Below are 72,089 nucleotides of genomic sequence, written 5' to 3'. Positions count from 1 at the left end.
TGTATACGTGCATCAGGCAGTGGAGTTACTTTCAGCCACGCTCCTCACATCAGCTAAACAAGCGATCCACACCCCCTCCCCCTCCCCGACGTCATCAAATCAGGAGCTCTGAGGTACCCACGTGAGAGCTGCACCTGACAGAGACACCGGAGACAGCACAACGTGGGCTCACCAGAGACGCTGCTGCATTCAGGCACGGACGGAACACCAAGACTGCTGTGCTAAAGCCGCCATTTACTACATGCTTCAATCTTGTGTGTGAATTCATATAGATTTCTTTGTTTTTAACTATTGACTAAACGTACTATGCAATGTGAAGGTGTTTTGCGCTAGTCTAGATGTAGACTTCCCTCGGCTCCCCCTTACCTCTGGTAGCTGCAGGGGTAGTTGCGGGCTGTAAGGGAGGCGAGTGCATCGCTGGACCTCTTCTGCACAGGCGGTGGCCATCTTGTGACTCCTTGCGTATGCGCAGTACAGGCTTGGTTTGCAGCGGCCATCTTGGGACACCTCGCACATGCGCAGAGCAGTTCCACAGCGGCGGCCATTACAGAAGTACTCCACAGGGGAACTACAATCCCCAGCAGCCCCTGGGCTGCTCGACACATGGGCTTCAGCTGCCAATCACGCGACCGGAATCCCCTGCGATTAGATTGATACATTTGGCGTGCTCAGAGGGACCACGGCAGTCGGAGCCAGGACAGAGAAGGGGAAGGTAGAGTCTGAGTGTCAGTGGCACTCAGACTAGGCCAGAGTACCCACTTAGGTCCCAGATAGGCCCCAATTCAAATGAGCTTGTGTTTGCTTCAAGAAAGGCCCTAGATAGGGACGCTTCCCCATTTACTGAGTAGTGTCAGGGACACAGAGGAATACGCAGTGATTGCGGCCTGTGGTCTGGGACCAGACCACCTACCGAGACTCTTAAAGGTGGGACCCTCCTACCGGAGACCACGCAACGCAGAGGCGGACGCCACCGCGGACGGTGACGTCGCTGGATCAGCGGATCCTGATCGCTAAGTTAGCCGTACCGAGTACTGGAGTACTCGGCAGATACCTCACAAAGTGCACCAACAACTCACGGGGTAGCGCTACTCCCTACATTCTTGGGTGGGCCTGGGCATTAGGGAAAAGGACATCAGGGTATTGGTGCCTAGCACCTAATGTCCTTTGGGGACACGCTTTGGTGGTACACAGATGGGGTTGTCATACTGTGTGGGTACAACAGGGTACTGTTTATGGTTCATAGTAAAGGTTATTATATATACAGACGTGTGTGTATTACTTGTATTGTTCCTGGGAGGGGTTTATCCTGCTGCGTCAGGATCCCTTTCAGGTGGAGGCGCTGATCACCCCAGGCTCCCAGTGGCAAAGGCTCTGGCCTTCTGTGAGCCAACAAGTAATGGCAGTACTCTTTATTAAGGGGAAAGAGTGATATATATATATATATATATTGTGACAAACGGCTTACTCCAGGGCTCCGTCGTTTGTCCGGGACTGTTTAGAACACGGTCTTTTAGGGTAGGTTAAATGATGAGGCGTCACGTACTGTTCCTTTAAACAGGCTATGCCTGGTTTATTCAGTCCCAGGCACTGAGACTGCCACAGTGCATACAACAGAAAACAGATCAAAACAAAAGCTGCTCACCTGAGCGATAACTTAACTTAGATATCCCTGACTCAGGGTTGGAAGTGGCTTTTCCACTCCCAACAACAAAACAAGGTACTTTTGCAGTCTTACACAAATGAACAGAAAGATTGAACCTGTTTGGGGAAGAGGCTTCTCCCCTCTGTAGTTCAGCAGCCTTCCAGCCTCCTGGCTCTTGTGGGGAGACCAGAGCAAACAGGAAATCAGTCTTTCATACCTGATTCCTAATTAGCATGACAGGTGACAGAAATCAGGCAGCAGACAAACTCTGGTCTGGATCTCTCATCCCTCAGTTCCAGCGCTTGCCAAACTGTGGGATGGAGTGTATGTATTATAAGGCTGCACTCCCAGGCCAAACAGGATAGAAACTGTCTAGTATCCTGGGAGCCCTATATACGGAATTTATTATCATCCCCTGGTTTACTGTCACAATATATATATATATATATATATATATATATATATATATATATATATATATATATAGTGACAAACGCCCCTCTTTTGTAGCGCTGACGTCCCTTTGAAAAAGTTAGCCGTGACTGACGAAACGCGTCAGGGAGCGTCATTACGTCAGACGCATTGACACTGAAGTCATTACCAAGCGCTGGAGTGGACTTATCCATGCGCGAGTGCAACAGAGACTTACACTATACGGAGCTACTTTCTTGGATTTCTACACAGCATACCAGCCCTGGAAACCTGCTGGGACGTCGATCCTCCACAATTGGAGTCTGGGATTGCCCCAAGATTATGCAGTATAACCGGATGGTGGTGATTATTATCACATATGCTTGATTTTATTGTACTTTTGTAAGTGCGTTCTTTTACCCCCCCTCCCCTCCTTCCCCTCATTAAATCTACAATTTTACGCTATGGGCGTGCACTCTCTCCTCTTTTTTTCCTTATATATATATATATATATATATATATATAATCAAAAAATAAATAGATGATACCGTTCTGTGGCTAACGAAATGCTTTTATTTGTGCGAGCTTTCGAGATACACTGATCTCTTCTTCCGGCGATGTTACAATGAATGAAGCAAGGATAACTTAAAAACAGTGTCTCTTGGAATGTTATCTGTGCTTCTCCTTCCCCCGGTGTGGATGTGTTTTATGGCTATCCTCTAGCCATAAAACACATCCACACCGGGGGAAGGAGAAGCACAGATAACATTCCAAGAGACACTGTTTTTAAGTTATCCTTGCTTCATTCATTGTAACATCGCCGGAAGAAGAGATCAGTGTATCTCGAAAGCTCGCACAAATAAAAGCATTTCGTTAGCCACAGAACGGTATCATCTATTTATTTTTTGATTATTGAAGCTCGGCTAACACGGTACTGATACCTCTACATATATATATATATATATAATATATATATATATATATATATATATATATATATATATATATATATATATATATATATATATATATTATATACAGTGTTCGACAAATCACCCAAAAATCTACTCGCCCAACCAAAAAATCTACTCGCCACCTAGTCCCGCCCCCAACTCCGCCCCTAGTCCCACCCCCAACTCCGCCCCTAGTCCCGCCCCCAACCCCGCTTTAAAATAAAATATATAAATAAAATACATTTAATAAATTCCTAGTCAGAACAACATTCGTTTTTGACATAAATGTATTTATTGTATTACATTATACTACAATTAGTCGTGTGTGTGTGTGTCAATGTCGGATTTAGAAATAAAAGCCAGATGTGAATGACTAGTTTCCTGAACCCCTTAACCAGTGTCTGGATGTCGGCGCTTCACAGAGAGAGACAGACAGACAGACACCCACACACACACAGAGCGGCACACCCACACAGAGAGAAAGAGAGACACACAGAGAAAGAGACACACAGAGAAAGAGAGAGAATAAGAGACACACACAGTGAGAGAATGAGAGACAAAGAGAGAGTGCGACAGAGAGAGTGCGACAGAGAGAGGGAGAGTGTGACAGAGAGAGGGTGACAGAGAGAGGGAGAGGGCGACACAGGGAGAGGGCGACACAGGGAGAGGGTGGGTGACACAAGGAGAGGGAGGGTGACACAGGGAGAGGGAGAGGGTGACACAGGGACAGGGAGAGGGTGACACAGGGACAGGGAGGGTGACAAGGGAGAGGGTGACACAGGGACAGGGAGAGGGTGACACAGGGACAGGGAGAGGGTGACACAGGGACAGGGAGAGGGTGACACAGGGACTGGGAGAGGGTGACACAGGGACAGGGAGAGAGAGGGTGACACAGGGACAGGGAAAGAGAGGGTGACACAGGGAGGGAGAGAGAGGGTGACACAGGGAGAGAGGGTGACACAGGGAGAGAGAGAGAGGGTGACACAGGGAGAGGGTGACACAGGGAGAGGGTGACACAGGGAGAGGGTGACACAGGGAGAGGGTGACACAGGGAGAGGGTGACACAGGGAGAGGGTGACACAGGGAGAGGGTGACACAGGGAGAGGGTGACACAGGGAGAGGGTGACAGGGAGGGAGAGGGAGACACAGGGAGGGGGAGACACAGGGAGGGGGAGACACAGGGAGGGGGAGACACAGGGAGGGGGAGACACAGGGAGGGGGAGACACAGGGAGGGAGGGAGAGGTTGACATAGGGAGAGGGAGGGTGACACAGGGAGAGGGAGGGTGACACGGAGAGGGTGACACAGGGAGAGGGAGAGGGTGGGTGACACAGGGAGAGGGAGAGGGTGGGTGACACAGGGAGAGGGAGGGAGAGGGAGGGTGACACAGGGAGAGGGAGGGTGACACAGGGAGAGGGAGGGTGACACAGGGAGAGGGAGGGTGACACAGGGAGAGGGAGGGTGACACAGGGAGAGGGAGGGTGACACAGGGAGAGGGAGGGTGACACAGGGAGAGGGAGGGTGACACAGGGAGAGGGAGGGTGACACAGGGAGAGGGAGGGTGACAGGGAGAGGGAGGGTGACAGGGACAGGGAGGGTGACAGGGACAGGGAGGGTGACAGGGACAGGGAGGGTGACAGGGAGAGGGAGAGGGTGACACAGGGAGAGGGTGACACAGGGAGAGGGTGACACAGGGAGAGGGTGACACAGGGAGGGAGAGGGTGACACAGGGAGGGAGAGGGTGACACAGGGAGGGAGAGGGTGACACAGGGAGAGGGAGGGTGATACGGAGAGGGTGACACAGGGAGAGGGTGACACAGGGAGAGGGTGACACAGGGAGAGGGTGACACATGGAGAGGGTGACACAGGGAGAGGGAGAGGGTGACACAGGGAGAGGGAGAGGGTGACACAGGGAGAGGGAGAGGGTGACACAGGGAGAGGGAGGGTGACACAGGGAGGGAGAGGGTGACACAGGGAGAGGGTGACACAGGGAGAGGGAGGGTGATATGGAGAGGGAGGGTGACACGGAGAGGGTGACACGGAGAGGGTGACACAGGGAGAGGGTGCCACAGGGAGAGGGTGCCACAGGGAGAGGGTGACACATGGAGAGGGTGACACATGGAGAGGGTGACACATGGAGAGGGTGACACATGGAGAGGGTGACACAGGGAGAGGGAGGGAGAGGGAGAGGGTGACACAGGGAGAGGGAGGGAGAGAGAGGGTGACACAGGGAGAGGGAGACACAGGGAGAGGGTGACACAGGGAGAGGGAGAGGGTGACACAGGGAGAGGGTGACACAGGGAGAGGAAGAGAGGGAGAGGGTGACACAGGGAGAGGGTGACACAGGGAGAGGGTGACACAGGGAGAGGGAGAGAGGGTGACACACTCACAGACACAGACACCCACTCTCACTCAGACAAACTCACACACACACACACACACAGTCTGTCACTCACACACACAAACACTCACCCGCAAGGCAGGGGGTCGCACATGGCAGCGGGGGCCTCCGCACGGCAGGAGGGCCTCTGCAAGGCAGGGGGTCGCACATGGCAGCGGGGGCCTCCGCATGGCAGGAGGGCCTCTGCAAGGGGCCGCGCCCCCTCCAGAGGTGGACGCCGACACCGCAGTATCCTGCTTAGACCGATCAGGGAGAGGCTCCGGTGAGGGGATTTCCCCTGCTTAGAGCAGGCAGAGGCCCCTGTGAGGGGATTTCCCCTGCTTAGAGCAGGCAGAGGCCCCGGTGAGGGGATTTCCCCTGCTAAGAGCAGGGAGAGGCCCCGGTGAGGGGATTTCCCCTGCTTAGAGCAGGGAGAGGCACGCGTAGGGTGAGGGGGGGGTCACGGAGGCCGGGAGAGATTGGGGTGAGGGGGGGGGGTGGATGGCCCGATGGGAGGGGGGTGGTGGATGGCCCGATGGGAGGGGGTGGTGGATGGCCGATGCGAGGGGGGGCGGATGGCCCGATGGGAGGGAGGGGGGGGGGGCGGATGGCCCGATGGGAGGGAGGGGGGGTGACAGATGGCCCTGCAGGGGCCTGAGGCAGACAGGCGTGGAAGGGGCTGGCTGGCGGAAGGGGGAGGAGTGGAAGAGCTGAGGAGGGGAAGTTGCTGAGAGGCGGGGGAGGAGCGAAGGCAGTGATCAGAGAGCCGGCTTTTTTTTTTTTTTCTCCAGCGCGAGCGTGGGAAAAACAGCAGCGCGAGCGCGGGAAAAAACAGCAGCGCGAGCGCGGGAAATTTAAAAAATACACGTGTGCTGCTTGTGCCAATATTTACTCGCCCCGGGCGAGTAAATGTATACAATTGTCGAACACTGTGTATATTTATATATATATATATATATATACACACACACACAAATATAACTGTATGCTCATCTGCATGTCTCAGGCAGGTCTGCAACCCTGCCTTTCCCCATTATCACCCAGCATACAGCACTTCCACTGCAGCAAGGGATTCTGGGAAATGACATGCAAATGAGCACACAGTGTCACTTTTTGCCTCAATAACCATTTTTAACATGGTTCCCTATAGGCTTAAGCTTGTGACAAACGCCCCTCTTTTGTAGCGCTGACGTCTGTCTGGGATCTTCCCGGCACAGTCTTCTAGGGTTAATTATACGAATAACCGGATCATACAAAGCATCACGTTGTTTAACTCAGGCTTCCGCCTGCTTTATTTTCATCCCAGTAAGGGACTGTAGCTTTAACAGGTGTAGACAGGAGGCACTCAGATATTAACCTTCAGCGGTTTACTCATATCACTGTTATAATATTTCACACACTGTCACTTTAAGAAACAAAAATAAATCATATAAAGAAATCCTATCCCATTCAGGGATCTAACTACACAGCAGAATCAGCCTCTCTAACTGCTGCTGGGCCAACTAACCTGGTTCCCCAGCTTAAAACAATGCCCTCTCATTTAGGGTCACTAGATACAGCATACAGTCTTTTAGATACAGCAATAAACATTTGTTTGTCTTATCTGTTCGTGGTGGGAACTCGGTCCCAAGTGTCCAGGCAAATCTTCTGGTACTGCGATACTTGAAGGGGGCGTCCTCCCCGAACTGGATGCAGGAGAGCAGCGATACCCCGAGCCTCCAGGCTCTAAGAACAGAGACTGAAAAGCAACCCTCTCTCTCTAAATACCTGTTCTAGTGATTAGGAGAGCAGGTGAGGGAGAACTAGACACATTGTAAACTGTGGTCTGGATTTTCCATCCACCAGCCTGAGTAAATGTGAAGCTGTGGAACGGATAATTTTGCACTATGCCTGCACTTTCTGTCCTAAAACCTGGCAGAAAGCTGCCTAATATCTTTGGACTATGTCACAATATATATATATTGTGACAAACGGCTTACTCCGGGGCTCCACCGTCTGTCCAGGACTGTTAGAACATGGTCTTTTAGGGTAGGTTAAATGACGAGGCTGTTCCTTTAAACAGGCTACTGCCTGGTTTATTCAGTCCCAGGCACTGAGATTGCCACACAGCATACACAAGAAACACAAGCAAAACAAAAGCCTGCTCACCTGAGCAATAATTTAACTGAGGTTTTACCCTGACTAGGATTGGGACGGCTTATCCGCTTCCAATAAACAAAAATAAGGAACTTTGCAATTTGATAAAGGTACAAAATGATTTAACCTGTTTGGGGAGAGGCTTTTCCCCTCTCTGCTTCCAGCAGCCTTCCTGCCTCCAGTCTCTTGAGGAGAGGGAAGAGGAACCAGGAAATCAGTCTTAAATACCTGATTTATAACTAGCAGGACAGGTGACAGAAATCAGGCAGCAGACAAACTCTGGTCTGGATCCCTCATGCCTCAGTTCCAGCACTTGCCAAACTGTGGGATGGAGTGCATGCATTCTGAGGCTACACTATTCAGCCTAAACAGGATAGAAACTGTTCAGTATCCAGGGAGACCTATATATGGAATTTATTACCATGCCTTGCTTTCTGTCACAGTATATATATAATATGTATATGGAGTTCCATTGTAAGGTTGTATACAACTTTGCTTTTGTAACTGTCAGTTTTCTTTTCTTTGTGTCAATTAAATCTCTTGGATCTGAGATGGAGTGAACCTCCTGTCCTGTCTAAGAAATCAACATCAGATTTAAAAATACAGTGATTATATTATGTTTGAATACAGATATTGATCCATTATCTCTTTCTCTTTAAATTGTCTGTTAATTTGTTTCTCTCTATTTCTCCTCTGTGACTTAGCGAGTAAAACTGCTGAATGGATATTGGGAAAAAAAAAAAAGTTAAATTAATATAAAAATATTGAGTATGCAAATTTCTATTTTTGAGATGTAGCGTTAAATAAGATTATTGATCATGGATCTTCTTCAGATTCTCTGCTACTACGGAAATTAACAACACAGTGTAATTCTTAAACTACATTTTTTTTTAATTAACTCAGAATGTTTTATTGATTTTTACCATCATACAGTAACGTGTATATCTTAAACTACATTTGATTTGCAATACTGCTCTGTTAGCAGAGATTGGCAGATTTTACACGAGGCGTTGAGATAAATTATCTGACCTGCAGTGTATGTAATATGGAAAGATGTATTATATTCTGATAAGTAGCACAGATCTTGGTTAGACAGCCCTGGCATTCTTACCTAATCGTGCTTTAAACCATAATCTAGAGATGGAGAAGGTATGATTCATTCCGAGTTTGGCTTCAGTCAAACCAATCATGCCAGCCTCTTGATATTAGTTTTAAAAAGGTTAGTAAATAAATTAGATAAATATACAAGGGGCACGTCGCTACACCAGACAAACATACAAAAAACCTGAAAATGATCTACCTGGTGCAAGGGAGAAAACACAATATATGACACACAAATAATCAGCTGGCTTTATATAATCCCAGCTGATAGTAAATAAATTATCAAGGGCAAAAATCTCTCTGTTAATGTCCCTAATTATTATGCAATGAGATGTGAGTTAAACATGTGTATGTTACTCTATATTAATGCTTGAATAAATGCGAAGGTCAGTCATATCATTTATTCATCTGATAGAGAGGTTTACACCATCCCAGATCTGGCAGTTTTAATTAATGCAAACACAGAGGAGAACAGCTGCAAGATTTAAACTTGATACATTCTGTTATAATATTGTCCCTTAAATGCTGCTATAATTGCTTCCAATAATTCATCCCCTAACTGCTTCCAATAATTCCTCCCCTAACTGATCCTATAACCGCTCTCTATAACTCCTCCCCTGACTGATCCTATAACCGCTCCCTATAACTCCTCCCCTAACTGATCCTATAACCGCTCCCCATAACTCCTCCAGTAACTGCTTCAATAACCGCTCCCTATAACTCCTCCCCTGACTGATGCTAGAACCGCTCCCTATAACTCCTCCCCTAACTGATCCTAGAACCGCTCCCTATAACTCCTCCCCTAACTGATCCTAGAACTGCTCCCTATAACTCCTCCCCTAACTGATCCTAGAACCGCTCCCCATAACTCCTCCCCTAACTGAGCCTAGAACCGCTCCCTATAACTCCTCCCCTAACTGATCCTAGAACCGCTCCCTATAACTCCTCCCCTAACTGATCCTAGAACTGCTCCCTATAACTCCTCCCCTAACTGATCCTAGAACCGCTCCCCATAACTCCTCCCCTAACTGAGCCTAGAACCGCTCCCTATAACTCCTCCCCTAACTGATCCTAGAACCGCTCCCTATAACTCCTCCCCTAACTGATCCTATAACCGCTCCCTATAACTCCTCCCCTAACTGCTCCTATAACCGCTCCCTATAACTTCTCCCCCTAACTGCTCCTATAACCGCTCCCTATAACTCCTCCCCTAATCTCACACTGAAAGAGATTAACATGAAATTAATTATCTTCCAACAATCCCCTATTTGTAATTCAAGATTTATTTCCCCTGTGAATTTCTGTCTTTCTGACACCATCCGGACCTTATATTAATACTTTGAGTTTATTTAAACGCTCAACATTACCACAAAATATTGACGGTCTATAGTGTTGCTTTTCTCCCTAGTCATACCATTTTTTTCCCAGTGTTTTTTTTACATTTTTTTTATAATACCTTAATATTTTCCCTTACTAGTCCTACTTTTGATATCTTTCCATCTCCCCCTGAAACAGATTCACTCACTTGGAACATCAATCATGTCACTACATTTCAACCTCAGGCTACACATACTGACAATTTTTTCCATTAGGCTTCTGGCCGGGAGGAGGGGAGTGACTCATAAGGGAGCATGTGAAAGATACAAGGTGTAGTCTGTGGGTAATGTAACTCTCCCAGAGAAAATGAAGCAGTTACAATCAGGGGAGCACAAACCTTTGGAGCAGCGCCCCCCTGCCTGCTCCCCCTCGCTCTCGCGCGCCCCCTACCTGGTTTGGCGTGACGTCACGTGACCCCGTTGCCATGGAAACGGATGTGTGATGTCTCTCCGCATGACACCCAACGCGTTGCCATGGCAACGCGTCACAGCAACGCGTCTGAACCCCCCCGGTAATTGAGTTGCAGAGGCCTCACGCGATCCCCCAGCATTTAATTTAAATGCCTTGGGGGAAGAGCACGGGGCCTCTACAGCCGCCCATGCCGCCCCCCCCCCCCAAAAAAAAACATCGCCCACATTGCACACCGCTGAGTTACATATATCCAGAAAATTCAAGGCCATCCTTAAGATGCAGGGTGAAGGCATCTTTCAGAGCAGAAACACAGGGATATTGGGTCATGCTTTGAAGCTGATGGATAGTAGATTTTAAAATAGTATTGGATGTATGCGGCAGCCATTCAGAAGCAGTGTTGGAAATTAATACAATAACCCTACTACAAAATATTTTTTCCGTGTACACCTTATTAATACATCTAATTCCCTACTCATTAGACTATTAATAACAAAAGTGTGTGACTGATCCCAGGCAGTATAGTGTCCTGAGCTCATGGGGGGGAACACACACTTAATAAGGACCCACACTGCACCTCAGTGTATGCAGACATCATTGGTGGTGTAGCTGTCAATCAATGAGAGAGCTTACACAGTCACATCCCACAATGCCTTGCCACTTTGGATCCAAAGCATTGTGGGGAGTGACTTTGGAAGCTCCTGCTGTAATTGACATATATGCCACCTACGCTAAGGTGCAGTTTTGGCCCTTACTAATTTTGCAGTCCCCACACGGGACTGAAACTCTGGACAGAAACTCACTATACTGCCTGGGATCCGCCATTACACATTTTTTGGGGTGAACCAATGATGGGATTCAGCTGGTTCACACCGGTTCATGCGAACCTGTTTCTGGAATTTCCCAAGTTCGCCGAATCTTACAGCCGGTAGTAAAATCACTTGTTTCAGAGCGGGAGCACCTGTTAGCTGCCTGCCAGCTATTTGACTGTATCACTCTCCCTGAGGCTAGTATTGAGGTAAAGTTTATTACTTAATAACGGAAATTGTGAGTGGTTCCTTCCTTGGTGCTTCCCCGATCAGGGCAGGCGGTGGGCACAGGGGAAGCAGGGAAGTGACAGAAGGGTTTCAGCAGCTCTGGGAGAGGAAGCCTACCACACGCGGTTCTTCCCCGGCCACCACACCCCCCTTCCGGTTACCGCTGGCATCGGCCGGCGGCTGACCGGGGGGGGGAGAGGTGTTGGGGAGTCTGGCCAGAAGTGGTCTGGGAGCTGAAGAGCCGCACTTGGGGAGTCAGTAATCTGGGCAGTCTGGTCACCGGTGTACAGCAGTTGCGGTGCAGCCTTCCCCCTCCCAGCGCTTCCCGGTCAGCCCCCACGGTCGACTTTCGGTGCGTGCGCCAGTCTGCAGAGGCTTACGCCTGCGCGTTTTCCCCCATCTGGCTTTCCGCTCCCTCTCGGGTGCTTCCCTCCTCGATCGGGAAGGTGTGTCCAATTTGACCGAGCAGTCTGCGTGCGGCAGGTGGTGTTCTCTCCCGGCGCTCCACCCTCCCCGGTTACCGCTGTTGCCCACTGCCGGCTGTTTATGCGTAGGGGGGATGGTTGGGAGACGGGTGCAGTGGTCTCATGGCCTGGGTTTGCGCTGCTTTGGGTTGGGGCTCGGCGGTAGGTTCTTACACCCTCCCCCCCCCCCCCAACTGATGGAGATGTGAGAGGGACTGAGGGAGATGTGAGAGGGGCTGGGGGAGATGTGAGAGGGGCTGGGGGAGATGTGAGAGGGGCTGGGGGAGATGTGAGAGGGGCTGGGGGAGATGTGAGAGGGGCTGGGGGAGATGTGAGAGGGGCTGGGGGAGATGTGAGAGGGACTGGGGGAGATGTGAGAGGGGCTGGGGGAGATGTGAGAGGGGCTGGGGGAGGTGTGAGAGGGGCTGGGGGAGGTGTGAGAGGGGCTGGGGGAGGTGTGAGAGGGGCTGGGGGAGGTGTGAGAGGGGCTGGGGGAGGTGTGAGAGGGGCTGGGGGAGGTGTGAGAGGGGCTGGGGGAGGTGTGAGAGGGGCTGGGGGAGATGTGAGAGGGGCTGGGGGAGATGTGAGAGGGGCTGGGGGAGATGTGAGAGGGGCTGGGGGAGATGTGAGGGACTGGGGGAGATGTGAGAGGGGCTGGGGGAGATGTGAGAGGGGCTGGGGGAGATGTGAGGGACTGGGGGAGATGTGAGAGGGGCTGGGGGAGATGTGAGGGACTGGGGGAGATGTGAGAGGGGCTGGGGGAGATGTGAGGGACTGGGGGAGATGTGAGAGGGGCTGGGGGAGATGTGAGAGGGGCTGGGGGAGGTGTGAGAGGGGCTGGGGGAGATGTGAGAGGGGCTGGGGGAGATGTGAGAGGGACTGGGGGAGGTGTGAGAGGGACTGGGGGAGGTGTGAGAGGGGCTGGGGGAGATGTGAGAGGGGCTGGGGGAGATGTGAGAGGGGCTGGGGGAGATGTGAGAGGGGCTGAGGGAGATGTGAGAGGGACTGAGGGAGATGTGAGAGGGGCTGGGGGAGATGTGAGAGGGGCTGGGGGAGATGTGAGAGGGACTGAGGGAGATGTGAGAGGGACTGAGGGAGATGTGAGAGGGGCTGGGAGATGTGAGAGGGACTGAGGGAGATGTGAGAGGGGCTGGGGGAGATGTGAGAGGGGCTGGGGGAGATGTGAGAGGGGCTGGGGGAGATGTGAGAGGGACTGGGGGAGATGTGAGAGGGGCTGGGGGAGATGTGAGAGGGGCTGGGGGAGGTGTGAGAGGGGCTGGGGGAGGTGTGAGAGGGGCTGGGGGAGGTGTGAGAGGGGCTGGGGGAGGTGTGAGAGGGGCTGGGGGAGGTGTGAGAGGGGCTGGGGGAGGTGTGAGAGGGGCTGGGGGAGGTGTGAGAGGGGCTGGGGGAGGTGTGAGAGGGGCTGGGGGAGGTGTGAGAGGGGCTGGGGGAGATGTGAGAGGGGCTGGGGGAGATGTGAGAGGGGCTGGGGGAGATGTGAGAGGGGCTGGGGGAGATGTGAGAGGGGCTGGGGGAGATGTGAGAGGGGCTGGGGGAGATGTGAGGGACTGGGGGAGATGTGAGAGGGGCTGGGGGAGATGTGAGGGACTGGGGGAGATGTGAGAGGGGCTGGGGGAGATGTGAGGGACTGGGGGAGATGTGAGAGGGGCTGGGGGAGATGTGAGGGACTGGGGGAGATGTGAGAGGGGCTGGGGGAGATGTGAGAGGGGCTGGGGGAGGTGTGAGAGGGGCTGGGGGAGATGTGAGAGGGGCTGGGGGAGATGTGAGAGGGACTGGGGGAGGTGTGAGAGGGACTGGGGGAGGTGTGAGAGGGGCTGGGGGAGATGTGAGAGGGGCTGGGGGAGATGTGAGAGGGGCTGGGGGAGATGTGAGAGGGGCTGAGGGAGATGTGAGAGGGGCTGGGGGAGATGTGAGAGGGGCTGAGGGAGATGTGAGAGGGGCTGGGGGAGATGTGAGAGGGGCTGGGGGAGATGTGAGAGGGGCTGGGGGAGATGTGAGAGGGGCTGGGGGAGATGTGAGAGGGGCTGAGGGAGATGTGAGAGGGGCTGGGGGAGATGTGAGAGGGGCTGAGGGAGATGTGAGAGGGGCTGGGGGAGATGTGAGAGGGGCTGGGGGAGATGTGAGAGGGACTGAGGGAGATGTGAGAGGGACTGAGGGAGATGTGAGAGGGGCTGGGGGAGATGTGAGAGGGACTGAGGGAGATGTGAGAGGGGCTGGGGGAGATGTGAGAGGGGCTGGGGAGATGTGAGAGGGGCTGGGGAGATGTGAGAGGGGCTGGGGGAGATGTGAGAGGGGCTGGGGGAGATGTGAGAGGGGCTGGGGGAGATGTGAGAGGGGCTGGGGGAGATGTGAGAGGGACTGAGGGAGATGTGAGAGGGACTGAGGGAGATGTGAGAGGGACTGAGGGAGGTGTGAGAGGGGCTGGGGGAGATGTGAGAGGGGCTGGGGGAGATGTGAGAGGGGCTGGGGGAGATGTGAGAGGGGCTGGGGGCGATGTGAGGGGCTGGGGGAGGTGTGAGAGGGGCTGGGGGAGGTGTGAGAGGGGCTGGGGGAGGTGTGAGAGGGGCTGGGGGAGGTGTGAGAGGGGCTGGGGGAGGTGTGAGAGGGACTGGGGGAGATGTGAGAGGGGCTGGGGGAGGTGTGAGAGGGGCTGGGGGAGATGTGAGAGGGGCTGAGGGAGATGTGAGAGGGGCTGGGGGAGATGTGAGAGGGGCTGGGGGAGATGTGAGAGGGGCTGGGGGAGATGTGAGAGGGGCTGGGGGAGATGTGAGAGGGACTGGGGGAGATGTGAGAGGGACTGGGGGAGGTGTGAGAGGGGCTGGGGGAGGTGTGAGAGGGGCTGGGGGAGATGTGAGAGGGGCTGGGGGAGATGTGAGAGGGGCTGGGGGCGATGTGAGAGGGGCTGGGGGCGATGTGAGAGGGGCTGGGGGAGATGTGAGGGGGGCTGGGGGAGATGTGAGAGGGACTGGGGGAGATGTGAGAGGGGCTGGGGGAGATGTGAGAGGGGCTGGGGGAGATGTGAGAGGGACAGGCTGGGGAGATGTGAGAGGGACTGGGGGAGATGTGAGAGGGGCTGGGGGAGATGTGAGAGGGGCTGGGGGAGATGTGAGAGGGACTGGGGGAGATGTGAGAGGGGCTGGGGGAGATGTGAGAGGGGCTGGGGGAGATGTGAGAGGGGCTGGGGGAGATGTGAGAGGGGCTGGGGGAGATGTGAGAGGGGCTGGGGGAGATGTGAGAGGGGCTGGGGGAGATGTGAGAGGGGCTGGGGGAGATGTGAGAGGGGCTGGGGGAGATGTGAGAGGGGCTGGGGGAGATGTGAGAGGGGCTGGGGGAGATGTGAGAGGGGCTGGGGGAGATGTGAGAGGGACTGGGGGAGATGTGAGAGGGACTGAGGGAGATGTGAGAGGGACTGAGGGAGATGTGAGAGGGACTGGGGGAGGTGTGAGAGGGACTGGGGGAGGTGTGAGAGGGGCTGGGGGAGATGTGAGAGGGGCTGGGGGAGATGTGAGAGGGGCTGGGGGAGATGTGAGAGGGGCTGAGGGAGATGTGAGAGGGGCTGGGGGAGATGTGAGAGGGGCTGAGGGAGATGTGAGAGGGGCTGGGGGAGATGTGAGAGGGGCTGGGGGAGATGTGAGAGGGGCTGGGGGAGATGTGAGAGGGGCTGGGGGAGATGTGAGAGGGGCTGAGGGAGATGTGAGAGGGGCTGGGGGAGATGTGAGAGGGGCTGAGGGAGATGTGAGAGGGGCTGGGGGAGATGTGAGAGGGGCTGGGGGAGATGTGAGAGGGACTGAGGGAGATGTGAGAGGGACTGAGGGAGATGTGAGAGGGGCTGGGGGAGATGTGAGAGGGACTGAGGGAGATGTGAGAGGGGCTGGGGGAGATGTGAGAGGGGCTGGGGAGATGTGAGAGGGGCTGGGGAGATGTGAGAGGGGCTGGGGGAGATGTGAGAGGGGCTGGGGGAGATGTGAGAGGGGCTGGGGGAGATGTGAGAGGGGCTGGGGGAGATGTGAGAGGGACTGAGGGAGATGTGAGAGGGACTGAGGGAGATGTGAGAGGGACTGAGGGAGGTGTGAGAGGGGCTGGGGGAGATGTGAGAGGGGCTGGGGGAGATGTGAGAGGGGCTGGGGGAGATGTGAGAGGGGCTGGGGGCGATGTGAGGGGCTGGGGGAGGTGTGAGAGGGGCTGGGGGAGGTGTGAGAGGGGCTGGGGGAGGTGTGAGAGGGGCTGGGGGAGGTGTGAGAGGGGCTGGGGGAGGTGTGAGAGGGACTGGGGGAGATGTGAGAGGGGCTGGGGGAGGTGTGAGAGGGGCTGGGGGAGATGTGAGAGGGGCTGAGGGAGATGTGAGAGGGGCTGGGGGAGATGTGAGAGGGGCTGGGGGAGATGTGAGAGGGGCTGGGGGAGATGTGAGAGGGGCTGGGGGAGATGTGAGAGGGACTGGGGGAGATGTGAGAGGGACTGGGGGAGGTGTGAGAGGGGCTGGGGGAGGTGTGAGAGGGGCTGGGGGAGATGTGAGAGGGGCTGGGGGAGATGTGAGAGGGGCTGGGGGCGATGTGAGAGGGGCTGGGGGCGATGTGAGAGGGGCTGGGGGAGATGTGAGGGGGGCTGGGGGAGATGTGAGAGGGACTGGGGGAGATGTGAGAGGGGCTGGGGGAGATGTGAGAGGGGCTGGGGGAGATGTGAGAGGGACAGGCTGGGGAGATGTGAGAGGGACTGGGGGAGATGTGAGAGGGGCTGGGGGAGATGTGAGAGGGGCTGGGGGAGATGTGAGAGGGACTGGGGGAGATGTGAGAGGGGCTGGGGGAGATGTGAGAGGGGCTGGGGGAGATGTGAGAGGGGCTGGGGGAGATGTGAGAGGGACTGGGGGAGATGTGAGAGGGGCTGGGGGAGATGTGAGAGGGGCTGGGGGAGATGTGAGAGGGGCTGGGGGAGATGTGAGAGGGGCTGGGGGAGATGTGAGAGGGGCTGGGGGAGATGTGAGAGGGGCTGGGGGAGATGTGAGAGGGGCTGGGGGAGATGTGAGAGGGACTGGGGGAGATGTGAGAGGGACTGAGGGAGATGTGAGAGGGACTGAGGGAGATGTGAGAGGGACTGGGGGAGATGTGAGAGGGGCTGGGGAGATGTGAGAGGGACTGGGGGAGGTGTGAGAGGGACTGGGGGAGGTGTGAGAGGGGCTGGGGGAGGTGTGAGAGGGGCTGGGGGAGATGTGAGAGGGGCTGGGGGAGATGTGAGAGGGGCTGGGGGAGATGTGAGAGGGGCTGGGGGAGATGTGAGAGGGGCTGGGGGAGATGTGAGAGGGGCTGGGGGAGATGTGAGAGGGGCTGGGGGAGATGTGAGAGGGACTGGGGGAGATGTGAGAGGGGCTGGGGGAGATGTGAGAGGGGCTGGGGGAGATGTGAGAGGGGCTGGGGGAGATGTGAGAGGGGCTGGGGGAGATGTGAGAGGGACTGGGGGAGATGTGAGAGGGGCTGGGGGAGATGTGAGAGGGGCTGGGGGAGATGTGAGAGGGGCTGGGGGAGATGTGAGAGGGGCTGGGGGAGATGTGAGAGGGGCTGGGGGAGATGTGAGAGGGGCTGGGGGAGATGTGAGAGGGACTGGGGGAGATGTGAGAGGGACTGAGGGAGATGTGAGAGGGACTGGGGGAGATGTGAGAGGGACTGGGGGAGATGTGAGAGGGGCTGGGGGAGGTGTGAGAGGGGCTGGGGGAGATGTGAGAGGGGCTGGGGGAGATGTGAAAGGGGCTGGGGGAGATGTGAGAGGGGCTGGGGGAGATGTGAGAGGGGCTGGGGGAGATGTGAGAGGGACTGAGCATCCCTATGCATCAAGTCCAGGGAGCGATGAATGTGTGATTCCCTGTTTCAGGGATAACATCAGCCTGCTGGCTATCAGCAGCCTGGGTTTGGATGCGGGTGCCCGGGGAGGCATGACCATAATCAAAGTCACAAACAAGCCACCTCTGCTCATTTCTGATGAGCATATATACATGTAATGAGTCCCCAAAAGGGTCACAAAAGAGTTCCCATATGCATTGCACTCACACAAAATAAATGTACTACAGGAGCGTGGACTCAGTAGTCCCCGAGTATAATACTAAGATAGAACAATCACCAAGGAAGGTTGGCAAATCTCCCGAAGAGACTCCAAATAAAAATTAAAAAAATACATTTTATTAACATACAATAAGACAATGTTAACTAATATATACAGTGTAGTATAAAATCCCCAATGGTGAGGTATGTATTCAGCGTTGAGCAGAAGAGGGACATGTGAGTGAGAGAAAAACGAGGGAGGAGGATACTGTCTGCTGACATTTTCTATGTAACTATGGGCAATTTTCCCATTGCTCTGTCTCGTTTCCAAATGCAGCTTCTCTAGTATTGCATAGGTTAATCATTTATAACAATAGGCGCCTTCTATTCAATAATTTACCCGGCTCCTGTCTCCCTTTCTCACCTTGATAATCAATCCCCAGAATCCCAAGCTCAGATCAATACGTTTATCAGCATCTGTGGAAAGGACACTGTTCGTTAGCTTCTCAGTTATCTACAGTATTTAACTTGAAATGCAATCATGGCACCCGATTAATCCTGGCAGAGAACAGTTCTATAGTGCACAGGCGGCATGAAACTCTTCAGTGCTAGAAACAAAAAAGGGAGGCCCATATCTATTAAGCAGTGCTACTTCATAAGACACCTTTCGGTGGCAGAAGATTTCTTATGGCCTCCTAAAGGGAATGGGCCATACAGTGTATTCTGGCACTGGAAGTGCCTTATGGCATAGCCTCGTTTGGTAATTATTAAGGCTCACTGGGGATATTGAGTATCCGAATGGGCATTAATAGACGTTGGCTGGTTTTAGATGCCATTCATTCCCATCTCACTCTCCCCTTCTCATCTGTCACTTCTTCTTTCACTGGATGCCTAAAATCCATATACTGTATACAGCAGGGCCCCGCTTCTCGGCGATCCGCCGATACGATGGGAACAAAAAGCCTAGATTTCAGTATTTTGACCATGTGGCTGGAAATACTGTAACTCACAGCTTAGGATCTAGAGTAGTCCATCTTCTTACCAGATTGCACATGGGTGGTTTACTCTGACACAGTCTTTGAATGTTTGCAATTGAAACCCTCCTTGTCTTACTTCGTATAGAGTTTACATCGAGTTTCTATGTACAGGGTGTACTCAGACTGTGTTACCTTGTCAAGGGTGCTGGATTCGTGCAGGCTGGGCGTTGATAATGCAATGATGGGCACCAGGAACTTTATTCATACAAACAGGAGCTTTATTAACCTCCATTGATAAGTGCTCAGTCTCAACATACACTTCAGGTTATATACAGCCTCTGGTATATTCTTAGGTTGTACTGTGTGTGTGTGTGTTCTTCTCTAGCTGCCCAAATCTCGGCCCACTAGGGAAGCACTAAGGCTTGGTTCATGATGGGTTACCTAAATGCTTCCTCCCCTGGATAGCATATGTAGAGATCCTTCTCCTGTGGTCCCATGATTGGCCGTGTATTAGACCCTCCCGGGTTGTCACCAGTTTTCCCGTCTTGGACCTTCTGGGTTAGCGTTAACCAAGGAACCTCTGTTTGGGCTGATCCTGCTCTGCCTTGAGGCCTCAGCTTGGGGAACCCCGTCTAGGCATTGGCTTCCTCCATGTGAAACAGGAGAGTCGTGAGAAGGAATCTAGGTCGGACACTGTCACTAATTCCAAAATAAGAAAGGGGATCACTACCCTGTTATAGAACCATCTATATATACCAAACATATTTACACTATCGGCAGGGAGGCTCCTTCACTGCTACTCCTTGAGGAATCTAAGTTCTAGAACCTTCTCCCTCACTCTTTATACCCTACTGTGACATCACTGTCACCAGGCAGAATTGTGCAGGACCTAGTCTATACGAACCCATTCGGTTAACCCTTTAAGGCCCATGTAATCTCAAAGGGGGTTACACAATTTATTAGCCATCTCTGTTACATCAAGTATCTTCTCTGTACACTTATATAGTCTAATTTATATGCACCTACCCCCCTTTTTATTTTCTGTACCCACCAATATGACCATAAAATGAAAATATAAGTCAGAAAAAACAAAATTTATACAGTAATGAATCAAACAGGAAGCTCAAGCAAAGTGACCAAAGGACCAATTGCCACCGAAAAAAAATGCCATGCCGAAAAAAAGACTACGAGAGCTATGTAATTAGGCCCAGATGTGCAACGCTCCGATAAGTCACTTAATGTCAGGGTAACAGTAACGGTGTATCTTCAAAGAACAATGACATAAGGTTAAGCTAGATTTTCTCTCGTAATTAGCATAGTATTTACTATACCAGACGTTAGTAATAATAAGATGCGAATGATACACAAATGAGGCGTTATCATAACATCGTATATACAATAAAGTCCATTAAATCGAGAAGACAGAAGCACAGACAAACGCTGACCCCGTAGTGCGGCTTGCACTTCTATTTTCTCGATTTGCTTTGCTAGTCTTTGGGAACTCAGGGCCCCCTTACCCAGAAGCTGCAATAACGCACCCTCTAAAGATGGATTGACACTTACTGCTTTAACTTTGTGGAACGCCCTGTTTTCCTATGACCTTACCGGTTCTAGGATTTTAAACTCGTATGACTTTTTTTCTTCTTTTTTTTTGCTTTTACCAATACTAAGTGACATTGCATTTTCTCTCTGTGCCCCTCAATCATACCCCGCTCCACTGCATATATTGTCCCCATGTCTGGGTTACTACCTTCATGTACATACTCTGATCCACTGGTGGTTTCCCATTTCAGTGCTGTGAGTGCCAGGGGTGCAATCAGAAAATCGGATTGGGGGGTGCAGTTGTGGCGTCATGACGTCACGTGGCGAAGCGTTCCCATGGCAACGTGCCATCACGTGATGCGGCGACGACATGTGCCAACATAACGTCCGTTACTGATTTTGATAACAAGTCGTTATGACTTGAACCCTGACTTAACAGTGCTGTGTGGATCTCGCCCTGTGAGTACATCCACTGTTTTCACATCACCTTACTCATACGTTTGCTCATCGCTTACTGTTGTGTGAACATGAAGATGAGATTGAGTAGCTTGCCTGAAATACAATGTCCGCCCCAACTGTCCACAGGAGGAAACCCTGAACACATCATTACAGAACAGACATCATCATGTAGACGAGAAAACTGAAACTGACAGTACAAGTCACCCGAGAAGGTTGTCATATCTGGCTTGTAATTTAATTCCCATTAAAAAGTCATACAAAAACAGCTGTTTTCCGGAACTGACTTTGGATTTGCTTTTTGTTTAATATAAAAATGGAAGAAATAGAGCCATGTATACTAAGCAGTCACCTGCCATGAGACTCCTCGCAGTCCACTCACGTCTTGTACGCCCGGAAGGTGTCTTGTGACAGAAGACTTCTTAGTCCAATCTATTTCTAAACAAATATGATCCAGCAAATGTATGAATCCTATTACTTGCACCTGATGTAGATATGTCTGTAACGCCACCTCAGACCTGGTGGATTGAGTTGATTAAAAGAAAGAGGTAAACTGCACTAGTTATAGGCACAAATTCAGATACACCTTGTTTCAATATTATCATATATTGTAACTCTTCCCCCAACTTTACCTATAACAGCCCCCTATTACTCCTCCTCTAACTATTCCTATAATCGCTCCCTCTAATTCCTTCTCTAACTGCTCGTATACCCTCTCCCTATTACTGCTCCCCTAACTGCTCCTATAACCACTCCTCTAACATTACCTATAACTCCTCCTCTAACTGATCCTATAACTGCTCCCTCTAACTCCTCCCCCTAACAGCCTCTACAACTGCTTCATATAACTCCTCCTCTAATTGCTCCTATAACCGCTCCCTCTAACTCCTCCCCTAACTACACCTCTAACCATTCCCTATAACTCCTCCACTAACTGCTTCTACAAACCGCTCCCTATAACTCCTCCCCTAACTACATCTCAAACCGCTCCCTATAACTCCTCCCCTAACTACATCTCAGACCGCTCCCTATAACTCCTCCCCTAACTACATCTCAAACCGCTCCCTATAACTCCTCCCCTAACTACATCTCAGACCGCTCCCTATAACTCCTCCCCTAACTACATCTCAAACCGCTCCCTATAACTCCTCCCCTAACTACATCTCAAACCGTTCCCTATAACTCCTCCCCCTAACTGCTCCTATTCCTGCTCCCTATAACCCCTCCCCCAGCTGCTCCTAAAAACGATCCCAATAACTCCAATAACTGCTCCCTCCAACCCCTCCTTTAACTGCTCCTATATCTGCTTGCTCCCTATAACTCCTCCCCTAACCACTTCCAAAAACAGGCTTAAGTGGAGCAAAACGGGAGCACAACATCTTGACAGAAAGAGACGTGTTGTGCAAATCACATAATTCACTCCTATATCTTTATAGCACAGTGTTGATACTTTTATTCCTAGCCACTTTGTCCTCTGATTGTACCCAGGGGTGGATTGGGCTGTCGGACGCTGGGCAAATGCCCGGTGGGCTGGTGTGTCAATGGGCCGGTGCCACAGCATGGCCATGGATGGAGGAGGGCCACTCTCTTAGAGGCCCCGCTTTCTCCCCCGGCAATCCGTTTAATTGTTGTGTGGGGAAGAGCGCAGGGCCTTTGCAACCACGATGCCTAGTGCACGTCCGCGTGCTGGGGGGAGAGAGCAGGGCTTCTGTAAGAGAGCTACCCTCCTCCTCATGGGACGCTGCATCGCCATGGCGACACGACGTCACATGGCGATGACTTGATAATACACCGTCACATGACGCTGCGATGTCGCGGGAGGAGGGCCACAGGTAAGTGAAGTGCTAGGCCCACATTTCACTTCCAATCTGCCCCGCCTGCACCACATTGAAACCACAGAAGTATCAACAAATATCTCATCTTCCTGAAATTTGCAATTCAATGTTTTCAATGGATAATTATCCCAGAGCAATCAGCATTCTTACATCTCCATTTACTGTGTCAGTCTCTGTCACATTTTCTCAGACTGAATATTGTTCTGAAGCCTTTCTAAACCTTTAACAGCATGCACCTGTCTGTGTTTCTATGCATTATTAATAGCACTAACATCTGGTATTGAACCTGGCAAAATCACTTGTAATCTCACAAAGGAAATTTGCCAAGAAAATCCAGATTCCTAATTCCACCCTAAGGTGATATCTTTCTCCTACTCGAACCAAAAACACATCTTTACAATTGCGTTTCCTTATAACAGAACAAGCTGACATGAACACTACAAGACACAATAATAACACAGGATAAAAGCCATTTAATACATTGTATTTTCCCCCCCCTGTTTTATAGGTCTGACGAAAATCTTCCCATCTCCAGTGGTTTGAGGCATTATTTGTGGAAGGTTATAGGATACGGGGATAAAGAAATAATTTTTAACGTTGTTAACACAGGCTTCATTTTTTATAGTTACATATTTCATTATACATCCATGTCAGTGACGGTGCAGTAATGCTAATATTAATAATAATAATAATAATAATAATGGTTTATCATTATATGTGGGATGATGGTTACATTGTACGGATTAATGGTACACTCCCCTCTACTCTAAAACTTTCCTTGTTTTCTAGATCTTTTGCATTCCTGCATCCTCTTCCTCGACCTGTGAAGAAAGTCGCTGTGAGGATCTATACTACCTGGGACAGGACAACATGGCAGCCAGTACCAGATGAAGTTTTATTTCCACTGTGATGATGTTACTGCCCTCACATTGGAGAGACAGGCCAATAAAGAGTGAGGAGAAGAGAAGCAGGGGATTCTGGGGGGGGGGGGGGAAAGGGTTCATCAAGTCTCCCTGATGGAGGGAAATTGATACATCATCTACCCTTTGAGTACCGGAAGATCTTCCAAATCTCAACCACGTAATCGCCTGGTGTAATGACCACGTGGTCGCACAGGGAAACCCTCCACCCCACCAAGAACGTGTACCGAAGTGAAGGGCGCTCCACTACCATTGCAATCGCATTCACCGCTGATCAACAACTAGAACAGGGGTGCTCAACTCCAGTTATCAAGACACCCAACAGATCAGGTTTTAAGGAGATCCCAAAAAAGGAAAAAAGGGATTGGTAGCGACCGCAAACCCCAAGGAAAAGGAACTCACCAGGTAATGAAAAAATGAAAAAACAATTTATTACATACATACTAAAAAACACTAGACAAATACAAAAACAGACAGAAAATCTCCCATGCGTTTCACACCAAAGAGAGCACTTTCTCAGGGACTCCTTGTCTTTGACTGATTGAGCCACCAGTACTGATGCTGGGATATCCATGTGATTGTAGGGGTAGCCAGCATCACAAAATAAAGGTGAAGCCCAGCTAGCTACCCCTAAAACCATGTAACTTGGCAGCCTATATAAGGCTGATTTTGGCCAAATGTACTTTAGGTCTGGGGGAGTAACCGGAATATAACCAATGGATGACATAAAATGTCCTATGCCTGTAAATATTGTATGTAAAGCACTTTATTCCATGTGGTAGAAATTCCCCCAGTTTAGTGAACCAGTATTGTACTGTGATAAGATTTAAATGTCAGCCCTGTAAATGTAGATTTGGCTGTGTAACTGTAACCCTGTTGCACTCAAAATAAATGCCTTATATAGCTAACGAAATATTGAAAATTCTGCAAATTAAGATTGTCTCCGTTTGTGAGCACTGTGTCCTTTAGTAACCACACTAGTAGTTTTAGTAATATCACCAGACCTATACGAATATTACCAAATGTTGGAGACTTAATTTTGTGGTTAGCAACAATAAATGATTGAAGGAAACTGTCCATAATAGTCTATAGTTAGTATCTCCCAAATAAGTACCTACAGGTACTGTACAGTAGGAGAAAGTACGTTTAACACTCCTAGTTGGCCCAAATATCGCCAAATGTCACAACAATGTGATAAAGGAACTGCTGGATGCTGTAGTGAGTATCTCTGTCACGGAGCAAATTAATAGATCAGGCGAATGGTGCTGCGTGGCGGCGGTACCGATTTATATCAGGATATCCCTGCTAAATATAGTATATATCCGGTCAGATCAATTATATAGTCTCATACTTTGCTTAATGCAATACTCACAGTGATCCTATGAGAAGGATCGGACACAGTCTTAGAGACGGCCCCTATTCAATAAGGTAAGCACCCTGTCATATGGACTAGACCACCCTTGTCAGGTTCCCTGTAGGTGGGACAAAAAGGCTGCCTTGTATGACAGACAAGGTGTCCCTATCAGGAGCCACGATCACAGGTAGTAGATCATTTTTACTTAGAGGATACAAATAATCTTACTGTCAGGTATTGGGACAGGGAGAATGCCTGTACGGCAAACGCGTTGTCTCTAAGTAATTATCCTTGTACCGACAAGTATAGCTGATAATTCTGGAGAGGTGTACTCATATATATATATACTAAAAACAGAGCAGAGTAGGTGCCAGCGTGGCAGCCACAGTGATCCTCTGTCAGGCTGCACATACTCCATCGGATAAACCCTTGCCTGGTAGCCAGTATCTGCACAAGGCTGCGGGAGGCTGCTGTATACTGTGGAGGTGTCACAGTGCTAGTCGGAGACTAAATATGCAAGGGAGGTAACGGGTCCAAAAACGGACTTGTCCATAGAGAATTATTAGTCGGTGGTCAATGGACTAGGAGCGCCCGAACTGTAAGGTTTACAATGCTACAAAATTAAAAGAAGACGTGTTGAGAAACGCAAGCTAAAAAACGGGTATGCTGCTAACATACACACACATAACCAGCAAGCTCTTAGAAACCCCCAAAATTACAACATATATATGTATATAAGTGTTAATTGGAGTGCTCCTGCGCGTGTCTAAATGTATACAATAACGCCCAGTGCACTCCAATTGACACATATACATATATATGTGGTAATTGTTGAGGTTTCTTAGAGCTTGCTGGGTATCTGTGTGTTTATTAACTTTGTCCAGCTGGTCTCGGCTGTTTTGTAGGTCAGTGGCCCCTCCCTCCCAGGGTTTAAGCTCGCCCCTCCCCACTTTCCAAGTGTGCAGTTCTCGTTCATGCAGCTGGTTGCGACAGATCCAATGCGATCGTTCTTCCTCTAATTATAGAGGTAAATAAGAAATGTAATCAGTTAGTACCTGCAATATTTGGTCATGCCTTGAAGTGGCTTGCAGGCTTAAAATGCGTTGGCCAAAGGGTTTAACAAGCCCACCTCCCTGGTGACATGTCTGACTTTCCCCTGCCACCTTGACATATGTCAGGGAAAACTATTTACCTCTCCCCCTCCCCACTCAACACTTGACAATGTCAGTTTCTTTGAACTACCAGACACAGGGGAACCAAATCAGCAGGGTGGCTTTAGAAACCCGAGTCTAATTATGCATTGCTTACTCACTGGGATTTCCTGCCATGCATTTTAAAGTCTAGTACTTACACCCTAAGTGTCACCTCCTGTTCTGGCCTGAATGAAAATCCCCTTACCCTTATAATATTAATACACCAAAAAGAGGGGGACTTTCATTCATTACTTCTTATGAAAGTTTCTAATACAGAAAACATAACCGGTTTAATGATTACCCCCTAGCAGTATGCATAGCAAAAATCAGAGCGCGGGACATTCCTATACAAAGTTAGCTTGCTGCTTATATGCTACACGCAAGGCTACTGTTTTTTAAAAACCTTTTTCCTTTCTTGCGGTTGGCAGTGAAACACTGTTGCAAAGTGCACACACGATACATAACTGATACAATGTAACTCAGCATAATGATGTGTTTCTCTTATGCTTAGCGGGACACACAGACAATTCTAACACATTTACAGGCTTTCAGCCAGCAGTGGGCTGCAGAGCTGACACTTCACATTTACCCCATATGACTGAGGGGAACTCTGTTACATGATTTATACATGTGGACCCTTTATACCTAGCGGGACACACACTGACTGTTCTAACACAATTACAGGGTTGCAGCCATTAGTGGACTGCAGAGCTAACACTTTACATTTACCCACTATGACTCAGGGGAACCCTGTTACATGGCTTATACAGCTGATACGTAGCATTACTCTCGCCCCCTTATCCCTGGGGGGAGAGACACAGACATTTTGAATACATTTGCAGTATTACCACCCTTGCTGGGTTGCAGAGCTGACACGCTATAATTCCCAATCTGGCTCAGTGGCACCCAGCCGGGCATAATACCTTTATTTATTGGCCTGGGTACCTCCTCTCCGTCACAATGAGGTTTTGCTACACACTAGAATACGTGATTCAACACTATGATGAAATGGAGGAAACTGCTGCAGGAGATCAGTGATATGATTGGTCTTCATTATTAATTGCACAGTTATATTGTCACTACAGGAGGGGCCCTGCTCATATGGCGGGTTCCATTCCATGGCGCCACCGCAAAGCGAAAATAGCCGAAAAGCGGAACCGACGATTTTTGGCATCTCCAACCCTTCTGTACATGCGCATACTTGCAGTCCCTCCTTCTGCGCATGCACAAACTCGGCCGCTCCCCGTTCTGCGCATGCACAAACTCGGCCGTCCCCGTTCTGCGAATGCGCAGACATGGTGGCCTCCTTCTCGGTACCGCCGTATTGGCAGATCGCCGAGAAGCGAAACACCGAGAAGCAGGGCCCTACTGTATTAAACCGCACACATCCACCGCGGATCCTTATCTATTGCATCTTGTCTCATTGTTGTTGGAAAACCGCAGGTATCTGGCAGCACCTGGTGTATGAACACTCTTCTATAATTTATTTTATAATTCATGGGACTTTAGTCCAATTATATTTCACTTATCACCAGCATGTGATTCACATATTGGTATATGGTTTTGCATTTTTTATTGCACTATTAGGAATAATTATACCTAGATTGCATTTTTCAAGTGCTTTTAAAGTAATGATTATGTAATTAATAGCTTTGAAGTCTAAATTACGGAAGCTGGCTGAAGATGAGGGACATTTATAATACAAAGATTAAGTGCAAACTTCATTAATAAAGGCTTACGTAAAAGTCACTACCTTGAGATGAAGAGATACCTTCTCGAATAAGGAATCATTGCGCTACTATGCATTGTGTGAACATATTTGCAGTACTTAAGGCTGATTAAGTCTATTTCATATCGCTAGGGCAACCAACGATGAGTCACAGGTTTTTGTGAACATTGCAGTGCGACTGATATGCCATCAAAATGACTCATAGTTCCATGGTCAACAGGCAAGAATTATATGAAGCTGTGTGTATATGTGTGTGTGTGTGTGTGTTTGTGTTTGTATATATACAGTGGTTTGCATAAGTATTCCTCCCCCTGCAAATGTTTCACATTTTGTTGGCACGTGAGCATACTCCACGCCGCTTTCAAATTAGACTTTACATGTACAATGTACAAAAACTACTCCAAAGTGGTACAGTTAGAAAATGCATATAGAAAATTAAGAGATTTACAGAGAAAAACAGATTAATCTCAGTTGCATATTGTAAGTATTCAACCCCTTTGCTATTGCAGACCTAAATCAACTCCGGTCCAAATGAATTGTTTGAAAGGTCACATAATTAGTGAAATGGTTTCAATCTGTCTGTAATCAAAGTGTTTTACCGTGTAGATCATTTCTCTCAGGTATATAAAGACTTTCAAGATGCAAGTCACATAGTGATCCAACAAAGCAACCACGAAGACCAAGTCAGGGATAAAGTGGAAGAGAGGAACAGAGTAGGAAAAGGGTACAAAAAAATGTCAAAGGTGCTGATTATCCCTCAGTACAGTGAAGTCCATCATTAAGAAGTGGAAGATGCATCATATTACCCAGATCAGGTCGCCCTCCCAAACTCGATCAGCCGGGCAAGCAGGAAACTCTGAAACTAACAATGACCTTGAGAGAACGGCAAAGTTCTATGTCTGAGATGGGAGCTAGAGTTCACACATCAACATTAGGCTGGTCCCTACACAAAGCTGGCCTGTATGGACAGGTGGGGAGAAGCCATTGCTCAAAGACTCATTTTAAATCACATATGGATTTTGCAAAAAAGCATATAGATATAATGCAGTCATGTGGAAAAAGGTTTAGTCAACACCATCCCAACTGTCAAGCATGGTGGTGACAACATCATGTTATGGGGATGCTTCTCTTCAGCAGGTACTGGGAAGTGTTACATTTGCGTACATCACTTATGCTGTCTGAGGGACAGACCCGCTAGGCAGAGCTGTGGAGTATAGTCCAGAAGCCGCAGACAAAGATTCCACAGGAAACACGGTAAGGAGTGCCAGGAACATAGGAACAGATGGGGTGTGGGGAGCAGGTCACAGGGGTGGCAGGAACAAGGCAGGGTCTAGGAGAACAAGGATAAGTTACCTTGCACAGGCAAGGAGTGAGTGGGAATGACAGAGTAAGGACAGGTGAGAACAATGCCAACTCAGAGACTCATATCTCATTTTGTCAATGTAGATGTTGGTATCTACTGTATGTATGATACATATGTCACCCTTAGTTAAATTTATGTTGTATTGGTTTATATATACAGTATACAAACATCTGGATGTGTGCTCAGTTAGATACTTCTAAGTCTCTATGTTACTATGCTTTACATTTGAAGTCCTTATTTTCCATGTATAAATAGTTTAGAGAATGTTTTAATTTGTTTATTATATTTTATTCATTTGAGATGTGATTGTATTAAAATGTTCCAAGAATTGTATTATATTAATGCATTTTACTATGGGCTGTATACAATTGGATATTTTTTCCTGTGTAGTATACACTCAGTGGCGACGTGATTGGTTAAAACGAAGCTTACATGATTGGTTCCACAATCTTTCTATTAACCAATGGGGTTATTGACACAGGTATAAATATATGATATCTTTATTACCCCTTTATAGTGCTTATTATTTTTTGTTCAAGTTATTATTGATATTACACCTATAATTATTAATAGTCCTCACTCCATAAGGTTCCATTACATTTTTGGACCCTGTCCTGTTTTTGCACCAAATGCAATATTCTAAATATATATATATATATATATATATATATTTATATATATATATTTTTTTATTTTTTTTTGATTATATATATATATATATATATACATAACTTACATAATGTGTGTGTGTGTATATATATATATATCTCGAAAGCTCGCACAAATAAAAGCATTTCGTTAGCCACAGAACGGTATCATCTATTTATTTTTTGATCATACAGTTATATTTGCATATATATATATATATATATATGCAAATATAACTGTATGATCAAAAAATAAATAGATGATACCGTTCTGTGGCTAACGAAATGCTTTTATTTGTGCGAGCTTTCGAGATATATATATATATACACACACACACATTATGTAAGTTATGGTGGGTGAAAAGGTGACTGAAAACCCTCCCTATGCTATAGCATACACCCTAATAGCATATAGCAAATAAAAATATCACTAGTGAGCACATGTCTTAAACAGGTTTGCAACCCTGCTTTTCATTCACCATTATCACCTAGCACAGCGGTGCGCAAACTGGGGGGCGTGAGATTTTGCAGGGGGGGCGCGGGCGGTTACAGGGGCCCCGCACTCTTCCCCACGGCATTTAAATTAAGTGCCGGGGGAGGCGTGAGGCCTCTGTAACTTACTTACCTGCTGCCAACCGTGTCTTCAGCGACGCGTCGCCATGGCAGTGCAGCGTCAAATGACACTGTGACGTCATATGACCCCCGCACGCCAGAAAGGAAGGTAGCAGGGGCACGAGCACCGGGGGGAGTAGGCAGGGGGGACGCAGCGTGAATAGTTTGCGCATCCCTGACCTAGCATACAGTGCTTCCACTACAGCAAGGGATTCTGGGAAATAACATGCAAATGAGCACACAGTGCCACCTTTTGTCTTAAATCCATGATTACATGGAACCCTTAAGCCAATACTCACTGTTTTAAACACAGCTTTTAAACACAGCCTGGGATCAGATGCAAAGCCACTTAACCCACTCACAGACAGCTAATGGTGTGTGTGTGTGTGTGTGTGTGTGTGTGTGTGTGTGTGCGTGCGTGCGTGCGTGCGTGTGTGTGTGTGTGTAAATGTCGAATCTAGAAAAAAAAGACATGTGAATGACAAGTTTCCTGAACCCCTTAACCAGTGTCTGGATGCCCCCGCTTCACAATATCTAAAGCAGCAATCCCGCCTGGGATCTTACCTGAGCCGCAGTCCCTCAATGTCCAAGTACCTTCATTCCCGCAATGTTATATGTTGGAGGGAAGGTGTTCCCTACCTGTCTTCTGGGTTAGGGGGGATTCCAATGTCTCCCGTGTGAAGCTCAAGAGTCAGATCTGGAATAAAGACGTATAGGTTATTTCGGTGTAGGTATAGGGTAGTTAAGATAAATAGGGTAAATAAGATATCCAGATCCAGAGTGTGAGAGTGTGGGCGACAGAAAGAGAGAGAGTGACAGAGAGAGAGAGAGAGAGAGAGAGAGAGAGAGAGAGAGAGAGAGAGAGGGTGTCAGAGAGAGAGAGGGTGGCAGAGAGAGGGCGGATTACAGAAAGAGAGAGGGTGACAGAGAGAGAGGGTGACAGAGAGAGGGGGTGACAGAGAGAGAGTGACAGAGAGACAGGGAGAGAGTGACAGAGAGGGGGTGGGTGACAGAGAGAGAGGGGATGGGTGACAGAGAGAGAGGGGGTGGGTGACAGAGAGAGAGGGGGTGGGTGACTGAGGGGGTGGGTGACTGACTGACACTTGGGTGGGTGACTATGACTGACTGACTGGGTGGGTGTCTGTATTCACTGTATTCACTCATACACACACACACACTCAAACACACACTCTCATACACACACTCTCATACACACACTCGTACACACACACACACACTCACAGGAGACAAGGGATGTCGCACATGAGACAGGTAATGAGCGTTTGATCTCCCCCTGTCCCAGGGCCCCGCTGTAATTACCTGCCCGGGGCTCTCCTCTCTCCTCTTGTCCTCCTCCTCTGCAGCAAAGGCAGCAGCACTATCACCTTCCACCTGCGTCGCCATAATGTGATGCAACCCCCCCTAGTGCCGCGCTGTCAACACCACTGGCAGCGCTGCTGACCCCCTCAGGACTCCGCAGGCCGCCAGCCAATCAAGGGGGAGCTCCCAAGAGGGATGTGTGCGACAAGCACCTTAGATGGTGATGGACATAAATAGGAAGTGAGGAGGAGAAGGTGCGACTGAGGACGTTACGGGCACGACGGGGAAAAGGGAAAGCTCTGTTCAGATAGCTGGAGGTTGGGTAGTCTCCCGGCTGCAACATGAACGCACCTCCGGCTTTTTTTTCTCAATGTGAGCAGGGGAAATGAAACATCAGCACGTGTGGTGCTTGGGTCAATCCCCAGCGTGCAATTTCAGGTCACCCCTGGTGACCGGACGACTGGCTTTGTCGACCACTGTATAATATATATATATACACACACACACACACACACACACATATATACATCTTTTTCTATTGCTAGAAGTGTACATATACAACTATCATTATACACATCATTAAAAAAAATGTGCTCTCCCCTACAGTCTAAACATTAATTTCTGCTGTAATCATTATTGTAAAGGCCACATGAATCACGGTTCTTTACCTAGCAGGATACAGCTCTGCGGGACGTGCTAATCAATCATGTTCTATGCATTTCTTTCAACTAACAGTCCTACTGTCTCCTAATATCAGAATAATTCTCTTTTATACCAATATGTGCCGGCGTTAAATACTACACTTCTGTTTCTTACATCGGACGATGATATCTTGGGCGCAGAGGTTAATAAGACCTCAAACTTGGGGGGGTTTAATGGATACAAGGAACAAGGTAAAAACGGTGAGTGACATCGAGGGATAATCATTAACGATGATAGTACCACTGTGCCGCAGACACATCTGCATCACATGAAGCATCCAGGTCCACGACACCGGGAATGGCAATGGAGGGCTCTTCGAACAGGCGGTCAGCCAAGTCTGCATCTATGGCATACCTGGAACATTAATAGGTCTTCTGGTGCGCCAGGGCACATGCAATAACCGTTACTTCATTAGTACACTGTAAAGGTGTAAGGAATCGGGGAACACATCCTTTGCGACGTGTTCCCTCCTTACCTGCTGCTGCAAACACTGTTCTTGTCCATGTGCACACCCCCGCTCTCATTAGAGTGTGCGCGCACCCGCAGCTCTTCTAGCTGCCGCACATTACCTGGCTCCGCCTCCCACACGCGTCGCGCATCTCTCCCGAGTGGCGCGCACACGCGATGACGTGCAACGATCCCCAGCTGCGTGGCAAGTACTCTCATTCCTGCCTTGTCTTCTGCAGCCTATCCCAGCTTCCGCTTGGGCCGTGCCTAAGCTCCGCCCCCTATCCTCCTTGGCTAGTTCTCCCTTTAAGTGCTTCCTTGTTACTCTCATGCTTTGCTCAGCATAATCCTATGTAGCCTCGTGACGCTCACTTCAGTTGTGCTTTGCGCTACGTTTTGTCTTGCAGTTAACCTCTTGTGTACCGACTCGGCTTGTTAGTGGACCCTTCTGGATTTTGGATTTTGGCTTACCCTCGACTACGGCGATCTCTCCTACCCTTGTACACGGCATACGGACTCGGACAACTCTACTCTCTGCAATCCCAGACCACGGCTTACGGACCCCTACTATCCTGCTCTCTCCAATCCAAGAATACCGCATCTCCTGCACTCTCCAATCCAGACCCGGCAACGCTAGACTATCCGCCTTCCAGGCACGCCTCCGCTGCTGCGGGTGTGTGGTGTTATACCTTCCCACCTCAGTGTCTAGTTTGTGGGAAAGCGCAAGCGTTACAAAAGGTAATACTCCGATAGTCCTGATTGGGGTACTATCAGATAGAAACATTGAAGTCTACAGGAGTTTCCGTGCGATAGTGTCCCGACGAATGAACCCCCTAAAATTTGCAGTATTAACATTTCCACCCCTAACTGCTCCTAAAACTGCACCCACTAATTGCTCCTATAACCCCTCCCTAATTCCTCCCCTGACTGCTCCTATAACCACTCCCTATATCTCCTTCCCAAACTGCCCCCTGTAACTCCTCCCTAATTGCTCCCTATAACAGTTCCTTATAACTCCTCCCTAACTGCTCTCTGTAACTCCTCCCTAACTGCTCCCCCAACTGCTCCTATAACCACTCCCTATAACTCCTTCCCTAACTCATCTTAGGGCGGATTTGCGGACATAGGTGGTGTGTTGGACCTGTCTTGTGAGTGATTGCCCATTCTGGATTGAGTCCTTGGACCCAGGGAGCAGCAGTGGACGGCCATCACATATCTCGCCAGCAATCGCAGGCTTTTAATAACATTTTAAATACTAGGGTACGTGAGCAGGGGGTCTCCGGAGCAGAACCGTGTTAATTTCAGGTCCAGGGGAAACCCTGCTTCCCAAGATACAGGCCCCGTTATGGGGTGCCGGTTGCTCCTATCTATTTAAGGGATGATGTCACATCCTTTAAACTAATGTAACATATCACATGGTACATGAACCAATGGGATTGTCTTCAATCCCATTGGCTGTAATACCATGTGATATGAGACATGTGGTTTTAAGGCTGTGACTTACCTCCCTTGGAAATGTCACATTCTTAACAAAAAAAAGAGAGAGACGGGCACATGATACAGCGTCCAATCGGATTGGACCTGTACCATCTAACCCTAAAATGTGACGTCACAGGCCCTATATAAGGCCTGTTCCGTCTCATTTTAGCTCAAGAAGACGACGGGACAACATCCGTTGTGGATTTAACATGGGGTTTTGGACTGAAATAAAGAAGAAAGAAGATTAAAGAAAAGAAGAAAATAATGACAGATGAGGATAGAAGAAGGTGACAGAAGATCAAAGAAAGAAGATTTTTTTTTTTACCTGATGCTGATCTTCAAGGAGGATGGAGTCGGATTGCAATGGATGACGTCGCGGGTCGAGAGCTTGCAGATACGTCGGGATTCGGAGGGTGAGCGACTTTTCAGGTTTTTTGATTGTATTTATTTATTTTTATGTTTGTGATTGCCCATTGACTGCTATTGTATTAATTTGTGCCCCTTTAGGGTACAGATAAATACAGTGACAGGCAATGCATTTTTTGGCAAATGCTTGTTTTCAATTGATTGTTGTTGATTGCTATTTCTGTTTATTGTTAGGATTACATTGTTTGGAATTTGGATGGCTTCGTTTTTAGTACATTTTACGATTGGGTAGCGTTTTCAATTAATTAATTGTTTTGTTGGCTAGTGGTTTCAATTAATTAATTGTTTTGTTAGTTAGTTCTTTTATTTATTTAATTGATTGGTTGGCTAGTGGTTTTATTTCTTGAATTGGTTTGATAGGTGTTTATTTAATTTAATTCTTATGTTTTGGAATAACAATTGTTATATTTTGCTGTTTTGGTAATAGATAATTTGTATTCATGTGTACTATTAGGCTTTTTAATTCTTTTATTGTTGGGGTGTTTAGGTGCTTGTGTATTTCTTTTATTCTTGTGTATTTTTGGCCTTAATGATTTTTATTAGGTTGACCATTGAGTGCTATAGTGGCTTATCATGCCCATATTATATGGGTATGATAAACCACTGTGCCAATCAATGGGTAGGGGGTGGGTATAGTGGGCCCGGGGTGAGTGGGTTAACCCCTTAATTACTATAGCGGTTATTAATCACTATGGTGAGTAAGGGGTTAGGGGCCATTAGATTGTATTTTTTCATGTACTCATGCTGGCAATGGAGGACATGGACCTGGAGTATGCTGACGAGGACGCCCTTCATGATGGCAGGGGTAAGTAGAAAGTTTTATTTACTTTATTTATGCTGGCTGGCTAATGTTTGATTTTCTAATGGGTAAATGAGCTATTATCCATATCTGGATAATAGTTATTTTGCCCATTAATGTACTGTATGTGTTGTGGGGGTTGTAGGGGGTAGAGTCGGTGGATAGTAGTGTTGTTGTGTTTTTGAATGTTAATTGTGGGTAGGGAGGATGGGTGAAGTTGGTATTTGGCCCTTGGTGGGTCTTTATACCTAACGGGTGGGTAAACTCCTTCATTACCTTAGCTGTATTAACCGCAAAGGTAATGAAGCGGTTAACTCCACCCAGAAAGCCTAAACACCCAATAAGGGCCAAATACCACCTTCATCCGCCCCAGCTACCAACAATAAACATGGCACAGGTAGTTTACCCCTTCATTGCCTTAGCGGTCAGCCGCTAAGGTAATGAAGTTGCCTGTAAATGCATTTTTATTGCATGGGATTCATGCTGGGGGTCTCCGGTGCTGATATTAATGGATATCAGCTCCGGAGATTCCCGGCATCAATCCAATGCAGGAAAAAGGCATTTTTTTTTCAAAGTCCTCTCTCGCCACCTCTCAGCAGCATCTCACCAGCTTCACGCCAACTTTTCCTGGCGTGAGGATTTTGGGAGAAACTCGTCATTCTAGAGCTGCGATTAGCCTCGATAAACTCGAGGCTACTAGAAATGCACGAGTTTCAGAACCTGCTGATAAGTGGCTTATCGCCGCTCACCCAGTGATGTGTTTTGGACAGCTGAAAAAATTGGCGATTCATGCCTTTATCGCCCACTTATCGAGGCTTACTGAATAGCAGTAGGCATTTTGGCCGAAAAGGCCTAGATAAGTGGCTTATCGAGGCTTATAGAATAGGCCCCTAAGTGTCCGGGAGGTTAAAATGGAGCAATCCGCAGATCATAGTGCAGTCTAAAGGTTACCAGAGAAACCTCAGAAACTAGAGATGAGGAAATTGTTCTTTTTTTTTAAAATATCTTTTTATTACAGTGTTTACAGATACATTTCAAAACATTTCATTGTAGCATATTGTATTTACATGTACATAGATCATCCTATAATGTTACATAATTCAAAACATATTTGCGATTTTTTTCGAACTTATACCTGGTCTTGATCTAATATCTCGACTATTTAACTCAAAACCTTGTTCCATAGCTTGCTTGTGATTTCCGTCTTTTCTTTTGAATATCGTATTTGTATTTGACTTAAACTAGGCTCTTCATATTTAATCTGTTCTGTCGTGTTGTGTTTAGTTGCAGGACGTTCCCTTTATTTTCTGTTTTCTTTACTTGTAATTCTATCCATTTCAGTTTACAGTCTTTTCTGAATTTATTCTGTTCTAGCTGGGGCAAGGAGTTCATAATCATCTTCCATTTTAGGTCAAATTTGTCAAACTGGTTATCTCCTACTTCAGTGTTTCCCAACTCCAGTCCTCAGGGAACCCCAACAGGTCAGGTCTTAAGGATATCCCTGCTCCATCACAGGTGGCTCAGTCAAAATGACTGAGCCGCTGATTGACCCACCTGTGCTAGAGCAGGTCCTTAAGACCTGACCTGTTGGGGTTCCCTGAGGACTGGAGTTGGGAAACACTATCCTACTTGTTCGGTAGATATTCTGTCTACCGTGATCAGTTTGCCCAAGAGGGATTTTATAAGTTCTTGTTAGGTGTTTGTGAATCCAACCACTTGATCATAATGGCTTTTCTGGCTTCCAGGAGAATCATCACTGTTGGGAGAATAGAAATTGTTTTAACACTAGAAAAACACTTTTTTATTCAATAAAGAGCAGAATATGCTCAGGGGGCAAGATACTAACATTATATGAGTTCAACTCATGTAGGATTCCGAGGGGATTGGTGTTTTACGTCAGTGGTGCTTTTACATCATGAATAGGCCAGAAGTTGGTAAAGTGACGTCACCATTTCTACTGTCACATGAGCAGATGCAGCAAAGTACATAGTGTGAAAACTGCATTGTTCAGTTAGGACAGAAAACATTTAGGAGTAAAATGGCCACATGCTTATGGCAAGGTATTTGTAGATATAGTTATTTTGAAGTCTTTAAATGTATTTCAACCTTTTGCAAACATTTACAATGACTATACCGTATATACTTAAATTACCTTAATTTACAAGTGACTCTGTGTGAAAAATTGCACTTAATTCGTTTGTAGTAACAAAGGAGCGAGAGGGAGTAGGGGGTATGATACCTCTTATTGGACCAACAAGTTGTTGATATGTTACAAGCTTTTCAACCTCACTGACACACACACACTAAGGCACTGACACACGCAGGGCAGTTGTACCGGATCGCAGGATTGTTGAGCAGTGTGTGTGTGGGGGGGGGGGGGGGGTGTACCACTCCCCTGCGAGCCCCCCCCCCTCTCTCTCAATTTATGTCTCCCCAGTCTCTCTCTCTCCCCCCACTCTCACTCACCCCTCTCTCTTACTCCCCCTCTTTCTTATTCCCTCATCTCTCTTCTTACTCCCCCCTTTCACCTACCCCTCTCACTCTCCCCCTCCTTCTCCCATCTCTACCTTCCTCTTTTCTCTCTCACTCCCTCCCTCACCTCCTCTCTCTCTTCCTCCCCCATCTCCCCAGGGCCTACCTTTGAAACGGGGGCATGGAGTCCTACCCAAGTGACAGAGGAGGGCCCACTCTGGTGGCCAATACCAGAGGTTGGGCCTGACTTCTGGTGGGTCCTAACCTCCAGGTTCTAAACCACTAGGGCAGGTCCCTTTCTGCTGCCTGTGCTGGGACAGATGTCCCTGTGCTCCACCCCCAGCGGAGGGCCTGGGCTCACATAATTTATGCACTGACACATACACATTAGTACGATAAATATGCATACACACCGACACACATTGACACACACATACATTGATATATACTATAAGTAGTGTAATTCAGTATATTCAGAAGCCGCCTTCACAGCTATTGGCTAAAAAATTCCATTGGAAAATTTCGGGGCGATAGTGCCCCGACTGGCATTATCACAGTTGAATGAATAGGTCTACACGCAGAAGTGATATACACATTCATATGATATACACGCCCATGTACAAAGATACACACAGACACACAGGCCTCTCCGTCAATTAAGTGGTTAATGAAAGAGAAGAACAGAAAATCAATTTGAGCCATGACCCTTCCTTACATATTAAGGCAATTGGGGAACAAATGGCTTGTGACAGGCTTGCCAGATGCCCCACCGTCTTTCTGCGCATGCCCTGCTCTGCATCCTCCATGCACACACTTTCCATCTCTTTCTTTCAGTCTCTCTCTCTCCAGCTGCGACCTGCGTCCCTATTTCCTCCTTTGTATGTTTGACAATTGCAATCAGAAAGAACAGAGGGGGAGAGAGAGGAGAGAGGAGGGTGGGGGTGGGGAGAGCTGACTGCCCTCCTACAAACGTCCTTTCTCTTATATTTCCGCTCCCATTAGACACATAGAGGAAACCTTGTAGGGTTTTCCTGAGGAAGTGTGCTGGTTTCAATAAGAGATCAGGGTGGGATGAGGAAGCCGGTTGAAGATGCCTCTTCTCTCTACCTTTAACAGCAAGGCAACCCGTTATTCCTGAAGCTGCCACCACCTTTTACGTGCAACGTCTTCTGCTACAACAAGAGGTAACCGATCATATGATTGCTGTTATATGTTATTGCTTGTTACAGGGTACATTAGGGGGAGGCAGGCACTGTGTCCTTAACCTCTTTTTGGGTAGCAATACACAAGAAATTGACTGATATTTGATGTATAGGGGGAAGATAGAGATGATGGAAATCTTGGCCATTCATCATAGGTTTTGTTCCTGGCACCACAGGAAGCGTTGAATTACCAAATTACCCACCAACGAGTTAACCCCATAGTCCCCTGCTGGGCGCTTGGTTGACTACATAGAACTATCCATGGTGCTGACATTTTTCTCCCTCATGCTAACACCCTATAATCTTTTTCCTACCTTCTTGTCGATGCAGATAAACAGCAGGGCGTAAAAAAAACTTACCTGCCTGGGTTTCTGGGCGTCCATGTCACAGAACCCGAGGTCATGAAGGAAGATAGGAAATTGTTTATTATGATTGTTTATCTAGAATAGAACAGTAGTGCATTCAAGAAGATAATTTCTTATTCATTTTACAGCAAATGAAAAAAGGGGATATTTTTTATTTAAATGTAAAAACTAAAACAGTTGCTTTGTAATATATTTTATTCTCAATTTTCTTTCATTTCTTATAATTAATATGTTAGTCTAATTCATATTTTCAATGAAATCCAAGCCACCCACAACTCGAGTAGTTATAAATTTTTCCATTTTTGCGGCTTTTTATTACATTTTAAGTTTTTGGGGTATTTTTTCTTTTCACGCACCTCTGTCTTGTAAAAATGTATTACTTCTAACAATCTTGAAATATATCTTTATTGCTGGCGTATGGTTGAAGAGAAAACAGATATATTATTGAAGCTTTGGAAGAAACACATATTAAACATTAATGAAATTGTCTCTATGCATTAAAATACATCAAGCTGGCATTTTTGTTGAATTTTGAATGATTCCCCGTGCTATTTTCCATTTAGGCTGCAAATGGATGGGTATGTACTGTAATTGAAAAATATTTTCTGTTGTAATTTTAACAACATTTAAAGCAAATGGTGCAATAAACCAGTTATGACATGGGCACTACAAGCCAGCTTGAAACAAAACGTATGTACAGACTCAGACCATCCTGTGTTAAGTGGTTTATTTCTATACACAGATGCATATAAGAGGTTAACTGTTACTTTGCATTACAAACAGCACAGAGTATTTGCCTTAGAAGGTCAAGCAAGACAGTAAGAAGATATTTAATTGGTTGACCTATTTCCACATGAATTCTTCCCTTTCCATTTAAGTCATTAAATGTTCTGCATTGATTTTGTAGGAAGATACGGGCAATCATGTATTAAAGCAGAATTAAACATATTGTGATAACCTTTTCGTATCGTTATAGAAATATTAATGGGTATATAGTGTGTAAGTCACATGACAATGTTCAGATGATGGGGCAATAACCATCACAATTTATTTTCATTGGATACCTATGACTTTCAGTTGACTTTATTTGATTAATTGTGTAAATACTACAGGATGTGGGGGTGATAGTTTAGTATCCAATCTCTTGTTTTGATTTATATTTTATGTACTATGCTTAGGTCTTTGTAAGCATTGTTTATGTGACTTAATGTTTCAACATTACAACCCCTTTATTCCGAGAGGCATTAAAGGTTTTAATTTATACACAGGACACCATCCCATTCATGCAGTTGTTCAACAAGCATCTTCAGATCCCTGATGTCTAACATTCTATAAGGATGCATGTGTATAGACACCAACACACATACTGTACACACTGTACATACATACACAGGGATGATATGTTTCCCTCACAAAAATAAGCTTTTGGTGCTGCTGGAAGGACATAGTGGCGTGCATGGTGTTCCGCGGTAGAGGCAGTGCTGTGCAAACCGTGTGTTCATTATCAGAGTATTGATACTTATCATCATTATACAGTGCAGAGTTTTCATTATCAGTGTATAGATCGTTACTCAGCATCATTATACAATGTACTGTGTTCATTATCAGTATATAGATACTCAGGATCATTATAAAGCGCAGTGCGTTCACTATCAGCGTATAGCTACTCATCATTATTATACTTCGCGGTGTGTTCATCATCATTGTATAGAAATGCTCAGCATCATTATACAGTGCAGCATGTTCATTATCAGTGTAAAGATACTCATCATAATTATAAAGCGAAGCGTGTTCATTATCAGTGTATGGCTATACTCAGGATAATTATACAGCTCGGCATGTTCCTTATTAGCATATAGATACTCTATCCTTATACAGCGTGGTGTTCATTATCAGTGTATAGAGATACTCATCATCATTATACAGCACTGCATGCTCATTATCAGCATAGAGAGATACCCATCATTATTACACAGCACGGTGTGTTCATTATCAGTGTATAGACATACTCAGGATCAACATACAGTGCTGCATGTTCATTATCAGCGTATAGATATTTATCATTTTGCAGTGCGACATGTTCATCATTGACCTATTATCTAATTCTCACACACTCCTCTCCTCACCTTCATCCACTTTCTCCTCACCTTCATCCACTTTCTCCTCTCTCTTTTACTCTTCTCTCTGTCATCTCTCTCTCCAGGACTTTATTTATAACTCCCCCCTCTTTCTCTCTCTTACACTCCCCCTCTCCATCTCCTCCATCTTTATCTCTCTCATCCCCCTATTCTATCTTCCACCCCTCTCTTACTCCATGTCTTTCTCCTCCACCCTCTCTCCCGATCCTCTCTCAATCTAGCCCTTCTTTCATCTCACTCACCCGTCTCCCTTTCCCACTTTCCCCCCTCTCATTCTCTCTTTTTCTTAATCACTACCCCATTTCTCTTCCTCCTCTCCTTTCTCGCTCACGCTAACTTTCTCTCGCTCTCCCTGCTTTCTCTGTTCCCCACCTTGTCTTATCCTCTCCCTCGCCCACACTTCTCCACCACTCACCACACCCCTGACCGGCTAGACCCGACCCTAGGGTGTGTGCTGCCCTTAGACGAGCACTATTAAAGCTGCCCCCCCCAAAGAAAATCCCCCCAAACATTTTCCTCCCCCTAGATAAGAAGCAGGGGTCTTCGGTGCTGAACCACATTAATTTCGGCTCCAAAGACCCCCTGATTCCTGAGATACATACCTCCATAGGGGGTGCAGGTATGTCATGCCTAGGTCACATGGGCCAATAGGAAGCCACAATGCAAGGTTTGATGTCACGGCTTCCTATTGGCCCATTTAAATTTCTTAGATTTGCATACAATACATTATTTGATTACATCCTCTCTCTCACCCCAACCCCCTTGTCCTCTCTCACCCCCCCCACCCTCCTCCTTATCCTCTCTCACCCCCACCCTCCTCATCCTCTCTCTCACCCCCACCTTCCTCCTCATCCTCTCCCAACCTTCTCCTCATCCTCTCTATCTCACTCCCACCCCCTTTGTCCTCTCTCACCCTCCCCCACCCTCCTCCTCATCCTCCCACCCCCACCTTCCTCCTCATTCTCTCACCCCCACCCTCACCTTCCTCCTCTCTCACCCTCAACCTCCTCCTTATCCTCTCTATCTCACTCCCACCCTCCTCTTCTCTCTCAGTGTGTGTATATATATATATATATATATTGTGGCAAACGGCTCCCTTTGTGTAGCGCTGCCGTTTGCCCATGCTCTTCACGACACAATCTTCTAGGGTTTAATTTATAGAAAAGGAGGACAAATACGTGTATACACACAAGAGGCACACAGCCCTCAACCTTCAGCGGTTTATTTTTTTCATTAGTGACATTAAACATTTCAAACACCATCACTTTAAGAACCAAAAGAAATCATAAAAATACATCTACTCCTGTCAGGAGTCTAACTCACAGCATATCCCTATCTGCAATGTTGGCTGGGTAAGCTAATATCCAAGTTTAAATAAACACACAGATATAACATTGAATTCTTAACTGTCAGATGGGGACAGCGTCCCAAGAGATTCTCAGATTGTGCAACACGTGATGGGGCCGTCTATCCCGAACTGGAGGCTGGGAAGCAGCATGCCCCAGCCTCCAGGCTCAAAGGGAGAATGAAGCAGGAAAACTAACTGCAATATATTTTTGTTCCTCAATCAGGAGAGCAGGTGAGGGAAACCAGAACCATTGTTAGGCTTAGGTACTGTGAATGTGTGGGGCGGATCACTTCCATACAATGTCCGCACTTTCTTCTATAAAATCAGACAGAAAGCTGCCCACTACCCTGGGACTATGTAACTATATATATATATATATATATATATATATATATATATATATATATATATATATATACACAGTATATTCATTTATGAGAATGCCCCACATCAGAGTGGATCAGGTTTCATCAGAGTGGATCAGGTCCTCAGGATGAAGTGCCCCAGTATTGAGAGAAAGAAACTGGCATAGCACAGATCACTCAAGGTATAAAGATTTTATAACAATAAAATAATGTACTCACATTCTAACAATTAAAAACAGGCATGTCACACTGCATTAGTGTAGGAAGACTTTAGCCAGCCAGGCTCACCGTCTCGCAGCGTTCCCCACTCCTCCGCCTCAGCCTCCGGTCAGCTGTTCCCACTGGCGTCTGACGTCACTTCCGGTTTCGCCGCTCGGTAAGGGCTGGATCTTGCTGCAACTTCTCTGCTGTATGCTCCACTCTGGATGAGGCTCTACGCCCTCGAAATGAAAACACCAAGAATTGGCTAGGAGACAGGAGACCAATTGGGTCGTATCCATGCTGCCGATGCCGAGCGTGTCCTTTCATGAAGGTCACCAAGAGTATCCCAGACCAACTAGACACCAAACACCATGTCATCAACAGTTTCATTAACTGTCTTACAGTTGGGGTGGTCTATCTCATCACCTGCAGATGTGGCATGCGATATGTGGGTAAAACCCATAGAGCATTAAAGGTTAGGGTTCTCGAACATTTCGGATCAATACGGAACACCCTAGATACTCCAGTCGTACGCCACATCCATGATCAACACAATGGTGATCCACAATACTTAACATTCTGTGGAATAGAGCACTTACCGTGGGGTCCCCGTAAAGGGAATTGGGATAAGCGTCTGATGCAGCGTGAATGCCAATGGATCTTCACACTCCAGACGCTACAACCCAACGGACTCAATGCGGGATATATTTATTCCGCGTTTTTATGAGCTGTTACCTCCACATTAACTTTACATCTCTGGGTAGGTTCTTTGCCACACATGGACTATTGTGATTAATCATTCATGTCATCATAGGACAGTATATATCTGTAACTATCTTAGACCCTTGATACAGTAATGTCAACATTTCTACTTTGAGGTTTATTTTTATCGATACCCCGGGGTAGTCCTTACGACATATACCCTTAATTGTGATGAGGCATTCAAGTACTATTTAAGAGATCACATTCTCCACCATCTCCTACTTCTCATGTAGTAAGATCTTCATACTAATGATTACAAAAAGTTCAATTTTTCCATCATAATATTTGGGGATCCGGGTATACAGTTGGGGTTTTAAACTCCATATGGCCGTTTTGACTCCTAGAGGCGGTCATTTAAAGTTCACACACTCCTACGAGGTTATACACCCCCCTCTATATACCCTTATGTATCCATGATTTAATATGGAGATGGTGAGACGTTACATCACTTCATCTGAGATGTGATTTACGTTACCACAGGCTATTCCCCTAATTCTGTTCAAAGGGTTTTCTATGCATACACCTCGCAATGTCTCTATTAGACCCTATGGTATACTACTTCTGTTATTAATAATATGAGGTCATAATGACACTCATTGTAGTCCACTAGATTGCAACAGCAATAGGGACAGTAACATACTATAATTCACATGCAGAACATAGTAGGCACACAAAGTGTTAATATGGTATACGCTGTAGCCATACTATGTCTGCGTCATCTATCCTCACTGGTGTTGATTGGCCCCTTTGAAAGACACACCTCTGGCCATTCTATATAAAACACCAGGGATATCATCCTTTTGATGTATTCCCATTACCTTGAGAAAGTGCTAGGTGGCGCGAAACGTACGTCGGTGGTTTTATGACGTCTCTTATGTGACGTCATCAGGGAGCGTGGGGACGGAACGGTGAGTGGAAGCTTCGTTCATAACAGCTAAGACGCCAGGTCGTATACCTCCTTAATAGTATATGCGAGTGACAATGCTAAGTAAAAAACATCTCTAAATCCTGTCATTGAAGCCTTTGCTGTGTGTATTATATAGTATATGCGAGTGACAATGCTAGGTAAAAAAACATCTCTAAATCCTGTCATTTAAGCCTTTGCTGTGTGCATTATATAGTATATGCGAGTGACAATGCTAGGTAAAAACCATATTTGAATTCTGTTTTCTGTCTACCCCTAATCAAATTAAGTGTTGCCACCTAGGCAGGGAACACCCTGTGTAGAAAACCATCTGTTTGAATGTGCCTCAGATGTGCTAATTAAGCAGACAGAACCACACTGTCAGGTGACTTCTTAGGCCTATATTACTCCAGATAGAACGTATGCTGCCTGCAGCCCATATTCAAAGTGGCCCATTATAAGTGGCAAGACTACTGAACAACTCAAGTTTAAAAGGAAGTTCAAAAGAAGTGAAGAAGAAGTGGACACCCCAACAGGCCCTGATTCCTGCATTTGAACTACGCTGAAAAGGAGGATATCATCTATACCAGACTGCATCATTACTGCTGTGATGTTGCCTTTACCATTTATATTTGCTGTGACTTCACTTCTTCTCAAATGATGCACTTCTTTTTACCAGCCTCAGTATGTCTCTAACTCTATTCATATATCTCCATCTCTCCTTCCTTCCCCACTTCTCAGTTCACATGAACTCCTTTCTTACCTGCGTCCTCTGACACCACACAGCTATATCCCCTGCACTAAAAAACACCCCTACAAATCATCCTCACACATCCTCTTTCTATCCCTGCTTCTCCTCCTTGCTTCTGGGGATATCTCTCCCAATCCTGGTCCCTGTCTTATTCTTACATGCGCTCGTCCTTGCCTGCCAATTGCAACCTCTACTCCTTCTGGTGTCAACCCCTCCAACCTCATACCCATCCCCTGCCACCCTCCCTCCTCTCTCCCTTTCTCCTGTGCCCTTTGGAATGCTCGCTCCCTTTCTAACAAGTTCCTCTCTGTACATTACTTTTTTCTCTCTCACTCTCTGCTCTTATTTGCTATAACTGAGACCTGGCTCACTCAGTCTGACTCTGCTCTGGAAGCTGCCCTCTCCTATGGTGGCCTTTCCTTCTCCCACACTCCGCGCACTGATGGCAGGGGTGGAGGCGTGGGGCTCCTGCTCTCCTCTCTCTGCCGTTACCGAACCCTTCCTATTCCTCCCTCTCTTGCTTTTCCCTCCTTTGAGGCTCACACTGTCCAGATTTTCTCTCCTCTCCCTGTCCATGTGGCGGTCATCTATCGCCCACCTACCTCTACTCATTCCCCTACTGCCTTTCTCTCTCACTTTGAATCCTGGCTCTCTTTCTTTCTCTCCTCAGACTCCCCTGTTCTTCTCCTTGGGGACTTCAATTGCCACATTGATGACCCCTCTCTCCCTTGGGCTTCCCGCTTTCTTTCTCTAATCTCTTCTTTTGGCTTTCAATAGTGGACTGCAGCCAGCACCAACAAGGATGGCCACTACTTAGACCTGGTTTTCACTAAAAACTTCTCTCTCTCCGATTTCTCTATTTCCCCTTTTCCTCTCTCTGACCATCATCTCATCTCATTCTCTCTATCTCGCTTCTCCCCTTCTCCACCTCCATCTACCCCCCGGTTCTGCAGAAACCTGCGCTCTATTCACTTACCTGACTTGAGTCCACTTTACGCTCCTCCCTCTCCTCCCTCTCCTCTCTCAGCTCTGCTACAGACCCCGACAACCTGGTCAGGAACTACAACTCTGTCTTATCCTCATCTCTTGATCTACATGCCCCGCTTTCTCTCTGCCGCACTCGCCCTTCTAACCCTACACTCTGGCTAAATTCCCACACACGCATGCTGCGTTCCTCCACTCGTTCCTCTGAATGCCTCTGGAGGAAGTCTCACACTCTCGCAGACTTCCTTCACTACAAATTTATGCTATCCTGTTTCAACTCTGCCCTCTCGCAAGCTAAACAAGCCTACTTTTCTGCACTAATCAACATGCACAAGTCTAACCCACGCCGACTGTTCTCTGTCTTTGATACTCTACTCAAACCATCCTCAGCTGACTCTCCTTCCTCCATCTCCGCTCAGGACTTTGCTGACTATTTTAAGGAAACGGTGGAATCCATACAGCAGAACATCCCCTCTGTTTCTTCCTCCCATCCTACACCTCTTCCTAACTCTCCTCCTGCCTTTCTTGACTCTTTTTCCACTGTCTCAGAGGAGGATGTGTCGCTGTTGATCGCCTCTTCTCCCTCTACCACTTGCCCTCTTGACCCCATTCCCTCCCATCTCCTAAAACCTCTTGCTCCTACTATAATCCCTACGCTCACACACATTTTTAACTCCTCCCTCTGCTCTGGAACCTTTCAATCCCCCTTCAAACATGCAACAGTCACAACATTACTCAAAAACAGCAAGCTTAACCCTACCTGTCTTTCTAACTATAGACCTGTCTCCCTCCTGCCTTTTGCCTCTAAATTCCTTCAACGTCTTGTATTCTCTCGCTTGCTCCATTTTCTCAACACCTATTCTCTCCTAGACCCTCTACAATCTGGCTTCCGCACTGCTCACTCCACGGAAACAGCCCTCACTAAAATAACTGACGACCTCCATGCTGCCAAAGACAGAGGTCATTACACTCTGTTCATATTACTCGACCTCTCTGCTGCATTTGACACCGTGGACCACCCTCTTCTCCTTCATATTCTCCATACTCTTGGTATTCGGAACAATGCTCTATCCTGGATCTCATCCTACCTCTCCCATCGTACTTTCTGTGTCTCTTCTGCTAACACCTCCTCCTCTATTGATCTCTCTGTGGGGATACCCCAGGGCTCTGTCCTGGGACCTCTTCTCTTTTCTCTGTACACACTCTCTTTAGGTGACCTAATAACATCTTTTGGGTTTAAATATCACCTCTGCTGACGACACACAAATATACTTTTCAACACCCAACACCTGTATAAACCAAAGTTTCTGAATGTCTCTCTGCTATATCATCCTGGATGGCCCTCCGCCGCCTTAAATTCAACATGGCTAAAACAGAGCTCCTCATACTTCCTCCCAAACCTGGCCCTACTACCTCCTTCCACATTACTGTTGGAACTACGATCATTCACCCAGTAGCCCAAGCACGCTGCCTAGGGGTCACACTCGACTCCTCTCTTACATTCGCTCCTCACATTCAAAACATTTCTAAAAGTTGTCGCTTTTTCCTCCGCAATATAACAAAGATACGCCCTTTCCTCTGTTGCTCGACTGCTAAAACTCTGACTCAGGCCCTCATTCTCTCCCGCCTCGATTACTGTAACCTCCTGCTGTCCGGCCTTCCTGCCTCTCACCTGTCTCCCCTACAATCTATCCTAAATGCTGCTGCCAGAATCACTCTACTCTTTCCTAGATCTGTCTCAGCATCTCCCCTCATGAAATCCCTCTCCTGGCTTCCGATCAAATCCCGCATTTCATACTCCATTCTTCTCCTCACTTTTAAAGCTTTACACTCTTCTGCCCCTCCTTACATCTCAGCCCTAATTTCTCGCTATGCACCATCCCGACTCTTGCGTTCTGCTCAAGGATGTCTTCTTTCTACTCCCTTTGTATCTAAAGCCCTCTCCCGCCTTAAACCTTTTTCACTGACTGCCCCGCACCTCTGGAATGCCCTTCCCCTCAGTACCCGACTAGCACCCTCTCTATCCACCTTTAAGACCCACCTTAAGACACACTTGCTTAAAGAAGCATATGAATAGCACTGTGAATATTCTGAACACATGATACATAAAGCTTGGCCCCTGCAGACGCACTTACGAGAACTCCCTCCTACTGTCTCTGTACGTTCTCCTTACCTACCAATTAGACTGTAAGCTCCTCGGGGCAGGGACTCCTCTTCCTTAATGTTACTTTTATGTCTAAAGCACTTATTCCCATGATCTGTTATTTATATTATCTGTTATTTATTTGATTACCACATGTATTACTACTGTTAAGCGCTATGTACATTAATGGCGCTATATAAATAAAGACATACAATACAATAATGCCGCAGTAACTATGTGCCCAGTGTATGTATGAAACTGCTGAGGTATCTACTAGCTAACCGTGGTTAGAGGAGCGTGGATACTGCCACTCATTGCTAATACTGTGTTATATTAATCCACAGGCTGTGTTATATTAATTCACAGGAGCTTATCAGCGGCGGTACCCCCTCTATAGGGAGCGCTGGAACGCATCAGTTTTTCGAACATATACTTTGTATAAATTGACCCTAATACCGGTATAGATATAAGATACTTATATACCTTATCAAGTAAAGGGTATATAGCGATATTGTCCTATAGGACCATTGGTGTATCACTACAACACATGTGTACATGTTGTCCCTTATCTCCCTAGAGAGCGACAACCCACTTGTGATTACAAGTTAAACTGATCACTCACCTTCCTGCACCCACCCCCTGTTTCTTTTAACAATTTATTTTTTGGTCTTTGCATATTTGTTAAATAAATGGTTTTAATATATTTACTAAATGGTGAATGGGCCCCTCCCAAGGATTGAATTTTTCCTAGCCATTTATTAGTGTTAGTGAGTGCAAATAGGATTTCTTTTGGGTTACTCCTTAACCCTTCCCCTTCTCTATGTGTTCATTATTCCCGTATGCACCCTACATCTATATAGTTTCTACACATTTGGCGAGCGGCAATATATTCAGTTTTGTATATTACCTGAAGAGACAGGAATAAGAATGAATGTATTCAAAACCAAACAAAAGTCTTTGAAATCATCACAGGGGGAAGAAATTAAAATGGCAGTAGGCTGGATATATCGCAAGAAGAAGTGATCACAATAGGACAAAGATGGTACGCAAATGGGTTCCAAGGGAAACGAAAACACCAAGACGACAACCAAAGTAAGATGGGAGGATGAAACCAGAAAATTTGTTGGAGCATCGTGGAGAAGCGAGGCTTCCACCCGCAGTACCTGGAAGATCATTGGCGAGGTCTTCAGGCCATGTCGATTGACAACTGGGAGAAGGTGATTGTCACTGTTGTGCTCGCCACAAACCTGGGTCGGACCGCGTGGCTGAGGTGGGGTTGTAATAGCACCGACCTTAGACCATGCAGGCTGATCCGGTTTGCGCAGTTCGTAGTCGTACATAGCAGGGTCGGGACTGGAGAAGGCAGCATCATCAGTGGACAAGCCAGGGTCAGGATCGGAGACATCAGGGTAAACATTGTTCAAGCAGGAGTTTGGCAACAGGTAGTCAGGAGTTCCCCGCTTCAGCTTAGGAGCGTGAGCGCGGGAGTGGCCTCTGCGCGTGCGGCGACCATGGCCCATAGTACTGGTCTCAGGAAAGGCTAGGCAGACCAGAGTGGGCACACCGCCTGGCAGCACTGGTAAACCAGTGCTTCAGCGCAAGAGTCCTGAGCGGGCTGGAGAATCCTCCGCTTCAGCATAGGAGACAGGAACAGGCCTCTGCGTGAAACTAGCAGCAGGCCTCAGGAAAGCAGGCCTTTACGATAGAGTAGTAGCTGGCCTCAGGAAAACAGGAAGCTGAAGATACGCTGGGGATTCAATGCTTCAGCACAGAAACAAGAACTAGGACAAAACAGAGTTAGTAACGAGATAACAAGCCAGGGGCTTGTGGCAGAACACTTAGTGACATCCAGGAAGGACTATGCTCGGCAGGGAGCATTGTGGGAAGGCTGCCTTTAAAGGTCAGTGAACCAATAGCAGAAGGGGCGTGTGACAGCATTGCTTTAATGAGTGAACCCAGGGTGGAGCTGCAGTAAATATCAGGAGCAGTGTTCCAGGGCTGCACCTGTCTGTAAGGCAAGGCAAACAGTAAACTGAGGTGTGGATTCCTTACAGTGATGAGATAAAGATAAAGATATAAATATATCTATCATGTATTGTGACAATCAGAGATTCCTTCTACTGTACTGTATGTCACCAGAATATTGGAACGTGCTGTATTGCCAGCATGATGGGGTTGACTTCTGCTGTCAGCAGCTTCCATGTGCAATAAGTTAACCGGAGTGGCAATGTGTAAAAAGGTAGCCTGGGAGTACAGCCAGTGTCTCAAACATAGCACTGAGAGAATGCTGCCAGCCCAAAGTCCTGAGACACTGGAAGTCTACCTTTCAAAAAGACTATACTTATCAGGAATTTTATCATTCAATAAATGGAAGTTGATGCATCATTAATGCATCCCGTATCTCACAATATCAAATAGGCCTCTATAACCAATACATGGGAAGTTACAGTACAACTCACTCAAACTTTTATTTACTAACCTGGAGTTATAGGAACTGTTATGGGAGCAGTTAGAGGAGGGGTTGTAGGGAGCAGTTACAAAAGCAGTTAGGGGAAGAGTTATGGAAAGCGATTATTCGATAAGTTATAATGAGCCGGTATCGGAGCAGTTAGAGGAGGAGTTATAAGAAGTGGTTAAAGGAGCAGTTAGGGTTGGAGCTTTAGGGATTAGTTATAGGCGCAGTTAGGGGAGAAGTAATAGGGAGCGTGTTGCAGTAAGGCTGTGAAAACACGTGGATGGTCTGAGTATAGGCTTTCATTCAGCCTCAACACATGGAACACAAAGAACTTACTCTATGTTAAATGGGGCAATTATAGGGGCAATTAGGGGAATAGTTATATGGAGCAGTTAGAGGAGGAGTTAAAGGGGCAATTATAAGAGCAGTTAAGGGAGGCGTTATAAGGGGCAGTTAAGACCGGTTAGGGGAGGGGTTATACAGAGGTTTTATAGGAGAAATTATAGGGAGCACTTAGCGGAGGAGTTATAGGGAGCGGTTATAGGAGAAGTTGGGCGAGGCGGTATATAGGGAGCAGTTAGGGGAGGCGTTATAGGGAACAGTTAACTGAGCATTTAGGGAGTTAGAAGGAGATGTTAGAGTAGCGTGTGGCGGTGAGTTGCTTGGTTCAATATTAGAACTGGATGTATTAAAGCTTGCATCTGTAACTGCCTTCGTTTTCCTTTCTCTTTGGATTAATTAAAGTTAATCATCCCTGAAGACACATTAACCTCTATGCCCAATAGATAGGTATAAGAAACTCACATAACAAGTTCCATATATATGACATCTGCACAAATTAGTCCAAAATAAAATCCTTACCATCATTGAGCTAATTGCATCATCTTGATACACATCCCCCTTCTGTGTCAGAGAGGAGAATTTCAGAAGAGGTTTTGCAGAAAAAGATAAGGCTATAAATGACAGCTGTTCCCCCTGCTTTAAAAATCAAACACAAGCCTCAAATTTGGCCTTTGTATAATGTCACACGCATTACAAAGGGAGTGTAACAGGGACTTATCACTGTTTGAGAGAAACTGCCTTTAATCCAGCAGCATCCTCGTTAATTGCACACAGACAATCAACCAGACTCCACCTGGCTGATTAGGACTCTTGAGAAAAGCCTGATGTGAGAAACAGGAGAGAAATTTCCTGAGTTAACAATTGGGCTGACACAGGAAAGCAGAGAAGCCTGCGCACGGACACTGTCTTGAGCATAAAGGTGTGCTGAGATCAAGACATCAGACACCCAGAGACCTACAGTATGTTTCCTGGACATAGAGGACCCAGGAACCTGCCACAGACTGACATGGAGGGCCACCTGCTTAATGTACTTCCTGAGACTTTGGGGTGATAGGCTGGTAATGGGAATATCCCTCCAGTCCCGCAGATAGGGTCTGGGGAAGTAAGTTAGCTGTTAAAAGGGATAGGGGTTTGTTATTTTGTTGTTTTTGTATATGTTTTGCCCGGATAAAGGAACAGGCTCAATAAAGCCCAGATATAATTTCACCCAAATCCGTCTCCATTATATGAACCTCTGCACACATCTCTTACAGGGAGGCTTTGCATATCAATTCTCTATCTCTACTAAGACATATTGCCTGCTGTGGATGAAGGATGCACAGCCTCACTTGTGCCTACATAGAACAACTGTTAATAATGGTACTACAGCAATGATAAATTAAGTAAGATTATAATGTATAGAAAAAACTAGATGGCGCTCTATCTATACCCAAATACGTGTTCAAGTGAAAACCAAATAAAACCAGTGATAAAAATAATAAACAGTGAAGTTGTGATGAAAATAAATGAATTCAACAACAGTGATAAGTATGAGACTACTTCTCTCAACCCTTGGAGATAGACTGTTTCCAAGTCTAGATAGATAACAAAGCTTCAATTTCTCAGGGGAGCGAAGGAGTCAGCTGGAGGACTGGAGTGGAGAACCCCTGCTTTAAGACTGCTGAGACTACCTACCCCCATCTACAAGTACTCTGCACAGCACCTGTTGATCACCCACCTGGCACTTCATCTGGATATCCAGTTTTCTCCAGCATTGACTGGCACACTGCGCTTCCAAATCCACTTTATTGTGAGTAGGAATTTGGGAGCCTGTTTACAGCACTATTATTTGTGTATAACATATTGCACTATATTTGTTTTATTTTTATCTTTCATGACTCCTTTGCTCCCCTGAGAAATTGAAGCTTCGTTAAGATTATAATGTGTCTGATGTTTTCTGTTAAGAAATTTTTTAACATCATTTTTGACCAGTCCCATACAGACATTAACAGCAGGACTTTTACAGGGAGCTATAAATTTAGACTTAAGCTTACATACCGTATTCGCATCTGGATGTATCTGTGGTGGCTGTTGCTGTCGTTGCTGGTCCTGTGCGGATGGTAGTCTGCTGGAAAAGAAAGATTTAAGATTAAGATGGTGCTCTAATTTAAACAATTCTACCTCAAGTTCAAACATATTAGGTTTAGTTGTAGGAACATTAGAAGGTCCTTTAGATAGGGCCGAAAAGACTATATCAGACAGCTGATAATCTGACAAATTGATGTCGCTGACACACCCCTGATAATGGACAGAGAATTGGATGCCGGTGATGACCCCGAACACTACGGCAACCCCCATACAGGTGTGATACGCCCACTATGGAGGTGGGAGTCGTTTGAGTGACCAATGAAGGTCCTGAATAGAAAGTTAACAGCATAGCACCTGCATATATGGGTGTTGTGATTTTTGGACTATTTAATGTATGTATGTTTGTTCTTTAGTTAATGCCACTTCACTTGAGAAAGGCCAGCAGGCCGAAACGTTGTGTGTTTCTATGGCACAATACATTCTTTATTATTGAAAATCCGCAGTGCCCTTGTCCATCTATTACATTGGATATACTGGTTGATACGCAGGTCTTCCCTGAGGAGCACCGGTTAATGTATCAGAACTTATTATATACTTTTGGTGTGGAGCAAACATCCTGAATTTTTACCCCATAATCAAACAGCATACAATGCTTTTACTGGAGTAGGGGATTCTGGGTAATGAAATGCATCACTTTTTGCTTCTTAACTACTTTAACAGGGATCCCTTTAAGCTTATGCCTGCTGTTTCACAAAGCCTGTGTCAAAAGCAGTGCATGGCCAGCAAACCTAGTCAAAGGTACGGTATGTCAAGTTTCAGATAGCGGTCTGCATAAGCATTTGTTCTTTCTTGATACAGAAACACCACAGAACTTTACAGCAGATAAGAACCACTTGGCCCACAGTCTGCTCATTTGCCTTCCTGTTGTAAAACCTCCGACCCCGTTAAATCTTGTTTTCTTCATATTGAGGTTAGCGTTCGATCTAAACCCCCCCCCCCCAAAGTTTTTCATTCACCTGGAAGCATTTAGAACAGCGGAATATGGCCCATATTGACTAAATAGAGCAAAACCATAGAATACGGCAAGACCCAGATCTTGTCCTTTATATAATGAAAACAATATGTACCAAGACAATAGTGTTGTGATTTGGGGGCAAAATAAACCGTACCACATACAGGCATACCCCGCATTAACGTACGCAATGGAACCGGAACATGTATGTAAAGCGAAAATGTACTTAAAGTGAAACACTACCTTTTTTCCACTTATCGATGCATGTTCTGTACTGCAGTCGTCCTATACTTGCATAACTGATGTAAATAACGCATTTGTAACAGGCTCTATAGTCTCCCCGCTTGTGCACAGCTTCAGTACAGGTAGGGAGCTGGTATTGCTGTTCAGGACGTGCTGACAGGCGCATGCGTGAGCTGCCGTTTGCCTATTGGGCGATTTGTCCTTACTCGCGAGTGTACTTAAAGTGAGTGTCATTAAAGCGGGGTATGCCTGTATACCAATGACAACATTCTATTGTGTTTGCATTTTATTTTTTTCTTTGTTACATATATGATACATATTTTTTTTTTTTACCCTAGAATTATTTTGCCTTGATACATATTCCCCAGATACATCCTTTAATTAACAAATATCCTTTCTGACAAACATTTAACACAAGTTGGTATACACTGTATGTCTTTTAATTGTGTTTCAAACAAACTCTTCCTTTATCTCCATATAACAACATTGGATCTTATTTTGCTGAGGGAAGAAAGGCCAAATCCGTACAATACACGTGTTTGAAATCTCACAAATCTCTTCAGCAGATGCACTGTTAAAAATAAGTCAAAAGTATCTTCGACACCTAAAAGAAATGTAATGTTGGCCTACTGTGTATAAGGGTATCACAAGGCAGACTGTATATTTAAAGAGTCTTTTTGATTTTTTGCTATTAGTTTAGTTTTAAACTTGTTAAATATTGATAACTTATTCTGCCTTAATAAGTTAATATTGTTTTATTACATATATTTTTTAAGTCAGTAAAACATTCTGGGTTGTAAGGTATCTTCATACATTGTGAGGTGTCTTATGGAATAGCTTAGTAAATATGACCACTAATTCTTTAACTGCAAATTCATTACCATAAAATAAATATGTTGATGCCAGTTGTATAATAACATGGATATTTTCTCTTTCTTGTGTGTTCCAGATTATCTGTAGAAATGGATAAGTCTCCGTCCAAACCTTATTCAGCTAAGAAGAGGGTAAAAATACATCCCAACACAGTGACAGTAAAGTACACTTCCCACTATCCCCAACCAGGAGATGATGGGCATGAAGATACCAGCGAAGACAATGGAGAATTTGTGGAGGAGAATCCCAAGAAACGACTCTTAGGAGATGCCAAAAAGAAGGGAAGGACATTCTTTGGGACCATGGATGCCAGGCCACGGCAGATGGAAGACAAAGAGAGTGGGCTCGCGCAGCAGCTGCAAAGCTTTGCGGACAGCTCTGTCTTCCAGTCCAGGAAAACGTGGGCAGTGCTGTTTGGGTCAGCATTAGCACACGGATGTGTGGCGCTCATCACCAGACTGGTTTCTGACCGCTCCAAAGTGCCCTCTCTAGAGTTGATATTTATCCGCTCTGTCATGCAGGTCTTGTCTGTGGTAGTGGTGTGTTACTACAAAGAGCCTCCCTTTGGTCTCCCAGAGTACAGGTTACGGTTATTCTTCTATGGGATGTGCAATGTTATCTCTATAACGTGTGCCTACACATCATTTTCTATTGTTCCTCCGAGCAATGGAACCATCATGTGGAGAGCAACCACTACCGTCTTCAGTGCTATCCTTGCCTTCTTGCTGTTAGATGAACACATGGCATACATTGATTTGGTAACTGTAATTAGCAGTGTATTTGGCGCCTGCTTAGTCATGATCCCCAACATAGTTAATGAAGAAAATTCATTCCTTGGCATCTGGAAAGAAGCTTTTGGTTATACTATGACTGTAATGGCCGGACTGACCACAGCTCTGTCCATGATAGTCTACAGGTCTATTAAAGAGAAGGTCAGCATGTGGACTGCCCTTTTTACCTTTGGGTGGACTGGAAGTGTTTGGGGAGCCTGCACTATGTTTGTCCTTCAAGAACCAATCATCCCCTTGGATGGAGAAACTTGGGGCTATCTCCTGGCCATCTGCCTGTGCTCCACTGTAGCATTTTTGGGCATCTATTACGCCTTGTATAAGTTTCACCCAGCCCTGGTCAGCACAGTCCAGCACCTGGAGATTGTAGTAGCTATGATTCTGCAACTTCTCGTGCTGCGTATGTTTCCAAGCATCTACGACCTTATAGGAGGCGCCATCATCATGATCAGCGTATTTGTGTTGGCTGGGTACAAACTATACTTGGGCAGGTTGGGAAGGCAAGATTACCAAGAGATATTGGACTCTCCCATTAAATGAGAGGCAATGCCTCACCATTAACTGTTTTGTGTCTGTAACTAAGTTGCCTACAAAACATTCCACCCTGGCTGTAGCAGAACCAGAGATGGCACAGCAGAGCTGAGTATCACTTTTACAAACCAACAAAACAAACCTTTACATGGAAGGATAATATTTTTGGATGTTGGCTTTAGGGAAAATTAAACACTGGTGAAATTGAGAAAAAAAAGTCAGAATCTAGGGGCATTTATTGATTCATCAATGTGAGCAGCTCATGGAAACTCTTTCGATCAATCTATTGTATTCAATAATGAGATACTGTATGCGTTAAATATTCACTGTGCTCTGAAGGCAGCCTAGATTGATTTTAAGAGTACAGTTTTTCTGCTCGTTTATTTTTCACCATACTGTACAGTAGGGGGTCTTTTCCAATCTCTATTTTTATCCTCCTTACTGAATTTTAGATTGCGTTTTTCAAAACGTTTTTGTTTTACAAACGAACAGGGATTTCCCCTTGAAACCTTCAAAACCGCAACAGTTGGATATAACCCCTCTGATTGGTTATCAGACACAATCCTCAACACAAGGGGTCAAAAATAATATTGTAATTCATAAAGCTCACTGTATGTAAAAAAATAAAAATAAAAGTACAGATGTAGCCGGGCTTATTGCATCCAATGACGCGTTATAGTGGGATATTCTGTGATATCCTGCATTATCGCTGCCACTAAATCCAATGGAAAACCGGAGATATTCAGCGTTATAACGCGATATTCTCTTATGAGTGGGTGCGATAACTTTGGTTACCTTTTTATACGCCCAACAGATCAGAGGTTCAAGTGCTGTTGTACTTGGGTACAAAGTACCCACTCTTTTTTTTAACGTATACATCACAAGTTAGTTATTTGAATGAGCCTTTACTACTTACTATTGTTACAACATAAACACTGCTCAAATCTCTGCACAATACCATACAAAACTTTGCTTCAGTGTTTAGTAAATGTAGATTTATTTTTAAACCGCGCACAGTACCATTACTTTTAAAAACCACTTTGATCACTGGTGGTGATGTATTGGTGATCTCCCTGGCGCATAGAAAATAAAGAAATCCATTTTTAATTACTGGGACTATTTATTTTCATGAACCTGGTGCAGTTTATTTGGTCCCTGTGAAATGTAGTGCATCATTCACCCTACAGGAAGATTTCACAAGAGTGGTCAATTTGCAGTTAGGGAAATCTTGCAATGTAAAAGACTAATCTCCTGTGAACTTTCTGAATTATTTCATTTTTGCATGCAGTGAACCTTATGAATTACAATGTTTTTTTGATGTAATGTGTTGAGGATTAATCTGTGAAGGATTGCAGCCGTTGAACCTGGTTTGAATCCCGATGTCAACTCATTGTGACCTTGGCCAAGTCCCTTTATCTCCCTGTGCATCAGGCACAAAAATTAGATTGTAGGCTCTATTGCACAGGCTCATTGTGCCTGCAAAATGTATGTACAGCACTCCATAAGAAATAAATATTATCATTAGACCCAGAGCTAATCATGGAGGCTTCAATTCAAGATGCAGTGATGTTGCTTCCCAGTTCAGTTCCATTCAAATAAATGGGAACAAAATATTGTCCAGCATGGGGAAGCAACTTCACGTTCTATTAACTAAGGACCTTCAACCAGAATTGTGTTTGTCCATCCTTTAATATCCTGACTTTGATGTTGCTGTCCAGAAATAACTATGCTAATACTCTACTTTCAGTTACTGCCATCTCTGGGGTGCCAATCATACCAGATTGTAATCGGGGCGCTCCCCTCTTTAACTGGGATAGGAAAGTGACAACATACAGTTCACTGTCATGTTAGAAGAGAATCCGTTTTGCCACTGTCTTTTGTAACGTGCTGGTGGACAAGTGCCATGTTTTTATGTCTATAAATGTTATCTGCACAATAAATTAAAAAAAGAACGTGACCAATGAAACGTCTGCTTCAATGGGTGGGATTGGGAAGGACAAGTGAGAACTCAGCTCAGCGTCTCTCTGTGCTCTTACAAAATACATGTTAGCACTTCCTGTATTAAGCAGACTTGGGGAAACCCACTGGGTGCCTGTGGAAATCGCTGATGGGTCCTAAAAGTTCACATTCAGAATTACTGGGTGACTGTCCAAGACTTGGGGAGACTCAGGAAATTGGCTGGATCTTCAATGTTATTCTGTGTTTGAGTGTGGATGCAGAGAGAGTAAGTCTACTCTGTGTATGCAGGGGCTGGCAAGGTTTAGCCCAGGTGGTAAGCCCAAGCAACTGACCCAGGAACCAGGCAGCCCACAGACCATGCATAGACGCACGTTACACGCACCAAACACACATGCATGCACACACTATACATAGACGCATGCCTGATATACACACGCATGCACACACCATACAATAAGCAAGCTCCAACCACATACAAATGTACAATAAAAACACACATCAGATATACACACTATATATATTTAAACACATCATACATACAAACCACGCAAGCTAACAGACCACACACACCAATGCAGACAGCATGCATGAACAAACACAGTATATATTTCTCAAACACATGTACCGTGCACACTACATACACACACCATGCTTGCTATGCATATATGCACACACATACACAAAGCATATATGCACAAAATACATACAGGTGTAATGCTCGTTATTGCACCCAATGGCAGGTGCAATAAAGCGTTAGTCCTGCTGGAACACACCCGTGGGAGTAATAATGTGTGCAACATCCGTACACACCTGTGACGGCATGGCCTGTAGGCGAGGTCAGACAGATGCATAGACACTGTGTAAACCTTAACTGTAGTGGTTTTATTATCCACCAGGCAAATGAACATCATGGGTACTGTCCTTTTAAGTCAAAATAAAACATAAAACAAAGACCTATTCCCGTTTAGGGAAACTAACTCCATTTATACTGCAGTCCCTTTTTAACAGGGCAGCCAGCTAATCTGGTTCTTCGTCCAAAAAACCTGTGCTCCACATACAAAGTATAATAAGAAAGTCTTATCTGTATTGCAGTTCCAACAGTAAACAGGAACGCCGGTTCCGGGGAGCAGGCCGTGTCCAGCTCGTAGCAGTCTTTTATCCTGGGATTGGGGTCCCAGCTGGTCCCAGCAGCAGAGGTACTCACAGGGCTAGTGAACCAGAGCAACAGCCAGGGTCCTTTCTAGCTGGGAGAAGTTTCTCTACCCTCCTGGGGAAAAACTAACTCTCTGTCTTTGGCAACTTCCTGCCTTTTATGCCTGCTTAATCAGGAGTTCATTGTCCTCACCTCCCTGTTCAGGTATGAAATCCGACACCCGTGCAGTCTGAAAAGGGAGCTAACCTCTTCATTCCCTTACAACACCCAACACATGCATCATACATACACACAAACACAGCCCATACATGCATCATATATACACACACAGGCACACACCTCACTCATGCATTATATGTACACATAAAGACCCCACACATGCATGCACACCTCATACATTTATCATTATATATTTATATTATGATGCCCACACCACGTTGTAGCATCTTTAAGTCCTAGATTAAGGCAGGAAACATATTATTTCTCTATATAGGGTTTATTTATAGGGATAAATAATATACTAACAGGCCCACCACCGTCCCTTTAAGTCAAAACAAAATCATAAAATAAACTCCTACTCCTCTTAGGAGACTAACTACACACTCGGCTTCAACCCTTACTACCTGGATGGACAGCTAAGCTGGTTACCACCCCAAACAGGTACTATTATAGCTGAACACATATAAAGTTTCTGAACACAGTTTTTGCTTATTTGTTAATCCAGGGTTTAGAGCAGACGTCCTCGCTTCAGCATGGTCTCCCGTCCTTCCTTCCTAGGGGAGCTCAGCACCACGAGAGCTCAGAGAATCTCTCCTCTGTAAGTCCAATGTTAAGGATAGGACATCCCCGCTTCAGAACGGTCTTGCGTCCTTCCTTCCTCTTCCTGGGATTAAGACCCAGGCAGTCCCAGCAGACTCTGCGACCACCGTCCAGCGGGTCTAAGGAACTGTGCCAGCCTCTTCTTTAGTTGGGTAGCACTTCTATATCTCCCCTTCTCTAGGGACAAATCAGTGTCTCTCACTCAGCATAGCATCTTCCTGTGTCTGCCTTAAAACACTTCCTTGTTCATTCAGACCAGGCTGATTAGCTGCACCCGAGAGTAGCTTATTCACAGGAAATTAACTCCCTGTGCGATGGAAATGTCCCATAGCTGCCCTATTCCAGCACCTAGAGGACAGTGATGGTCACACACACACACACACACACACACACACACACACACACACCCATACATGCGTTGTATACCCCCCCCCATATATCCTTCATATACACACACCATACATAGAGTGACCATGTATCCTGGTTTACCTGGGACAGTCCTGGATTTTCATTAAACGTCCCGGTGTCCCGACAATTTTCTAAAAATAGATAAAATTTCCCGTTTTTTCGTTTTTCCCTGTTTGGACTCACTTAAATCTCTTTAACCCGTAAGAATAGACCTTGCCTGTTTTTAAGTGATCGATCATATTAAATAGTAAACATGTTAAATATACTGTAAAACACTAATTCCCGGTAGCTATATATAATACAGTAATGTGCTGTACAGCAAGTGTTGCGCTCATGAGAACCCTGTTTTCTGAGGGCGGAAGGTGGATGAAGGAAAGATTAGACCGTTTATTTAAACAATTTATTAATATAAACCAAACCATCATTTGGCTACATGTTTTTGGAGTTTGTGTTATGTATAAGAAACTGAAATAAATTAATAATGCAGCGTAAATGGGACCGCGATTAGACAAATACCAGTATAAAATTTAGTTTTAAGTGATATAATTTGGGGGGGGGGTGGGGAAACAGGAGAGAGCGGAGGATGCCGGCAGGGAGGTGAGCGGAGGATGCCAGGAGGGAGGAGAACGGAGGATGCCGGCAGGGAGTAGGAAGGATGCCGGCAGCAAGAGAGCCGAGGATGCCCTTGGAGAGCGGAGGCCAGGTCTCGCTGCAACTGAAGAGGAGGGTGGGTGTGGGGTTGGCTGCAAAGTGTTAGGAATCTGATTTCTCAGCGCCGTCCGTGCAACACACAGACTACCCTCAGAGAGACTCAGGTCGCGCAGCGCAACCTCCGCTTACCTGCCTCCATGGGCCATCAGCTCCTCTGTCGCCGCAGGGCCCCTCCCCTTGGCGGTCCCACCGCTTCCCCTCCTTCTAAGTGGCAGGCGTGGGTCCTCCGTCTCGCACGCACACGTGTGTCCTCCTCCAACGCTGGTCGCGTGCATACGCAGCTTACAGAGCGCACGCCCAGCATCCACTTTTCTACTTCCACTCGTTATGAGGCTCCGCCCCCGTACACCGCACGGGTGTAATCAGAGTGCTACCAGTGCTCACCTGGGTTGTATCAGCCACACCTATTCAGAGAGGCTCCCTGCAGTCCTCCTGACCAGTTTCCATCCCTGATTGGTCAGCCCAGCCTTATCTAGCATCTCTGAGCCCTCACTCATCGCTCGACATAGTCTCTGTATGGAAGTGTTCGGTTACTACAGGTTTTGACACGGCTCTTACGACTACCCCCTTTGGCTCTCGACTTCGGCTCTCCTTGGACTACGTATTCTCTGACATCTCACGATCACGGCTTGGACTTCAACCTTCCTCACCTCTCCGCTCCCTGACCTCGGCAAGGCAATCACTATTCTACTCCTATACCCGGTACCGGCAAGTATTGTCTACGTTACTTATATCTGGCCTGGCAACGCTTAACACCACACTCTGAACTCGCTCCCTTTGCTGCGGGTGCATGTATCCCTACTTCCCCCTTCGGCACTGGGGACGGGTCTGGTCTGCGGGCAGCACCGGCGTAACATTGAGGAGGGTGGGGGCATGGTTAGCTTCAGAGGAGCCCCAGTAGTAATTCAGTGAGAACTTCCGATATCTGCAGCCAGGACCCAAGATGGACTCTCCTCCCCTCCACAGTGACGCTAGGGTCCAGAATGGGAGAGAGACACACATAGAATGGGGAGAGGGAGAGACACAGAATGGGGAGAGGAAAAGAATGAGGAGAGTGACAGACACACAATTGGGAGAGAGACACAGAGAATGGGGAGAGAGACAGACAGAGAATGGAGGGGTTGGGGGAGAAAGACAAACTATAAGGGATATGTCCGGCTATCGAAGATGGCTGCCGACAGGAAGTGACCTCTCACCCTCACTGAAGCTACCGTCGCCATCTTGCTTTCTGGAAATTCCTTCTCCTCACTTCCTGACAGGAAGTCAGCCTCTCTCTGGCCCTCATTGCCAGCAGTTGCTTCTGGCCTTTAAATAGCAGGCAGTTGCTCCCTATCAGTGCTTGTGCAAAGTACGGGATACCTTGTGTTGTCTGAGCTCTCTCTCTTGCCTTTGATTTACGTGCTACCTGTCTTGACCTCGGAACCAGACCTGTGTAACCCTTGCCTGCTGCCTGCCTCGACCTCGGAACCGGACCGGACTACGCCATGCCTGCTGCCAGCCTCGACTCCGGAATTGGACTTGACTACCCCTGCATTTCAGGTCTCAGATCCCAGGCCAAGATCGCTGTACTACTCCCTACTTCTGCCCTGCGAGTTCGAATCCTGTATTGCAGTCAGCAACGTTACACAAAGAATGGGAAGGGGGGTAGAGAATGGAGGTAGGGGGGGGGGGGGAGAATGGAGGTAAAAGGGGAGAGAGAATGGAGGGAAGGGGGAGTAAGAATGGAGAGATCAGGGGGAGAGAGAATGGAGGGATCAGAGGGGAGAGAAGAGAATGGAGGGATGAGGGGGAGAATGGACGGATGGGGGGAAGAGAATGGAGGGATGGGGGGGAAGAGAATGGAGGGGGGGGGAGAGAATGGAGGGGGGGGGGGAGAGAATGGAGGGGTGGGGGGAGAGAGAATGGAGGGATTGGGAGAGAGAGAATGGAGGAATGAGGGAGAGAATGGTGGGATGGGGAGACAGAGAGAATGGAGGAATGGAGTAGAAGAGAGAATGTAGGGTTGGGGTAGAGAGAGAATGGAGGGAAGGGGGAGAGAGAATGGAGCATTAAAAATGTCTGGAATTAATTGTGAATGTGTGAATATTTTTTAACACATTTAAGTTTTTCCCCCTTAATTTTACTTGTTTGTTATCACAGATTGTGAATATGCTCATAACTCAATACCAGCAAAGTGGGTCCTTCTCTGGCAAATGTCCACCAATAAAATAAATAAATTAAAAAAAACTTATTTTTTCCTTGAGGATACCTTAAAAAGGCGGCAAAAAATAAAATAAAAAAATTATTGACGAGGCTTATATTAAGTATGGATTCACGTATATTGCAAAGAATGGGATCCAACTTCCTCTGTGTGTAAAAACATTGTGCAATGACGCCATTAGACCCTGTCGACTTTAATGACCTTTGAGCCAAAATCACGCAAACCTTTATTAAAAAATCGCAATTCCCTGAAGCACAGGAAATTGGACAGTACTGGAACATTTCATCAGGAATCCGCAAAGGCTGTGACAGCTTCATAGGAAGTAGCCATTCCAATCATAAAGGCCAAAAAAAAAACATTGGAGAAACTCTTGTGAGGCCTTGCCTTCTGAATGTTGCCAACATTTTGCTTGGAGAGGAAATTGAGAAGAAATTTCAGAAAATGTCCTTGTCCGATTCTACAGTCAAGTGTCGAATTGATGATTTAACCGGGGAAAGCAAACTTCCAAGTTTTGGAAAAGATCAAATCATCGCCTCTTTTGCTATCAGTTGTGATGAATCGACCGCTGAAGGAAATTGTGCTCAACTACTTGACTATGTGCGATATGTGGCTAAAGATAGAGTGGAAGAAGAAACACTGTTCTCAAGCCTTGGAGACCACAATCATGTTGTGTATTCTCCTTTATATACCTCTGCAGCACTGTGATGTCACCCAATGGCAGCTGCTAAACCAACACATCAACAGAGGGACAAAAACAAAAATATACAAATAAAGAACAAATTTTCATTGCAGGCAGCGCAATGTCTCCTCCGCCCATTAGGTGGCGCTGTGCTGCTCGTGTTTCTTGGTAAGTATGTGTTTGTGTGTTTCTGGGTGTGTGTATGTATGTGGGTGGCTGGCTAATTGTGTGTGTGGCTGGGTGTGTGTAAGTGTGTCTAAATGTATGTGTATGTCTTGGTAAGTGTGTGTGTGTGTGGGGGGGGGGTATGTGTGAATGTATGTGTGTGTGAGTGGATTGGTAAGTGTGTACGGGGGTAAATGTGTGTTTGGGTAGGTGTGAGGATCAGGCGCAGGCTTGGCCCTGTGAAGTACTAGTTGCCTTATTGGCTTCACCTTCTCTCCTGCCTGCAGGAGTAATCCTGCATCTTATTCGACTACCCCGCTATTTAGGCTCAGCCTCTTCCACCAGGAAGTTGGCTGAGCATAAACCTCTTGTGACGTTGTGCTGGTTGCAAGCACTCTGCGTTGTCTTGCCTAGCTTTGTTCCGTTTGACTACGCTGGCCTCTTCCTATCCTTAACCTCTGCTAAGTGAACCTTACAATCCATACCTCTCAAACCCTGACCCGGATACCCACGACTACAATACCTGCAACCCGGACGTGGCCTCACGCTCCAGGTCAGTGTATCCTATCCTCACCTTGTGTAAGGAATCGGGGAGCGCATCTTCCGCTGCGCACTCCCTCCTTACCCGCTGCCTTCACGCAACCCCCCGCTGTCAATACAGCACGCGCCTCTATACGGAAGAGCTTTGGTGGACGTCGCAGAGTCTGGCTCTGCTGCCCCCAGTTGCGGCATGCACACATGATGCATGTGCAACCGCACCCCCAGCTGCGTGTCAACACTCATCAACGCTCACCCCTGTCTCCTGCATCGCCTCCCACCTATCCCCTTGCCTCCGCTGAGGCCATACCTCTACTCCTCCTCTCTCCCCCATTGGTCCTGTCCTCCTATATATGCTCAGCTGTGCCACTTGCACTTTGGCTGAGTTTAGTGCCTGGTAGCGTTTTTCTCTCACTTCCTTGTTTCTTGTCTTGCCTTGTTCCGTGTTCCATTGCCTTGCTTTCCAGATAGATCTCCTGTGTACCGACCCGGCTTGACCCTTGGACTCCGCACTTCTGGTTTACCGACCCCGGCTTACCTCTGACCTTCCGCATCTCTCCAAACCTGACCACGGCTTACGGACCTCTACTATTCAACTGGCTCTAACCTCTGACCACGGTTATCAGACTCTAACTATTCTACTGGCTCCTACCTCTGACCTCGGCAAGTATCAAGACTATTCTAAACTCTCCAATCCTGACATGGCTGCCTGATCATCCACTCTCAATATGTGCCCCCGTGGCTGTGGGTGGCGTTTCCACCCATCCCCACCTCAGTACCGGGATCCCGCCTTGTTTGTGGTGAGCACAGCGTTACACCTTGGCCTCGCGGTACCATTGTAACGCGTAGCTCACCACAAACGAGGCGCGACCGCAGGGCTGAGGTAGGGATTGATATAGAACGCCGACCACAACAGAAATGGCGCGTCTAGAGTGTAGGATAGTCTTGCAAGCTGGGTCAGGGTTATAGAGGATAGCGTAAACTTGGTACTTGCCGGGTCTAGGAGTGGAGAGTAGAGGAACGTTGGGGTACGTAGCCGGACTCAGGATTGGAGAGAGCAGAGTCGTCGTAATCCAAAGCCAGGGTCAGTGCAGGAGAGACACTGTAGAAATCTGCCATGCGCTCCAGGTATAGATGGAATTAAACAGGATATTTGTGATCAGTATGAATCAAATGGGGGTAGAGTAATTGGGGAGCATAATCAAATAGGCGACATCCAAGGGGAGGAGGTGGGGTAAAGAAAGGGGGCAGTGTAAGTCCTCTATATCCTCAGTTGAACCCTCTAGTATCCTCCTCCCTCACAAAGAAACAGTGCAATGATGCAGACAGGATGAAAGTACTCACAGTTTCAGGCAGTGGGGAAATCACCTCTCACTGCTAGATGTATATCAAACACAGAACTCCCACGGTGGGTCAGGCAAAGCGAAAGACCAACCTCACAATGCTTTGCATATGCTCCCTTCAGAGCTCCCACGGTGGGTCTGGCAATGGGGAAAACACTTCCTGTTCACTCCTTGAGAAAGACCAGTCATTGGTTGAAACGCGTGGGAGGTTTAATACTGTCACTTTTGTATGCTGCAATAAAGATTTTTCCCTTTTTTCTACATTGGGACCATGATTTTTCATTTTGTTTGATCAAGCAAGTGATCAGGATCAGTTTGTGAGTGCCCTGGAGCCTGTCTCTTTCTGGTCAGTGCAGGAGAGAGCAGGAGAGTATCACAAAGTACAAGGTACTAGCAGGGTCAGGCAGCAAGGTAAGAGGCAGACAAATTAGATGCAGTGAGGTTCAGCGTCACAAACAGAAGTTATGCTCGGAAAGGAATGAGAGTTCAGACAGCATATTTAAAGGACCTCCCACCAATGGGAGGCATCCAGGAAGCAGAAGCGTCCTCTTTGATAGGCTGCTGAATCTCGCAGGTGCGTCCCATTACACAGCCAATTGAGACAGAGGTGGAGCTTCTAGAGAGTGCTCGTGCCCCGCGCATCACGCCGGTGACCCGGTCGCGCACCCGTCAGTGCGTGCCAAGACAATCGCGTCAGTACGGGGCAGAGATACCGGAGGCGGGGACCCGTGGAGACAGAGGAGGAATGCGGGGTACTGTTGAGCCGCGTAGCTCTGACGTCATAGCGGGGGCGGGATAGAGAGGCAGGGACCGCAGACTGCCGGGGAGACAGCGCACTGCACATGCATTGCGCGTCAATGCCAGAGGCAAGAGAGTGCACCCTGGAATCGCGGAGACCGACGAAGCCCGCACACTGCCGTATGAGCACCACCGTTAGAAAGCCTTTCTTGAGTGCCACTGGATCCAGACGAGCAGGTGAGGGTTAAGGGGACAGAACTGCCAGAATGGCTAGTCCTCCCAACCATCCTGTTTGTGTTGCGAGCACTCGTTACAGTATACTCAGCACCGCAAAAACTCCGGACTCCGCTGAGGTGGGTCGAGTCCTGACCCTGCACGTTAACCTATTCCACAAACTGGAGCTGTACTTGGATCAGAATGAGAGACTGATGGATCAGCTCCAGACTACCTTACAATCAGCATCGGACCAGGTACAGCAAGCATGTCAAACTCAAAGGCTAGCACGGGCCAAATAAACAAGGTTTAAGTTTAGGTGGGCCGCAAAAAAAACAAAAACTTCAATTTTCATAGAAACGTAGGTTTATTTAGAAAAGTACAGTGTGTGTGTGTGTGTGTGTGTGTGTGTGTGTGTGTGTCGGATGACCTCACTTAACGAAAAAAAAAAAAAAAAAAAAGCCAGATGTGAATGACTTCTGAACCCATTAACCAGTGTCAGGATGCCCCTCTTAACAATTTCCAAAGCAGCAATCCTGCCTGGGATCTTACCTGATCTGCAGTCCCTCAAGGTACTATACTGGAGGGGAGGTGTTCCCTACCTGTCTTCTGATGTCCCCCCGTGTGAAACTTGAGAGTCAGATCTGGAAGAAAGCAGAATAGGTTATTTCGGTGTAGGTATAGGGCAGTTAAGATAAAACAGAGAGAGTGGGTGAGGGTGACAGACAGGGTGAGGGTGACAGACAGAGAGAGGGTGACAGACAGAGAGAGAGGGTGGGAGAGTGAGAGAGAGGGTGGGAGAGAGAGAGAGAGAGGGTGGGAGAGTGAGAGAGAGGGTGGGAGAGTGAGAGAGAGAGAGGGTGGGAGAGTGAGAGAGAGAGGGTGGGAGAGTGAGAGAGAGAGGGTGGGAGAGTGAGAGAGAGGGTAGGAGAGTGAGAGAGAGGGTGGGAGAGTGAGAGAGAGGGTGGGAGAGTGAGAGAGGGTGGGAGAGAGAGAGGGTAGGAGAGAGAGGGTGGGAGAGAGAGGGTGGGAGAGAGAGAGGGTGGGAGAGAGGGTGGGAGAGAGGGTGGGAGAGAGTGAGCGAGAGAGGGTGGGAGAGAGTGAGCGAGAGAGGGTGGGAGAGAGTGAGCGAGAGAGGGTAGGAGAGAGTGAGCGAGAGAGGGTGGGAGAGAGCGAGAGAGAGGGTGGGAGAGAGCGAGAGAGAGGGTGGGAGAGAGAGGGTGGGAGAGAGAGGGTGGGAGAGAGAGAGGGTGGGAGAGAGAGAGGGTTGGAGAGAGAGAGGGTGGGAGAGTGAGAGAGAGAGGGTGGGAGAGTGAGAGATAGAGGGTGGGAGAGTGAGAGAGAGAGGGTGGGAGAGTGAGAGAGAGAGGGTGGGAGAGTGAGAGAGAGAGGGTGGGAGAGTGAGAGAGAGAGGGTGGGAGAGTGAGAGAGAGAGGGTGGGAGAGAGAGGGTGGGAGAGAGAGGGTGGGAGAGAGAGGGTGGGAGAGAGAGGGTGGGAGAGAGGGGGAGAGAGAGAGGGGGGTTGACTGACTCACCGGGCCCGGGACACCAACCCCGGCAGACCCCCCTGTTAGCGGCCTAGTCCCTCATTTTCTCTCTACTTCCACACCCCCATTTTCTCTCACCCTCTCCCATTCTCTCCCCCTATTCTCTCTCCCTTCCCTCCCCACCCCCATTCGCTCAATCCCCTCTATTCTCTCTCTACTTCCCCCCCATTTTCTTTCACGCTCCCCCATTCTCTCTCCCTTCCCTCCAAACCCCATTCTCTCAATCCCCTCTTCTCTCTCCCCACCCATCTCCCTCTCCCCCCCCTCCATTCTCTCTCTGACCTGATCAGACGCACACAGCCACTGACCTACAGACACTCACACAGACAGACCAACAAAGACACTGACCACGCACAGACACCCACACAGTCACTGCTGGCCTGCACAGGCACACACACACACAGCCAATGATACACACACACACAGCCACTGATACACACACACACAGCCACTGATACACACACTCCCCCCCCCCCCCACACAGCCACTAATACACACACTCTCCCCCCCCACACACTCTCCCCCCCCACACACACACACTCTCCCCCCCCCACACACACACACTCTCCCCCCCACACACACACACTCTCCCCCCCCACACACACTCTCCCCCCCCACATACACACTCTCCCCCCCACACACACTCTCCCCCCCCACACACACACTCTCCCCCCCACACACACACTCTCCCCCCCACCACACACACTCTCCCCCCCCCACCCACACACACTCTCCCCCCCCCACCCACACACACTCTCTCCCCCCCACACACACACTTTCTCACCCCCAACACACACACACTCTCTCCCCCCCCACACACACACACTCTCCCCCCACACACACTCTCCCCTCCCCCCCACACTCTCCCCCCCCCACACACACACACTCTCCCCCCCCCACACACACTCCCCCCCCACACACACACACTCTCCCCCCACACACACACTCTCCCCCCCCCCCCACACACACACTCTCCCTCCCCCCCACACACTCTCCCGAATACATATAAAAAATACCCCCACACTCCCGAATACATATAAAAATTACCCCCACTCCCGAATACATATAAAAAATACCCCCACACTCCCGAATACATATAAAAAATATCCCCACGCCACCCGAATACATTTTAAAAATACCCCCACTCCCCCGAACACATATAAAAAATACCCCCACTCCCCCGAATAAATATAAAAAATACCCCCACCTCCCCCCATCATCATGATCTCATCTCCCCAGACTGGCCCCCATGCCCCATCATCGTATTCCCCACCCCCTGACTCCCATCTTTATCTGCCCAGGCTGGCCCCCATGCCCCATCATCATATTCCCCACCCCCTGCCTCCCATCTTTATCTGGCCAGGCTGGCCCCCATGCCCCATCATCATATTCCCACCCCCTGCCTCCCATCTTTATCTGCCCAGGCTGGCCCCCATGCCCCATCATCATATTCCCCACCCCCTGCCTCCCATCTTTATCTGGCCAGGCTGGCCCCCCATGCCCAATCATCATATTCCCCCCCCATGCCCCATCATCATATTCCCCCCCCATGCCCCATCATCATATTCCCCCCCATGCCCCATCATCATATTCCCCCCCCATGCCCCATCATCATATTCCCCCCCCCATGCCCCATCATCATATCCCCCCCCCCATGCCCCATCATCATATTCCCCCCCCCCATGCCCCATCATCATATTCCCCCCCCCATGCCCCATCATCATATTCCCCCCATGCCCCATCATCATATTCCCCCCCCCATGATCATCTCCGCCTCTCTCTCCCCCCTTGTCCTTACCGAATTCCAGGCAGGAGGCAGAAGGCAGTCTCACAGACGTCTTTGAAGCTATCTCCGCCGGGGTGTTGGCTCCACCCCCGCTATCCTCCCACACATGGCACGAGTGCAGGATGACTG

The 72,089-nt window shown here is 47.3% G+C and overlaps 1 protein-coding gene and 1 long non-coding RNA gene across 6 annotated transcripts in view; one reads left to right on the top strand and one right to left on the bottom strand.

The window, feature by feature from the left end:
* LOC142465394 (uncharacterized) overlaps nt 1-5,859 on the bottom strand; it is a 7,270-nt gene extending 1,411 nt beyond the window's left edge. Inside the window, exon 1 of the long non-coding RNA XR_012787866.1 lies at nt 5,478-5,859. This is a non-coding gene — a long non-coding RNA (uncharacterized LOC142465394). The remainder of the gene's footprint in view (nt 1-5,477) is intronic.
* A 17,906-nt stretch (nt 5,860-23,765) lies between these two features.
* SLC35G2 (solute carrier family 35 member G2) lies at nt 23,766-59,668 on the top strand. Of its 5 annotated transcripts, XM_075570320.1 has the most exons (4): nt 23,766-24,090; nt 39,231-39,412; nt 50,364-50,608; nt 56,460-59,668. In XM_075570320.1, the coding sequence occupies exons 3-4, from the start codon at nt 50,442-50,444 to the stop codon at nt 57,709-57,711; spliced, it is 1,419 nt and encodes a 472-aa protein (XP_075426435.1). In that variant the 5' UTR covers nt 23,766-24,090; nt 39,231-39,412; nt 50,364-50,441; the 3' UTR covers nt 57,712-59,668. The 5 variants fall into 5 exon arrangements, with proteins under 5 accessions (XP_075426435.1, XP_075426437.1, XP_075426434.1 ...); XM_075570322.1 differs by lacking the exons at nt 23,766-24,090; nt 50,364-50,608 and adding an exon at nt 53,794-53,977 and having other exon boundaries at nt 39,086-39,412; XM_075570319.1 differs by lacking the exon at nt 23,766-24,090 and having other exon boundaries at nt 39,086-39,412.
* The last annotated feature ends 12,421 nt before the right edge of the window (nt 59,669-72,089 follow it).

This window comes from Ascaphus truei, chromosome 14, assembly GCF_040206685.1.
Source record: "Ascaphus truei isolate aAscTru1 chromosome 14, aAscTru1.hap1, whole genome shotgun sequence".
Classification (NCBI taxonomy): domain Eukaryota; kingdom Metazoa; phylum Chordata; class Amphibia; order Anura; family Ascaphidae; genus Ascaphus; species Ascaphus truei.
Note: the sequence above shows the minus strand (reverse complement) of the source record. Positions and strands in the feature narration are given on the sequence as shown.

What these genes read in the sequence shown, in the direction of transcription:
- SLC35G2 (XM_075570320.1), top strand. Translation starts at nt 50,442, where the DNA reads ATGGGTTCCAAGGGAAACGAAAACACCAAGACGACAACCAAAGTAAGA. An exon ending in CGATTGACAACTGGGAGAAG is followed by an intron (nt 50,609 to 56,459) that starts GTGATTGTCACT and finishes TGTGTGTTCCAG; the next exon opens with ATTATCTGTAGAAATGGATA.